This window comes from Haliotis cracherodii, unplaced genomic scaffold (genome assembly GCF_022045235.1).
Source record: "Haliotis cracherodii isolate W230 unplaced genomic scaffold, xgHalCrac1.p SCAF_33, whole genome shotgun sequence".
Classification (NCBI taxonomy): domain Eukaryota; kingdom Metazoa; phylum Mollusca; class Gastropoda; order Lepetellida; family Haliotidae; genus Haliotis; species Haliotis cracherodii.
Genome location: NW_027266290.1, coordinates 2,182,484 through 2,243,431, shown reverse-complemented (window position 1 = coordinate 2,243,431; position 60,948 = coordinate 2,182,484). Strand labels below are relative to the sequence as shown.

Here is a 60,948-nt window from a genome sequence, read left to right as displayed (position 1 = left end):
CTTTACACAATGTAGTTATGTGGGGAATCGAACCCGGAGCAAAGGCTTACACTACTAGGCTACCCCACCTTCCTTTATCTGTCATCGTATGACAGAGTCACTATGGCAATATGAAAGAACCAGTTGCGTTTGAACTTCCCTTGATTATATATATCATTGCTAATTTCTCTTCATTTGGTGATAGGGGCGGTCGGGTAGCCTAGTGGTTAAAGCGTTCGCTCGTTACGCCGAAGACCCGGGTTCGAATTCCGACATGAGGACAATGAGTGAGGCCCATTTCTGGTGTCCCCCGCGGTGATATTGCTGGAATATTGCTAAAAGCGGCGTAAAACCAAACTCACGCACTCACTCATTTGGTGATATTTGTTCTATGTATAAGATAATATTCAACCATCATCATCTTTTAGGTCACACAACTTCACGTGCCTATCTTTAGTTTATTTACGGGTGTTTTTTTGTGTGTTTTTTTTGTTTGTTTTTTGTTTGTTTGTTTTGTTTTTTGTTGTTGTTTTTTTTTGGGGGGGGGGGGTACATAAATCACATACGTTATTTTTTTTTTTTTTCCTTTCGAAAAGTCATAAATTCACTTAATTTCGGTAAATGTAGGCCAACGGCCCATGTTTCATTCGATTACATGACGTGTAGAATACATACAACATATTAATAAAAAAAAAGAGTTGACAAGAGAGAATGTGTATGACATTATATCCTTAGAATAGTTTTACGGTGGAGCATAGCATGAAAAGATACACAGCTATAATTTGAATACACGTACCGCCTCTTGTGGCCATCAGAAGATAACATTTATCTTATTAGGATGAAGGCTATAACTTTCTTGTATATATTCTGTACGTAGCTGTTAGTACGCAGAGCAAACTAATAGGAAGTGATATTCATCCTCAATATATCCATAATTACAACATTTACATAATCAACCTCTTTGTGGTATATAAACATATCTAGCAGTTTCAACAGGTACTATGTGTAAAACATCGAAATTGTGCTCGGGTCACTTTGAATTTCTTGACAGATATACAATTGAGGTCAGCTCTCTTTCAAAAGTAACTTTAAACAATAAATATGAGATGTGTTAGTATCGTTTTGGAGCGTGCTATGCCAATCCTGTACATAAGTATCTTTTAGGCGTGACATGAATTCAGATAAGAAAGATTTTGGATGGTGAATATACTACTGTTCCTCATATACAGGACATATTTACATTTCGAAACCCAGTTGTGTTAACCTTTATTAGATACCTGCATTTGGATAACGGGAGTCAGGCATTGAATACAGCCAGTAACTAATACATCTTTTTTTCTCTTTTTTTTTTATTCAATTATACAGCAGTCAGCAAACTTAAGTTGGCTACAGGTGTCCAACAATGTTTACATTGGTGAAACGGGCAGGGTACATTTGCCATGTTTATGAACTAAGTGTGAAGCTAAATCCTTACAGCACATTAGTGGAAATTGTCCACGTTCAAAAAAATGTATAAAAAAATAGCCAGACAATTCATTTGCCAAAGTTTTCCATTTTCTGTCAAACTGTCTTATTGTATTGTTTTTCTATGCAAATACGTTATTATTTAGATGGATTTATAGCCGCATCTCTTAAAAAGTGAACTAGAAACGTCAAATTACAAAAATAAGTAGGAAATATATATCCACCGCGATATTCCTACAATGTCACAATGTGGTACACTTGGCGCATGCGCTCACACATCAGATACGAGTATCTTCTTGACAATGTCTGTCAACTGAGGCCGGGACACCTGTAGATAAACAAGATACAATTACACCAAATAAATATGTCTGAATATAAGACAAGGTAAGGTGACATTGCGTTTAACGTCGCGTCCAAGATTATTATCTTAATGCCGAGCGCCAGACAGGGTAACAACAACTACCATCTTTTAACGTCTTTTGGAATGACGTGGCCGGGGATCGAACCCCGAACCCCGAACCTACCACTAGACCACGGAGGCGGTCGAATATATAACAAATGGTTTACATTTCAAATTACATTTGAAGCCAAGCTAACAATTGAATTCGGATGATACCAACATGGAATGGTCCAGTGATCTAATGTGTCGCAAAAAAATACGTCCCCAGTTGCAAGTACCTATTGGTTCGTATCAGTGCCCTAAGTCAGTTTTGCTAGTTCTCCACACGGGTGTTTAGTGTGTGCATGTATTTGCGTGTGTGTGGCAACGTGTCTACTACCTATATTCTGGGAAGGTTGTTTTTCACCTTCAGGGAATAAGTATACACCATGAACATCCATCGATGCCACAGTGTTCTTTGCATTCATTCAAATCTTGAAATACCCTACTAACAAAGAGTCACATTTAAGTACAGTAAACTACGGTTATAACGAACTCAAATGGACCACTAATTTTAGTTCGTTATAACCGTAGTTCGTTATAAGCATGTATACAACACCTACATGTATACAGCAAATGGCCGGGACCAAAAATTAAGTTCGTAATATCTGTCAGTTCGTTATAAGCGTTTTCGTTATAAACGTATTTTACTGTATCTGTCTATGGGATATTATTTTTGTCCCGTTGCTGTTAAAATAACCTATCTGTCATAGTTTTGGGTTTCCATCTACTTAGACTCATTAATCACTATTGGTGTCCTTTGAAATAGATAGTGAACGAATGATAACATTTCGTGATTGATAGCCCTTCGGTTGACGCAGGTGGATATGTAGAACGACCAGGGTGAGATATGTGTAACTCTTTGGCATATATTCATAATCACAATAGCATATCAGCAACTTGTAACACGGAACGTAATGCATTCTGGCCATAGTCGTTAGGTTATTATCAGCATGCATTCTGAATGAAAGCGACAAAGCCCTTTATATATTGATATTCATAAGAAATCTCTGCCACACCAGTTTCGGATAAATTAAATGAATAAATATATAGTATTACCTTCTTTCGTGCTCCAACTTTTGGAAACTCATCCAAGAATAAAACACGGTCTGGTCGGTCCCTTTCAAGCAGCTTGAAAAAAACATTGCAAAAGGGGGGTGAGTTGTGTCAACGCCCACCTTATTAATGGATCAGTTATGATTGAGTGTTATGGTTTTACGCCGCTTTTAACAATATTCCAGCAATATCACGGGGGGACACCAGAAATGGGCTTCACACATTGTACCCATGTCGGGAATCGAACCCGGGTCTTCGGCGTGACGATCGAACGCTTTAACCACTACGCTACCCGACCGCCCCGGGATCAGTGATAACACCAGGTGTTCGCCAAAATGGTAAGCATGACATTTACAAAGGTTACTTATCCCGACTCGCCCGATGACAATCTGCTTGACCTTCCTCAAGTGAATATTCAGGTATCCTTGACAATAATGCTCTGTACATTGACCATTCATTCCCTCCAGAAAGATTACCCGTTGATAGTCAATCCTTATTATTTTAGCATCCCCTCACCTTAGTAAGCAGAAATGTCTTTATGTCCTCGCTCTTGGCTACGGCACCCTCGCGTAATCTGAAACACATGTGAATATGATAACTTGGACGGACAGGATTAGGCCACTGGCTCATAATACTGTCACTTATCATCAGCACAATCATCATCACCATCATCATCATCATCATCACCATCATCATCACCATCATCATTATCGTTGTTGTTGTTTTTAACTCTCAAAGTATGAACAAAATATCACAATTACTAATCTGTCAACATTGCGTAAATATTGTTGAATAATGTAAAAACTTATGACTGAATTAATTTTGTAAATGTATAGTGTGCATTGGGGTACCTATGCAGTTGCACAGGTATTTACTTATAACAGAGGTGTAGGCTTCACAAAACGAGTAAAACTTGCACTTCATCTTTAATCTTTCTAGTGTCCCCCGCCGTGATATTGCTGGAATAGTGCTAAAAGCGGCATAAAACCATACTCACTCACTCACTCATCTTCAATCAAATTTCAAGTGTGTAATTTACAGTAAGGGGATTTAAGGAGTCTTAAATGGCATGGCGCATTAAACAGCTAAGTTTTAACGTGTAGAAATGATTTGTAAAGTAAATAACTGCTTCAGTTCCTAAATGACAAATAAGAATTTTGTTGAAGATTGACTTAAAACACCGATACATCCACAAATCCGATTTAAAATAAAATGTTTAATGTGATAGGCCAATGTGCTAGGAACACGTTCATCCACAGATTTGAGGTTTTCATAGGGGATTTAACCGGGCGGTCCTATAAAGACACGTAGCTCTTGCATCCATGTAGGGTTATAAAATAAAATATTTAATGAGGCGCCTCTGAACACTAACAATCGTTTATGACGTTTCGTTTCGTTTCTATTAATTCTGGATGCCTACATTAAGCCTTTATTGTATAGATTTTGTTTGTTTGTTGTTTAACGCCGCACTCTTTAATATTCCAGCTATATGACGGCATATGTACATAATCGAGTCTGGACCAGGCGATCCGGTGATTGACATCATAAGCATCGATCCAAGAAAATGGGATACGATGACATGCATCAACCAAGTCAGCGAGTCTGACCACCCGATCCCGTTAGTCGCCTATTACGACAAGCAGAGTCGCTTTTTACGGCAAGCATAGGTTGCTTAAGACCTATTCTACCCCGGATCTTCACCGGTTTTTAATAAAGATACACATACGTGTATTTCGGTACTTACATGACGCAAGCAACAATGGCAACACCAAATTTGTCGTCGCTCACACCTACGACCTGGAACATTAGAATAGCGAGACGTGCGGGTGAACTAATCATGGAATATTTTGGAAGCATGGTGTGTTCGTGGGTTTCACCGAAGTGGTAAACGTCTGAGACCTGCATCACATCGGGCTTTCCTCCCACATTAAGCTGACACGCCGTGATATAACTGGAATACTGTTAAAAGCGGTGTTCAACCCAACTCACTCACTCACACTATTTACATAAGACATAGAACTTCACTGATGAACAGTGAGTGAGTGAGTTGAGTTTAACGCCGCTTTTAACATTAAAACATAACATTAACGCAGTTATATCACGGCGTGTCAGCTTAATGAGGGAGGAAAGCCTGAAGTGGTGCAGGTCTCAGACGTTTATCACTTCGGTGAAACCCACGAGCACGGGTATGGTGCTGACAAACCTAGAAACATAATTGGGGCGAATCGGGATTCGAAACCCACAATCATAGGTTTCTGGCGTGCCCAAGGGACGCAACTCTGCACAGCGAATCGCTGCGCCTTAGACGACTGGGCCACCCGTGCCCCCCTGATGAACAGAGTGAACAGAGTTATCATGATGATTGATGAATAGTTGAGTTAATAGTTATGATAGAGACAGTGAAGTCAGTGATCCTGAACTAGACTGCCCGCGATCTAAATCTAGACTACTAATGATCGCGGTCTGTGACGGATTTGCGCATGTTAGCTCTGTACCTTCACGTCTCGCACTTTCCCGTGTTGTCTCACTGCAGCTTCAACAACTTCCGGGTAGACGACATCGCCCTTTTTTTTGTACCGGATGCAGTCTGACTTACGACCCAAAACTTCCACGTGACCAGTGGAATCCATCTTTCCAATATCACTGCACGAAACAAGAAAAAAGTCCTGTATCTACAACATCCAATGTTAGCCTGCTTTCGTATTTGGTAAACAGATTAACTTAATTGCTGCTTATAATTATTGTTCTACATGTCTATCGCTACAAAAAGGTATTAAATACAAACAAATTACCCAGAATGAAACCAGTTCCGCGCGTCAAGGACCTTCTGTGTATTTGCGGAACTGGTATGATATCCATTGAACCGTGGCCAGCCCCGGAAACATAGCTCCCCAATACTGTTGACCGTTAGGATGTCACCCTCGTCATTTATCACCTTGATCTAAAAACAAAATTGAATAAAATCATATGAATCCAAGAAGGCTAATGTTATCAATATGGATAAGCGAGATTATGTACTTCATAGGAGGTAGGTGTGTAATACTGCGTTCAGAGGATTGTTAATTTTGATCCGGGCACTTCAATTGACGTTATATCTAATGGATTGTTTTGTGATCGGGTATGGGTTTACGACGCTTTTAGCAATATTCAAGCAATATCACGGCATGGGACACCATAAATTGGCTTCACACATTGTACCCATGTGAGGAATCGAACCCGGGCCTTCGGCGTGAGGATCGAATGCTTTAACCAGTAGGCTAACCCACCGGCCACTATTTTTTTGATTTTCTTCAAACGTCTCGACACAGTTCTCTTGTCACCTGATCGCTAAATACGAAGAGCACAAAGGCATTCCAGTCATTACTATCAACTTGATGTTTGCCAATTCATGTGAATATCCTGATACTCAGTATGCCAAACACTGGAATGTTATTACAGTAAACTACGGTTATAACGAACTCAAAGGGACCACTAATTTTAGTTCGTTAAAAAAATAAGTTCGTTATATCCGTCAGTTCGTTAGTTTACTGTTCATCAATGTGATAAGCTCGAGGTTGTTCTTCAAAGAAACTGAATTTACTTCAAGACATGACGATAGAGTGAGTTGAAATTAGACACCTCTATTACAATGGCTAAAAAAAATCAGTAAACGCGCTATAGATTCGCTTGGTGGCCTGTCTACTGTCACTGGTTTGTGTGATCAAGACTTGATTGCATACAGACCGCCGTTGCACGGCAGGTGTACGGCTGTGTAGCGTTTGAGGCAACAGGTGGTGCGGTGAGGTGAAACGTGGTTTAACGTCGCCTCCAAGATTATTGCACTTATATAGCGACGTGCATGCACGTGTGTGTGGTTGTGTGTGTGTGTGTGTGTTTATGATTTTATTTCTTTTTGGAATACACAAAAAAATAAGTTTACAGAATATAGTTCACATGCAATCTTAAATACATGCTAGTTACAAAGTATATTTTAACGTCTTTTGGATCGAACCCCGAACCTTTCGCTCTCCGGGCGGACGCTCTACCACTAGACCACGGAGACGGTCGGTAAGAAACAGTATACATGTATGTACCTCTACATGCGGCATAGCATAGCCCGCCGAAGTGATGAACTGCTCCCTTGTTGTCATGTCAGGAGACGTGGTCGTGGCCGTCAGGAACTCAGTTGCCCCGAAACCTACCTGGACAAAGTAAGAAAACGTGCAACTTGGATACCAACTTCTGGTTTATTGAATATAGAGGCGTTTCGATGTAGATTCTTACACCGTTGTCAAGCTGGAGTGAGGTGAGGTGAGGTGAAATGGGGTTTAACGTCGCGTCCAAGATTATTGCAGTTATATAGCGACGTGCATGCACGTGTGTGTGTGTGTGGCTGCTTGTACTAGACCGGACTGATGGCGATTTATAGTGCTAGCTCAGGGAGATACCATGCCGCAGTTTAACATGAATACCCCACTCAGTCATAGTATACTGACTCCGAGCCGACCAGTCCTTGTTTTAGAACCTAAATGCCGAACGCCAGACAGGGTAACAACAAGTACCATCTGTTGGTATGACGCGGCAAGGGATCGAACTCCGGACCTTCCGCTCTCCGGGCGGACGCTCTACCACTAGACCACGAAGGCGGTCTCAAGCTGGAGTGACAACAACCAAGTGACGAGGTAAAGATGCAGTACATGTTGTGGTGAGCAGATTAACAACAACGGTAAGTTGTTTGTTGTTTAACGCCGCACTCAGCAATATTCCAGCTATATGACGGCGGTCTGTAAATAATCGAGCCTGGACCCAACAATCCAGTGTTTGACATCATGAGCATCAGTCTACGCAATTGGGACACGATGACATGCATCAACCAAGTCAGCAAGCCTGACCACCCGATCCTGTAAGTCGCCTCTTACGACAAGCAAAGTCGTCTTTTACGGCAAGTATGGGTTGCTGAAGACCTATTCTACCCCGGATCTTCACGGGTCCATGGTATTTGTGAGTAAGGAAACCCAACCTACCACAAAATCGGAATATTCCTCAGCTATTTTCCGTCGAACTTCTTTGCTCACAGCCTGGGTAACAAGTAAACCTATAATTAAAAATGTTCATCGTGGTACAAATATGAACGTTTGTAGTATAATGTTTTGTTTGAAGAGTACACCGTTAAAGAAGATTAGAAGCTTTTATATGTAACAACTTTAGTTTTTGTTACGATGTTTCAGGGCTTTGTCTTGCCCATTCGTCAGGTGTGTGTGTGTGTGTGTGTGTGTGTGTGTGTGTGTGTGTGTGTGTGTGTGTGTGTGTGTGTGTGTGTGTGTGAGGACTGCTAGCCCTCTGAGGTACCATGCCGACGTTTAACATGAATACCCCCCTCAGACACCCCCCTCACATGAATACCCCCCTTAAGAGCGGACGCTCTACCACTAGACCACGGAGGCGGTGAGTAAGTGTAATGAGTTCATATATATAAGCTGATATGCATCCATGTTGATGAGGAGGCAAGGAAGTAGCCCTGAGACGCCACTATAAACTATCAAGAAGTTGATATCCATAAAGGTTTCATGTCCTCGTGGATTTCATATATCTAAATTCCTATCAAAGACGAGTACAGAATTATACAGATATTAAAAAGATAATCTTCTGAAGAAAACTGGTCAGTCATAAATGTATCTTATAAAAACATTGTGAAAAACATTTGAAAAGAATGACAATGACAGGAAGTGGTGTTACCGGATCGGAGCGACGACAGATTGTATCTGGAAGTGGCATCTTGTTCCATGAAGCCAACAACCCAAAAGGGCAGCATAGATATCGTCGTGATCCTAAACCCATTGTCAAATGTTAACACATGTCCGTTGGTTAGTCGACACTAAGTGCCACAATTTGGCAAGGAGATCAGAAACGTGTTATAATGCTAAATACTTAAATAATAATTGAAATAATGTTGGAAATATGTTTACTAAATAATACCATACAGTACGTGTGCATTCCAATAGGTGGCCTGGATGGAGAGTATTCCTACATACTGATAGAGCTGATGTGTGGATACCAATATGCGACCTGGATGGAGAATATTCCTACATACTGATAGAGCTGATGTGTGGATACCAATATGCGACCTGGATGGAGAGTATTCCTACATACTGATGGAGCTGACGTGTGGATACCAATATGTGACCTGGATGGAGAGTATTCCTACATACTGATGGAGCTGACGTTTGGATACCAATAGATGACCTGGATGGAGAGTATTCCTACATACTGATAGAGCTGACGTGTGGATACCAATATGCGACCTGGATGGAGAGTATTCCTACATACTGATGGAGTTGACGTGTGGATACCAATAGGTAACCTGGATGGAGAGTATTCCTACATACTGATGGAGCTGACGTTTGCATACCAATATGCGACCTGGATGGAGAGTATTCCTACATACTGATAGAGCTGACGTGTGGATACAAATATGCAACCTGGATGGAGAGTATTCCTACCTACTGGTAGAGCTGACGTGTGCATACCAATATGCGACCTGGATGGAGAGTATTCCTACATACTGATGGAGCTGACGTGTGGATACCAATATGTGACCTGGATGGAGAGTATTCCTACATACTGATGGAGCTGACGTGTGGATACAAATATGCGACCTGGATGGAGAGTATTCCTACATACTGATGGAGCTGACGTGTGGATACCAGTAGGTGACCTGGATGGAGAGTATTCCTACATACTGATGGAGCTGACGTTTGCATACCAATATGCAACCTGGATGGAGAGTATTCCTACATACTGATGGAGCTGACGTGTGGATACAAATATGCAACCTGGATGGAGAGTATTCCTACCTACTGATAGAGCTGACGTGTGCATACCAATATGCGACCTGTATGGAGAGTATTCCTACATACTGATGGAGCTGACGTGTGCATACAAATATGCGACCTGGATGGAGAGTATTCCTACATACTGATAGAGCTGACGTGTGCATACCAATATGCGACCTGGATGGAGAGTATTCCTACATACTGATAGAGCTGACGTGTGCATACAAATATGCGACCTGGATGGAGAGTATTCCTACCTACTGATAGAGCTGACGTGTGCATACAAATATGCGACCTGGATGGAGAGTATTCCTACCTACTGATAGAGCTGACGTGTGCATACAAATATGCGACCTGGATGGAGAGTATTCCTACCTACTGATAGAGCGTTATAAACGTAGTTTACTGTTCTTTTATTCCAAGATTGTACCAAACAGTGTTATTGTATAATACGTATGTGAAAATGAATATACACACCTCTCTCTTTCAATAATCTCTATGAGTGTCTGTACACTCTCCGCTGTGTAGTCGAGAGTACTCGGCAGCATGAGGCCCACGTGATCCAACCTCCAGTGATACAAAATAGCCAGAGCCTGGGTGACAGGCATGATGTCATCGTTGTTAGTGTTAAGCCATGCTTCGATCTGCGGCTGGAACACAGCAGAGGAACAGGCACGAGGTTAAGTATTCCCTGCTAATACCACATACTATACAACAACTGCACTCAAACATAGTCAGACCCGTGAAGATCCGGGTTAGAATAGGTCTTCAGCTACCCATGCTTGTCGTATAAGGCGACTAAAGGGTTAGAATAGGTCTTCAGCAACCCATGCTTGTCGTAAGAGACGTCTAACGGGTTAGAAAAAGTATTCAGCAACCCATGCCTGTCGTAAGAAAGGGCTAACGGGTTAGAAAAAGTCTTCAGCAACCCATGCTTGTCGTAAGATACGGCTAACGGGTTAGAAAAAGTCTTCAGCAACCCATGCTTGTCGTAAGATACGGCTAACGGGTTAGAAAAAGTCTTCAGCAACCCATGCTTGTCGTAAGAGACGACTAACGGGTTAGAAAAAGTCTTCAGCAACCCATGCTTGTCGTAAGAGACGACTAACGGGTTAGAAAAAGTCTTCAGCAACCCATGCTTGTCGTAAGATACGGCTAACGGGTTAGAAAAAGTCTTCAGCAACCCATGCTTGTCGTAAGATACGGCTAACGGGTTAGAAAAAGTCTTCAGCAACCCATGCTTGTCGTAAGAGACGACTAACGGGTTAGAAAAAGTCTTCAGCAACCCATGCCTGTCGTAAGAGACGACTAACGGGTTAGAAAAAGTCTTCAGCAACCCATGCTTGTCGTAAGAGACGACTAACGGGTTAGAAAAAGTCTTCAGCAACCCGATTTTATACAGACCGCCGTCACATTGCGGGAATATTGCGAAGGTGGCGTGAAATAACAAAAAAAAAAATTTCAGTAAAAAATAATATTCAACAAAAACCTTCTTCTGGGGATTCTTTCTGATGACGGAAAATTTGGCAAAGTTCACCAGTGCATGATGCCCCACATATATCAGTTTCGGTTGTCCTGTTGTTCCCTAAAACATATAAGCATCTCTATACCTCATTTCTAAAGGTAGCGATTCATTCGTGACCAACTCGTGTTATTCCGGGACAAGCCGAATAGTGACTCGTGCCCCTCTCATGGCCATTTTTGCGACCGGGTTCCGTCTTAACGCAAACGGGCATACCTGAAACAATTGTCAACTCGTTGCGTAATGGTTCACATATATTTCCCCATATATTATATATATTTCAGATGCAATTTAAAGCACATCTGGACTTGCGGAATTATACAGTATGCTTGAGCACATTTAACTGTGTCTTGTGTATATTTTTAGATGTAAGACATATGTTAAATCAAAAATAGTTTCTGTGGGATTCTTTGACGAAGAACTAACGTGCAGATTTCGGTAGACTGAAGGATTTGCAAAGCCTGTGTACCGCCAACTAGGCATCGACAGATATTTTGCGAATTCTTTCCTGCTTTTAATCAAGGTGCTCACGTGAGTTCATGCACTTCGCGGGGTAAGACCTGATTTATTACAATATAGAGCTTGCTCATTGAGCAGATCGTCTTGACTGGGCGCCGCGATTTTGTTTGTAGCTAATGCAAGTGATATGAGAGATGGAATCTGATTAGTCAATAGGATGAACATAGAAGGGACATAACTCGTAATAGCCAGTGGTGGCGTTAAGATCGAGCCTGGAAAATCCAGCCTCGTTCGGCAAGGGTGGAAACTGAACTTTGAAAGTCAGTTACCACCCTTGCCTCGGGAAGATGGGTCAGGACGGGACCTTTTTACGATCCAACTCCGATCACTCGTTGCAGAAAGATCGTGATAATATTTAAACGGTGGAGTAGTTACTAACCATATTCATTAAACGTTACTCCATTAATAGTGAGTGAGTGAGTTGGGTTTAACGCCGCTTTTAACAGTATTCCAGTTACATCACGGCGTGTCAGCTTAATCTAGGAGGAAAGCCCGAAGTGATGCAGGTTTCAGACGTTTACCACTTCGGTGAAACCCACGAGCACGGGTATGGTGCTGACAAACCTAGAAACATAATCGGGGCCAACCGGGATTCGAACCCACAATCATAGGATTCTGGCGTGACCAAGGGACGCAACTCTGCACAGCGAATAACGGCGCCTTAGAAGGCGTGCCCCCCATTCTCCATTAATAACAATAGTCATAACAATTATCTGTAAACTCAGTTAAGTGAATAATTGCTATTTTAGAAGTATGCATATGAATCATATACTTGAAATTCTGAAGTCATGTACCGTACATATGAAAATATTAAGAAATATGAAATACATACAGTTGACGATAACATCCACGCATTATCGTCTTGGGAAACATGGCGTTTGGAAGACTGTAGTTGTTCTTCTGTCACAGTCTCTCCATTCTTTAAGAACTCCCTGTGGCTACAAAATGTTCCTGCCCTGCAAAATACCAGAGGTCGATTTTTGAGTAAAATATGACACTTTCTCATGTTATGGATAGTGATGTCGGTGCAATAACAAATCCTATAAACTTGTTATCACAGTTCGATAACGCTACCAAATCGTTCAGATAGAGTGAATGAGTTGTATTTAACGCCGCATTCAACAGTTTTCCAGATCACCGCGTATCAGTTTAAAGTGCTAGAAAAGCTCGAAGTGATGCAGGTCTCAGACGTTTTTCACTTTGGTGAAACCCACGAGAACGACAGACCTTGAAACATAATCGGGGTGAACCGGAAGTCGAACCAGAGATCATAGGTTTCTGGCGAGCCAAAGGGACGCAACTCCGCAGCAAATAGCGGCATCTTTGACGACACGACCTCCGTGGCCCCCGTTGGGATAGAAGTTTCCCGATGTGTAAGTGTATGCAAATGTATAAACTTGGATGGATAGACAGACAGACAGACAGACAGACAGACTACAACTAGACAGCAGCGATATCTTATGATAATGGAAAGGGTTTTGTCACTTTAACTTAGACCTTTTTGTATAACATCCAAATAACACATGTAAGTAATATTATCCAAAAATATTAAAGAAAAAGAACTGGTCACGTGTACAAACAAACGCGACATCCCTTCATATTCTGATAAAGGTGGATTATAGATGAAGGTGCCATTTGCATGCTTTTTCAAATTTTCAAAACCAGAGGCATACTGTTCAATAGCAACCACGTCAAGGAACAAATAGTTTGTCCCACTCACAAATTGGGACCGTCTGTTAACTTGTTGTTTTGTCCAAAATGAGACCCGTATATACACATTCGTACAACACTAGAAACTCCAAAGATATCAAGGATAAATGGTTAAAATCAAAATCACTCAAAATCCATCAATCCAAGACAATACAAATCGGTATCTCAAAACATTCATAATTATTTTTGGATACAAGAAAATAATACATAATTCTGTCATTGAGACTCACATTTTGTTGGAATCGGAAGTGCCGAAAGTAACACAGTAACAATCCCCATTTCTGAAAAGCAATATTATATTCATGAATGTGTTATTTGAAGTCATACTACAATTCAATGTATATATTACAATTACACACATTATTCAAACCTACAATTACTCATATTATAGAAAATGTTCGGAAGACTCCCTGCCTATATAATGCAGTAAACTACGTTTATAACGAACTCGCTTATAACGAACTGACCGATATAACGAACTTATTTCTTAGTCCCAGCCATTTGTTGTATATATCCTGTATATATGCTTATAACGAACTGCGGTTATTGCGAATTAAAATTAGTGGTCCCTTTGAGTTCGTTATAACCGTGGTTAACTGTATCACATAATTATGTCAGTAGAAGATTAGTGTATGGAGGCAGTGCACTATTCAGGTAAGGTGAGGTGAGGTGAGGTGAGGTTTAACGTCGCGTCCAAGATTATTGCACTTATATAGCGACGTGCATGTACGTGTGTGTGTTTGTGTGGCTGCTTGTACTAGTCCGGAATGATGTCGATTTATAGTGCTAGCTCACTGAGATACCATGCCGCAGTTTAACATGAATACCCCACTCAGACACAGTATACTGACTCCGAGCCGACCAGTCCTTGTTTTAGCCCCTTAATGCCGAGCGCCAGACAGGAAAACAACAAGTACCATCTTTTAACGTCTTTTGATATGACGCGACCGGGGATCGAACCCCGGACCTTCCGCTCTCCGGGCGGACGCTCTACCACTAGACCACGGAAGCGGTCACTCTATTCAGGAATCGTAAGTGTGTGAGCGAGTCAGTAGGCTTTGTAACGGCAAAACCCGAAAGGAACCAGCTCTTAAACATTTAACACCTTGGCGAAAGACAGACAGGCATCCTGCTGACAAACCAAGTATCATAACCAGGGCGAATCTTGATTTTCAACCCACGGTCATAGGATACTGATACGCCCAAGGGACGCAACACTGCATAGAAAAACAGCCGCGGTGTCGGCCACACATGTACCCGTCATGAAACTGACGGGAAATAGATGTTGTTTATTTCGAATGTAGATCCATCGACCCAGATTCACAGCATACAATTGGCCCAACTGTGCACAGTAAAATCGTGATGTGGAAAACTAATTTAAGAAACACAGAATATAGTTTGATTTTATCATACGATCATTGGCATGATAAATGTATATATAAAGGTTCTTAATCACCTTTATTTAGATGTTGACATTAACGAAATAAATTTAAACAGTGTTGGATGAATTACGAATTTGTTTGGAACATACCTATCTAGTATTTCGGACAAATCAATGTAAAATGGTATTCATCCTCCACAACATTAGTACAAATGTATTGTAATGGGAGTAACATACATTTTTCAGCGAGTTATGTGGGTAACTAACTAGCGAGCCACACCTCTCAAGTATGTTCCCTAGTGCTTCTTCAACAGTCGAGTGCTCATTCTTTCCGCAGATGATCAGTTTCGGTTTTATCTATCGAGGAAAGTTATACAGAAACACCATTTGAACATACTATCTCAAACTATTGTTTATTGGTCTTAGATGTACAAACTGATGTTACATTCCACGGATTGATGCAGATGCACAGTTACTGTAACAAGTTGTTATAGAATGAAAATACGATATGGTATCTATGAATATTATCCATCAGATAAATATTGTTCATATCATTCAAGTAAAACGCCCAAGAATAATCTCGAATATCCTCCAAACAGATTTCATAGAGCGGAGAGTCAAAGTAGTGATGACAATTATATGATTAACAATACTAAACATCTTTTTGAATACACTTCATTTGGTAAAACGTGATGTTATGTACACTGTACTTACGACTTCAACCAATCGTGTCAGGGTTACCTCTTTCGGATCAAAAAGAAAGGGCTGAAAGACAAAGAGGACAATAAATTTTCCACATTTGAAATAATTATTTAAAATTTCGTCATATCGTCATATGTGACATTAACTTCTAAATGAGTAGCTTCAGAAGTAAAAGTCGAAAGGTATTAACATATATCGTTTAAATACTATTGAAAACAGTGTTACACTCATTCACTCACTCACTCACTCCCCACCCACCCACCCACTCACTCACTCACTCACTCACTCACTCAACATATAGCATGGAGATATATTCCTCAAAGATCATGATGACGTTGTCCCCAACTTCCCCGGTACGTTATACCCCTGACTACTCACGTTAAAAAACACTGCCCCGACTGCGAACACCGCATGCATGATAGGGTAGAAGTCGATGTTTTCTACCCCGACACAAACAACCACGTCGCCCTTCCGAACGCCATGTGCTAACAGGCCCTTGGAGAATGAGTTTGCCTTCAACAGAATATGAAATTGATTAAATATATTTCACGTAAAAAACTGATAATGCAGCGGGAACAAATCACGACACAGAAACTGTGTACAACTGAAATTGCAATATTTAGACATGACAGTTGGAAATATAAATACCACATATTATTTTTATACTTATCAATACTACCTTATTTTAAGATGACTTAAAAACATACGCGTCCAAAAGATTTCATATAAACGTTACAGATCCACTTCGTTTATACCACCATTCCACAAAGAGGCGCTCTGTGGCGCTCTTACAAATCGCCATATAAAGCGCTAAGATCTCAAAAAGCGTTAATGGATCTCTAACTGATCTCTAACTGATCTCCATGATCGTCAAGGTCGCCGCCTGTCGACTTCCCTGCACAAAGATCCTTGGCGCTCCGCCCAGAATGCCGTCAGATCGCTACTTCATCGAAGAGATTGCCATTGGAGCGCTTATTGATCGCCAAGGTCGTAATCAGAGCGCTACTTGATCGCCAAGGTCGTAATCAGATCGCTACTTCATCGCCGAGATTGCCATCGGAGCGCTCTTCATCGCCAAGGTCGTAATCAGCGTGCTACTTGATTGCCAAGGTGGTAATCAGAGTGCTACTTGATTGCCAAGGTCGTAATCAGCATGCTACTTGATCGCCAAGGTCGTAATCAGAGCGCTATCGCATCACCTCAGAGCGCCGATCGCCACGAAAGACTAGGACTTACCCCTCTGGTACCAAGCGTATAACTGATGAGCGCCTCAGAATGCAACGCGTTTTTATAGGATCGGACCCAAAATTCGACGATCGGGTCGCAATAGGATCCCATAGAGCCCTAATTGAGTGCTAATGGATCTCCATAGGTCGCCTAGATCGCTATCGGATCGGAGTAGAGCGCATTAGATGCTATGGGATCGCGTCCTGATCGCAAAAGGAGCGAAACTTATCATGCAAGATCACAACATTTTGGGTTGTTTGGTTACGATCAAGGGTCTTCAAGTCGCAATCGGATCGCATAGATCGCTATTCGATCGCAACAGGAGCGCTATCTGATCGTAATCAGATCGTAAGTGCCCCTATATAGCCGAACAATAAGGAGTCCTATGGCGCTCCCTCAGAGCGCGTAGAGTGCAGTAGAGCGCCGTCTCATGGTATGGGGTGTTACAAACTGTATTACTCTGAGATTTAAAACAATGAACACTGTGCCGTTACTGATACAAAGATTACTGGACGAGCGTGTGTCAGGTACCATTTATCTTGCAACGAGTGATACTGCTACAAGGAATGAAGACATGTTTCAATCCGCCATTTTAAAAAAATTAACACAAATTGAAAAATTGAAATCTGTGTAGCAGAACTTGTGCTCTGTCACGTAACTTTCATTAACTCGTAAGAAACGTGCAGTTCTTTGCTTCGAAGCGGGGTATAAGAGATTTGTTTCTGGCTCAGAAATGTATTTCCCTCCCAGGCGGGATAAATAGTAATTTACCAAGATCACGTGTGAAGCAATCCTATTTAACACTGTAACATGGGGGTAAGATTAGAACATTTATTAAAGACTCAAAAGCCATAAAGTTCTGATAAAGACGTAGATGAATTCGGTTGAAGCACGCGAACGCTATCAATGAATTACAATAAGTGAGTGAGTGAGTTGGATTTAAAGCCGCTTTGAACATTATTCCAGTTATATCGCGGCGTGTCAGCTTAATGTGGGAGGAAAGCCCGAAGTGATGCAGGTCTCAGACGTTTACCACTTCGGTGAAACCCACAAGAACGGGTATAGTGCTGACAAACCTAGAAACATAATCGGGGTGAACCGGGATTCAAACCCACAATCATAGGTTTCTGGCGTGCCCAAGGGACGCAACTCTGCACAGCGAATCGCGGCGCCTTAGACGACTTGGCCACCTGTGCACCCGAATTACAATAAGGATCCGTCATAAGCTGTCCTGAGGTCATCATCAAAATGTAGCTGGAATTCGATCTCACACATATGTTTGATATCAGTTATCTCACATGGGTTTCTCACCAACAGATGTGTAAGGAATTTTAAGTTCGAATATGTTTATTGCATAGCTGTTTCGAAACTTCAACCACATCCATCGATCCTGTCGAACACCCCTATTCTAATCATAGACCGCCTCCGTGGTTTGTGGTAGAGAGTCCGCCCGGAGAGCGGAAGGTCCGGTGTTCGATCCCCGGCCGCGTCATACCAAAAGACGTTAAAAGATGGTACTTGCTGCTACCCTGGCTGCGCTCGGCATTAAGGGGCTAAACGAGGACTGGTCAGTATACTGTGTCTGAGTGGGATATTCATGCTAAACTACGGCTTGGTATCTCAGTGAGCTAGCACTATAAATAGACATCAGTCCGGACTAGTACAAGCAGCCACACAAACACACACACACACGTACATGCACGTCGCTTTATAAGTGCAATAATCTTGGACGCGACGTTAAACCCCATTTCACCTCACCTATTCCAATCACATTGCAATGTATTGTATTGGAAAGGTACCTAGTCATTTCGTATCCCTTGCTCTATACAATGTCACAGCATGAAAGTCCTACCCGTTCCAGTAGCTGCTTGGTGGTGATTGTCTGGTTGTGTTCAGGTACTCGGTACAGTATTCGGGTAGGACATCCACTGGCTGCAGCGTCCACAAGCTGCGATAAGTTCCATCCACATAGAGGCTCCTCACAGGCCCCGTGGAAATAGCTCAGCTGAAGATCCCTTCCTGGGACACAGTCTCTGAAACTAGAATGGTTGGTTTCATTGGTTATTGAAATGTATTGATTAAGCCATGTTTAACGACGCTTTTAGAAATATCCCAGGTCTTCAGAGTGTCGCACGATAGCTTCAGACGCTAGGCAACAATGGTTTTGTTTGTTTGTTGTTCAACGCCACACTCGGCAGTATTCAAGCTATATGACGACGGTCTGTAAATAATCGAGTCTGGACAAGACAATCCAGTGATTGATGTCATGAGCATCGATCACGCAATGGGGATACAACGACATGCTTCAACCAAGTCAGCGAGTCTGACCACCTGATCCCGTTAGTCCCCTCTTACCACAAGAATAGTCGCCTCTCACGGCAAGCATGGGTTGCTGAAGACCTATTCTAACCCGGATCCTTACGGGTCGATATAACGAGGTGCATTAGGATACATTATTGTAGGGTGGAGCATAAACTAAAACATGTACGTTATATGTACAACTGCAATTTCTGCTGAGGTATATTTGTTTGTTTGCACTGTTGTATCAATTTCAATATTAATACCAATTTAGAACATACTTAATAAGACACACACCAAAAAATGAAAAGAAAGCATATCCCAACAGCCAAAAGTTGTTTTGAAAGAATAAATGCAAAAAGAAATGAGTGGGTCTGAGAGTGAATGTTCTTTCACAGTCAGAAATGTTCCAGCTATATGGGCCGATCTACGCCATTGGGGCGCGATGACCCGCCACCTGATTCGGCTTTGCCGCCTCTTGCGACTAGCACGTGAATACTTTTAAACATGTGTCTGGGTCTCACGTGAGGCAAAGTTATGTAATAATTGCAGGCATTAAATATAATAAGCATCGCACCTGTTCTGGTTTTCAAGGTCAGAGGTAATATCCATTCTTCGAGTGGTTAAGATGTCTGGAGGTGCTAAACTAACACTGCTTGCTCCTTTGCATTGAACACACAGATATATTGCTCGCGGAGGTCCTAGATAGCCTATCACATCCAATACGTCACTGGTTGTTTTTATGTTCGGACACGTGACTATCGACTGATGATCGAGTCAGAATTATTATCACCTGGGTGTTTATGTATCAGAGAAACCATTTCTACGAGGGATTACCAGCGACTGTAAACCCTGACATGAGGTGACATACCGGTATGTCATATAATGTCCATCATTGCTTTGCCTATCACGTCCTATGGACTCTGTTTCGACAGATATTTGATACGTATTTTTCTCTGAGATTTTGGGGGGTACGTGTGGCCAAGTCGTCTAAGGCGCCGCGATTTGCTGTGAAGAGTTGCGTCCCTTGGGCACGCCAGAAACCTATGATTGTGGGTTCGAATCCTAGTTCGCCCCGATTATGTTTCTAAGTTTGTCAGCACCACACCCGTGCTCATGGGTTTCACCGAAGTGGTAAACGTCTGAGACCTACATCACTTCGGGTTTTCCTCCCACATTAAGCTGACACACCATGATATAACTGGAATAATGGAATAATGTTAAAAGCGGCGTTATACCCAACTCACTCACTCTGAGGTTTTGAATATGATTCACTGCTATAATTTCTCAAACGAATTCCAGCTGTTTTGTCACCCTGACTTGATACCTGATCAAAGACATAGTAGTATTTTACTGACACTTCATTCACTTAGTGACGTTAAAGAACACAATATGATTTAGGAATGAGTGTGACATACTTATGTTTGTTTGTTTGGGTTAACGCCGCACTCTGCAATAATCCAGCTATATGACAGCGGTCTGTAAGTAATCGAGTCTGGACCAGACAATCCAGTGATTGACATCATGAGCATCGATCCACGCAATCGGGATTGATGACATGCATCAACCAAGTCAGCGAGCCTGACCACCCGATTCCGTTGCCTCTTACGACAAGCATAGTCACCTTTTACGGCAAGTATGGGTTGCTGAAGATCTATTCTCCCCCGGAATCTTCACGGGTCTGGTGGCAGTGGGGCACAAACTAGGATCGGATGATAACAGTGCGCGATTGTGCAACCTTATAATCTACTCAAGTTGCAAAACACTGCCCCGACTGCGAACACCGCATGCATGATAGGGTAGAAGTCGATGTTTTCTACCTTGACACAAACAACCACGTCGCGCTTCCGAACGCCATGTGCTAACAGGCCCTTGGAGAATGAATTTGCCTTCAACAGAATATAATTGATGAAATACATTTTGTGTAAATAAAACTTATAAGGCCGAGGGAACAAATCATAACACAGAACAATGAACACTGTGTCTTTACTGATAGAGAGATTACTAGACGAGCGTTTGTCGGGTAAAACGAGTTGCAAGATGAATGGTGTTTGAGCGGTACGAATGCAATAACTTGTTGTTCTTAGATCCCCACAATCGCATCATATTAGAGTTGTAAGATAAATGGTACGTGTAGGTCTTCAGCAACCCATGCTTGCTGTTAAAGGCGACTGCTAGTCGTAGGACGGGATTGGGTGGTCAGGCTCGCTGATGCATGTCATCGTATCCCAAATGCGTGGATCGATGCACTTGATGTCTGGACCAGACTTGATTTTTTACAGACCGCCGTCATAAAGCTGGAATATTGCTGAGTGCGGCGTTAAAAAACAAACAAACAAACAACATTCCTGGTCTGAATACACAATACAACATATGTGGTGTCTTACAGATCTTGTGTCATTTAACTGCGCTTACAATGATAATATTTTCATGGGGCAGAAAGAAGCCACAATGGGATCGTTGGGTTGCAAGAATCAACTGTTGGTTAAAAGAATGCATCCTTAAAGAGGCTAAAACTTACCAGCGTAACCTCTCAATGTGTTGGATAGACTACAAAAAAGAGCGGGATTCTGACCCCTCAAAATGGATTCTGAAGTTACTGGAATGCATTGACCCTATAAGTACTTAGGGATGCAGGTTCGACACAAACTTCAGAATGCCCATATCAAAGAAAAACATCGGGCAGAATACAAATGTAGATTTAAGAAAATCTGGAGTTTAGGGCTGAACGCTCGCAATAAAGCTAAAGCCACAAATACTTATGCTGTACGCGTCCTTTCGTATTCTTTTGGTGTTGTTGATTGGACAAAACAAGAGGACAGGATATGCTTACCTTCTTCGCGAACACCTGGTATCATTACTATTTGATGGGGGTAGCCTAGTGGTTAAAGCGTTCGCTCGTCACGCCGAAGACCCGGGTTCGAATCCCGACATGGGTACAATATGTGAATCCCATTTCTGGTGTCCCCCGCCGTGATATTGCTGGAATATTGCTGGAGAACTCTCTTGTCAAGTCAAACGTCCACGAGAACTCTCTTGTCACGTCAAACGTCCACGAGAACTCTCTTGTCAGGTCAAACGTCCACGAGAACTCTCGTGTCAAGTCTAACGTCTACGAGAACTCTCTTGTCAAGCCAAACGTCTACGAGAACTCTCTTGTCAAGTCAAACGTCCACGAGAACTCTCTTGTCACGTCAAACGTCTACGAGAACTCTCTTGTCACGTCAAACGTCCACGAGAACTCTCTTGTCACGTCAAACGTCCACGAGAACTCTCTTGTCACGTCAAACGTCTACGAGAACTCTCTTGTCACGTCAAACGTCCACGAGAACTCTCTTGTCACGTCAAACGTCCACGAGAACTCTCTTGTCACGTCAAACGTCTACGAGAACTCTCTTGTCAAGTCAAACGTCTACGAGAACTCTCTTGTCAAGTCAAACGTCTACGAGAACTCTCTTGTCAAGTCAAACGTGTATGAGAACTCTCTTGTCACGTCAAACGTCCACGAGAACTCTCTTGTCACGTCAAACGTCCACGAGAACTCTCTTGTCAAGTCAAACGTCTACGAGAACTCTCTTGTCAAGTCAAACGTCCACGAGAACTCTCTTGTCACGTCAAACGTCCACGAGAACTCTCTTGTCAAGTCAAACGTCTACGAGAACTCTCTTGTCAAGTCAAACGTCTACGAGAACTCTCTTGTCACGTCAAACGTCTACGAGAACTCTCTTGTCACGTAAATACAGTTCAAAACTCGTGTTCGTAGATTTGTCACAGCAGTCGCATTTCATATATCATTACATGAATACATAAATAACGCGACTTGTATATATGCATTGCATAATATGGATTTCAATATGAATACATCAACACCTGGTGTTATCACTATTTGATAATGATCTATAAACACCTGCTAATGAATTACGATATAGTAGGAATCGTACCATGTACTCTGGTTTTAGTAGAGATTTCTTATGATTATGGAAATGTTTTCGTCGCTTTTTATGGATGCACTGCACATAAAATGTGTTTTGAATACAACGATAATGTGGAATTACATTAGAGTGAGTGAGTATGTTTTTACGCCGCTTTTAGCAATATTCCAGCAATACCACGGCGGGGGACACCAGAAATGGGCTTCACACATTGTACCCATGTCGGGAATCGAGCCCGGGTCTTCGGCGTGACGAGCGAACGCTTTAACCACTAGGCTACCCGACCGCCCCGAATTACATTAGAAGGGATATCTACTAGTATCTACTGATTAACGCTGATGAATCTCCAACGAGGTTACACGAGAATACGCAACGTTACATGAGAATACGCATGGCAGCAAGTACAGTAAACTACGGTTATAAAGAACTCAAAGGGACTACTAATTGTAATTCGATATAACCGTAGTTCGTTATAAGCATATACACAGCATAACTACAGCAAACAGTCGCGACCAAAAAGTAAGTTCGTTATATCCGTCAGTTCGTTATAAGCGTCTTCGTTTTAACCGTAGTCTACTGTTTGTAATTATGTCATGGCTTATCAACACATCTATTGACATGTGTTCATCATTTTAACGAGTCAATGACGCAAACCTGGATCATGTGTTAAATATAATGGGTATACTATCACAGAATCTAAGATTCTTCTCCTAGCGTTAGACAAACAGCCTTATCTCCCCTCTGTGCAGTTCTCTCTGCAGAGTCTCAAGTTACTGTTAAGTTCAAGGCATGTTTCTCAGTGTGGGTCCGGGGACATTTTAGGGGAATCACCTTCTTAAAGACTCAGTACGCAGAATTAGTGTTGAGTGAAACTTAAATTTTAATAATATATTACTTTTCTGTACAAGCCGCCCTCACATGGCTGGGGGATTGCTGTGTGGCACCACTTATCCTGGAACTTATCCTGTTCGCTGCACCTGATGTCATCGCTGGTTTTCGTTGGTTCAGTCACATAATTGTCACAGCGGTGATCCTTTTACGCCCAGGTCTATGTCCCTGCATCATCACGGCTGGTTGTTCTTTAGCGTTGACGTTTATATATATCTTCAACATTAACAGCATTTGATATAACGTTTGTATGTTTGTTTGTTGTTTAACGCTGCACTCAGCAATATTCCAGCTATTTGACGGCGGTCTGTAAATAATCAAGTCTGGACCTGACTATCCAGTGATTGATATCATGAGCATCGATCCATGCAATTGGGATACGATGACATGCATCAACCAAGTGAGCGAGCCTAACCACTCGATCCCGTTAGTCGCCTCTTACGACAAGCATAGTCGCCACGGCAAGCATGGGTTGCTGAAGACCTATTCTACCCCGGATCTTCACTGGATTGTCTGGTCCAGAGTCGATTATTAACAGACCGCCGCCATATTGCTTGAATATTGCTGAGTGTGGCATTAAACAACAAACGAACAAACAAACACACATCATGGCTATTTCAGCTGAATCGGTAACTCAGATCATTAATACTTCTTACCTATCAAAGCCTTTAAAGCGTTGGAGCATTTATCAACATACATCTGGTTGTAGATGTGTATGTCATACACGTTACCCCCACCGCTGCAGTGTATGCCAACCGTTAGGTGGCGATATGCGCAGATATGTAGATTGCCATGGCAGACAGTTCCGAATAGGTTTAACTTACCTTGCGTGTGGTTGGTCCTGCATTGCACAAAGGCCGTTATAACATAATGTCTCATACATTGCTGTAAAGAGCAGCGTTAAGCAGTTGTACAATCTATAACAATGTCGAAGTCAAAAATGCCCCTTCGTGAAACTGCACAGTAAGTATTTGCTTTTTCTTTGATTTTATACTTTTCGTTAAAGAATATAAAACGTCATCTCTGGGGAATAACAAATCTGATTATCACGCGAAACATATTCCATTGGAAGTAAAAGGCAATATAGCGGTAGATATTATATAAATGGATCCCTGAAAATCAGTGATGATATGAAGTTTTTGAAAAAAGGGTAAGCATGTCCTGCCCTACCGGTAGCACCCACTGCCCACACACAAAATGAGATGGTCAGTAATGCTTTTTGTTTTTCATTACAGGGGGAGCAGAATTCACACGATTGACATGACAGAGAGCGTAGCGCCCCCTAGGAGGAAGAGTTTTCTTCATGAGATGGTAGACGACGTCAGGAAAGTATTTGGCTTGTCCTTAGGGATACAAAGTCCGGATATTGACGTTGAAGTGATTCACGATGAAGAAAAAAGGGTCCATTTTACAGACGAAATGTCACTGAAGTGTGATCAGCATGTTGTGTCCAGCCTGTTCAGGATAACCAGGATTACAAAGGAGCTGGACCCAGAGGGAGCCTTGATCGTCCCCTTAGTGACAGACATTTCCGAACCAGATCATTACAACTTCTTCTTTTGGATCAAGAGTGGAACCAGATGGCAGGCAATACCAGCGTGTTGCAAGGTAGGAAGAATACATGCAATGATGTAACATTTAATTTTAATAACTTGTTGATTGGCATTCTAGAAGTTTGTGAGAAAGTAACAAAACGTACAGCTTTATTTATAACAACTTCTGGTTTATTGCATATAGCGACGTTTCGTTGTTCATTCTTACGCCGTTATCAAGAAGGATATGTTCATGATATGTTGTGATTAGCAACAGATTAACACTAACAACATTGGTTGCTCGGTTGCGTGGGTTTGGACATGGTCAAACGGAATTTGATGGCGATAGAATTTTTGCTGGTGGTCTGAGAGGGCTGATTTATTTGCTGTGTGGGGAGATGTTGCTTGTTTGATGCCTGCTTGGTGCTTAAGTAAATCTGAGGAACAGTCTTGCCAATGTAGGGTAGGGTGATGCTGATGGGGCCGTATTCTGGTCTGGTCGGTTTGGGTTTAGGCTGGAGTGTGGTGGAAATGTTCCTCTTGACGACTTCTCATGAAATCAGTTAAATGTGTTAAATAAGGTGTATGTGGGGTTGTGAGTGAATGAGTATGACTATGACTATGAAATTTTCCAGTCCCATCATGGTGATAGTCAGCAAGAATGGTCATCGAACGTTGTATCCATATGAGGATTTGAGCAAAGGTTTTTGGTCTGCAGAGCCAACGTTTTATCTACTTTGCTTTTATTTTTTTTTCACTTTATTCAGATGTATTGTAGGCCATAGGCCCATGATACAATGGTTACAGTGTGGTAATGGGAGTTGGAGATCCCAACAGACTTTGCCTTAGATTCATAGCTTTCAGAATATACATGGCTAGTTTCTTAACAGTAAATGGGTTGGTAGATGACATTAAAATATTGTACTTATGTCTTGTCGGGAACTCATAATAATGCAAGGATATATATTCTGACCTCAAAGCTTGATAACAATCACAAATTAAAATAAAGTGATACTCATCTTCGATATAACCATGTTTACAGACAGTACAAACTCTTTCTTCTCTAGGTTCCTTGTTATGTCTACCTGATTCAGAACTACATCTGAAACGTGCCATAATACTTCTAAATTTATCACATGATAGCCTTGTAATATACATTTCAACACCAAAAGTATGCTTATACAAAGAATAATAATATGATTTCGAACTTTCATGTATAGCTAAACTAAACTAAACTTTACTTTCATACCGACCCATTTATATAAAAGCGGCACAACCCTATCCATTATCATCAGAAATATCTACAAACAGCAGAGTGCACTGTACAGTTACGACTTTCAAATAGTTATATATATATTCTGAATATTTCTTTGTGTATTATGGTGTGATCTTAAACCTCAAACTGAGTGAGTGAGTGAATATGGTTTTACGCCGCTTTTAGCAATATTCCAGCAATATCACAGGCGGGGGACACCAGAAATGGGCTTCACACGTTGTACCCATGTCGGGAATCGAACCAGGACTTGTAGAACATGTATTAAGAGTGACTCTCGTGAAACATAACACACTTTATTTCAGGATGGTGTGATACGCGGTCGTTTGGAGCCAATGGACATGTTCTGTGCTGTGGCTGAAGTGATTGTGGAGGTACACACAGTTTCGCCTTTCGGGAGTACATTTGTATCCCAGAAAGATGAACGAATTCAACTGGTGTTCCAAGAAAATGCTGTAAAAGAGAACACTGAATTTCATTTCCAGGTATATATTTATATCAGCCACCTCATATAAAAATATCCTTTGAAAATCGACGTTGAATGTAACTAACTTATGTTAGGTTGTTTGAGTTAACGTGTGAATGTTTTTTGAGCGAGTGATTGAGTATGGTTTTACATCACTTTTGAATATGCCAGAATTATCATGGCGGGGGACACCAGAAATGGGCTTCACACATTGTACCCATGTCGGGAATCGAACCCGGTCTTCGGCGTGACGAGCGAACGCTTTAACCACTAGGCTACCCGACCGCCCCTGCGAATGCTTTAAACATTTGGCTACCTCACCGCTCGAATATCCTTTTTTAAAAAAGAATCATGAATTGAAATTAACGCATGCACATGTACATGACATTTGGATTTTATTGAAATAAATAATTTGTCCCAGAAATGCTTGAACAATATTACTATGCTTCAGTCTGTTGAAAAAAAAAGAAATTGCCTGCCACAAAAATACGGAAGCCTTTTCGGGCCATTCAAGTTTTCTCTTGAAATTTCAAGATGCTGTGCTCAAATTCAAGATAACGATCTTGAAATTACAAGATAACAAGTTGAAATTTTAAGATTTTAATTTTAAATGACAACATATGTATCTTGACATTCCAACAAAGATCTCGCGATTCCGGGAAGAAAATAAGGAAACAAGTGGCCAAAAAGGCTTCCGTACAAAAAAAGCATTGTTTTATATTAACGAGTGAGTGAGTATGGTTTTACGCCGCATTTAGCAATATTCCAGCAATATCAGGGCGGGGGACACCAGAAATGGGCTTCACACATTGTACCCATGTCGGGAATCGAACCCGGGTCTTCGGCGTGACGATGTTTTATATTAAAAACATATCTGGTATTATTGCTTTAGCTGAAAGAATTTCTAATCTCGATGTTAAATTACAGTTCCAACCCCCACCAATATCAATTGGACGTTCCCACGGATACCTAGAATTGTATGATTATTAATAACCATTATTGACATAAATGACAAATGCCTGTTATTATGCCTAATATCTCCAGGCAGAGTTATTTGACCAAAAGAGGCTACAGGAGTACAAAGCACTCCAGCTCGGAGACTGCATCATCGGAGCAACAAACATCTTAACTGTGACAGTCAGCACCCAGCTACAGCTTCCTGCCCAACTATCTTTGCCTCTCGACATAGACGAGCCTGACGACACAGACGACAGCAAAGTGGTTTTCCTTCATTATCATTCCAACATGGACGGCGACACAGTTGTCGACGTTATTGATGACTGTATATCTGTGGACAACCGGTGCTATACGACTGACGTTATGAACTTTTGCAGGTAAGATGTCAATTCATACTACCATTGTTTGAGAAAACGTACAGGTATGGGTAGGACAGTTATAAGGTGGTGAGGTGAGGTGAAATGGGGTTTAACGTCGCGTCCAAGATTATTGCACTTATATAGCGACGTGTGCGTGTGTGTGTGCGTGTGCGCGCTTACGCTCGAGACTGATGCCGATTTATAGTGCTAGCTCAATGAGATACCATGCCGCAGTTTAACATGAATACCCCACTCAGACACATAATACTGGCTCCGAGCCGACCAGTCCTTGTTTTAGCCCCTTAATGCCGAGCACCGAGCGCCAGACAAGAAGTACCATGTGTTAACGTCTTTTGGTATGACGCGGCCGGGGATCGAACCCCGCACCTTCCGCTCTCCGGGCGGACGCTCTACCACTAGACCACGCAGGCGGTCTAGCACAGTATTAAACACCATATGAAGATGAGTTGACTGTTTTACTGTTTTATGGCCATAAATAAATAAATAAATAAATAAATAAATAAATAAATAAATAAATAAATAAATAAATAAATAAATAAATAAATAAATAAATAAATAAATAAATAAATATGTAGAGTGACAAGACAAATCAAAGATGCTCTATTAATGTTTAACTTTACATTTGTCATTCAAAAGATGGTTTAGTTTGTTCTACTTGATCAGGTTAGCTATCCCATATTACTACTGGCCAAACTGTTTCGATTAATGGTTTTCAGCTTCGCTACAGGTCGAGTTTCGCGTTCAGCATCAACCGACGCAATAAGCGAAGCAGCTTTGCGTCTGAGGGGGGACATCGACATCTGCAACATCATCACCTTCATCAACTACGAACCCGACGAGAAACTGTACCGTCTGTTGGTGGACTGCGTGGATGTCACGCGGCTCGACGGCGCTGTAGGCGTTCACGAGGCTGGGGGAATGGTGGAGGTCAAGCACAGTCGGTCAAGGGACATTCAACTCAAGAACAAAGCAAAAATTTCGATTGATCACGATCTCTCGGTTGTTAATAGCAAACGGAACAACATATATGTCTTTCAGTATTGCACATCTCAGAACAACCACGTGACTATTCCGTTCCAAATCGAGGACATGGGCGGAGTGAACATCCGGTTTTCTTGGGGTGGTTATGACCATAGAGTGTATTTTCGGGTTAACAAGAAAACTCTTGAACGCTTCTGTAGTAGTGATCCTACTGTGGTTAGAAGGACTCCAGTCAGGCAACCAAGAGGCAAGGCTGTCCAAGGAAGAGGTAAGGCTTACCATGTGTCAAACAAAGTTGGTTAGTTGGTTGGTTGTTGAACGCCGCACTCAGCAATATTCCAGCTATATGATGGCGGTCTGTAAATAATGGAGTCTTGACCTGACAATCCTGTGATTCATATCATGAGCATCGATTCACGCAATTGGGACCGATGACATGCATCAACTAAGTCAGTGAGCCTGACCACCTGATCCCGTTAGTCGCCTCTTACGACAAGCATAGTCGCCTTTTACGACAAGCGTGGGCTGCTGAAGACCTATTCTACCCCGGATCTTCACGGGTCGTGTCAAACAAAGAGTTGACATCACATTTATACCTTTTAAAGAACATGTATTATTCTGTGCACAGCAAGTACCTGTGAACGAACTACGAGCTAAGGGACCAGCCATGTCAGGGCTGGGGGTAGAGGGGGTAGAGGGGGTAGAGGGTTTGGGGTATGGCTCGGATTTCCTATTGGAGACAAGATTGTTTTCAGCTACATGTGCATACATATTTTTTGATTAAATCTTGACTTAATTTTTTCAACATTCTGAAGCAAAATTAGTTTGGAAGCATTTCCTGGGATCACAATATAGAATAGGTGGGTCAGGATACGCTAACCTTTTTGCGAACACCTGGTGCCATTACTATTTGATAGTGATTCATAAACACATGCTCATGATTTAGTCGGAATTGTACAATCGACTCTGCTTTATGCAGAGATTTCTGTTGGATATGGAAAGGCTTTGTCGCTTTATTATTATTTACAGATTAAAATAAAATAATGCAGCAAAGAGGGTTTGGGTGATCCTGGCACAGTCAGGCTGGTTAGGCTTGTCATCAGCTCAGGGCCCTTGCCCCCTCTACACGCAGCCCAGACAGCGATGGGACTTCCCCCAGGAAGCGCTGCTTGGTCAAACCCACCAGGACTTTTCGGAAAATGTGAGGACTCCCCAACACCGCAGCCTTCTGCATTACCCAGATTGTCAGAAAGGCTGTATTCCTGGTAGCAAACCCGGGTACTCTCCCGATGTCAGTCAACAGATTGGGAGGTACCAAAGGCACCGAGAACAATGGGGAGTCGGACAACTTGGTACTTGGGATGCAAGCGTGACATATCGATAGGGAGGTCTGCATACTAGTATTTGCCATGTTTTACCTCAATCCTGTCAATCACATAATTGTCAAAAGGGACAGAAAATTCAATGATATAAATGATTTCATTGGATTTATCAAAAAGGACAAGATCAGGTTTGTTGGCCTGGATATGCCTGAGGCTGTATACGGGCCTATTCCAAAGGATTTTGTATTTATCATTTTCCATGACGCCTTCTACATATTCCATGGATGGACCTCTGTGTCAAAACCACAAGCATGACGAAGACGGTAATAAAATGTTAGAGCCACCCAATCATGTCGCTTTAGATACTGTGTCTGTGCCAAAGCTGGGCCTCGCTTTATTATTGTTATTATGATTATGATGATGATGATGATGATGATGATGATGAAAACGGTCACTGTCCTTTACATATACGTTTGATTTACTCATTAATGATACTAAGTTCATTTATTTCAGCATCAAAGGTTTTGACGGAGAAGAGCATGGATGCCCTCGGCAAGAGCCTTCCCATGAGCGAATGGCATGGAATTGGCCTTCAACTCAGTCTAAACCATGACGGCATGCTAGCTCTGCTAGATGGCCACAAGAATATATGTACCCCGGGCTTTCTCATTCTGAAAGATTGGTTCCAAAAGAATGGTACAAAATCAGAAGAACAACTCTTAAATGAATTGACATCTGCCTTGGAGGAGGTTGGAAGGGTCGACATCGCCGAAGTTGTCACGAATGTCCGAAGAGAGAACAGAGAGATACGACGATCTGATTTTGATGGTCGATATCAACCCATAGAGGACAGTGTCTGTACTGACGATAGCACCGCTGAGGAAGGTGGTGAAGATGAAACTGGTGCCAGTAGTTCACAGACATTTGAGGTCACACGAAAGATGTCCCAGGTCTCCTCCGATAGTGGCGTGTCTGAAGATGGCCCCTTGTCCAGACCACGATTGAGGACCACATCTGCAGGTGACTTACCATCAAGAAGGGCTTCACCTGGAGTTGTTAGGTCCAAATCAACTTCTTTCATCTTTCCAGATGATCTTCAATAACTGTGCGGACCTTAGAGTTTGCCAAGTATGTCTGGCAAACAATTTATGGCTGTGTTGATCATGGACTTGGCAAAGTCTAGCACACATTTTCTCTTCTTCGGAGATAAATCGCGAATAGATTTGCACAGTATCCTCTTGTATGCCTCGATGCAAAAAGAAGGGCTGGGTTTTGTTGAAAAAAGCTGTGAATATGATATTATCTGAACACGTTATGATTGTGTACATAGAAGAACGTTTCCTAATACTCTGTTTTTGGCCTCATTCGTGGCCTAATACGGGAGATGAATATCTGGAAAAATGAGCGGACATCTGATTCGTGACATCGACGAGTCGTGGGCACATTCACCGAATGGAAAGAGAACTTAGGTATCGCCAACCTACATTTGAGTTATTTTGTTCAGAGCTAGACAAAGGTGTAAACCAACAGGAGACTGTAAAAATACTTGTGCACCCGGCCCAACAACACTGTATGTAAGGGGGCGCGGCTGGCCCAGTCGTTTAAGGCGCCGCAATTCGATGTGCAGAGTTGTGTCCCTTTGGTACACCAGAAACCTGTGATTGTGGGTTCGAATCCCAGTTCGCTCCGATTATGATTCTAGGTTTGTCAGCACCATACCCGTGCTCGTGGGTTTCACCGAAGTGGTAAACGTCTAAGACCTGCATCACTTCGGGCTTTCCTCCCACATTAAGCTGACGCGCCGTGATATAACTGGAATACTGTTAAAAGCGGCGTTAAACACAACTCACTCACTCACTGTATGCAAATCTACTCAGGTGTGTTTTTGCATCATTTACATGACCAAAATACTCACATGTATATTATATTGCACATGTGCTTGTTTGATGGTAGAGCAGGTCATGCTTACCCCTTCCGCGAAAGTTGTTTGATCACAACATTCGAGGCCTCGGCAAAGTTTTCAAAAAGGTGTATTGTGGACATGGGAGGACATTTCAAGTTTGACGCATCAGTAAACCATAATGTCCGATACACTTCCCTGTATTGACTTTTACCAAATGTTCCCGTGCTTATTATGTAAACATTTGACTTGCCTTTGCATGTGTTTGTGACCACTGGGGCAGAATACATTAACCTTTTCCCGAACACCTGATATCACTATTGGATTGTGTTTCGTGAACACATACTCATGATATAGTCGGAATCGTACAGTGGACTCGTCTTTTAGTTCAGTTTTCTCATGATTATGGAAATGTTGCGTGTTTTTCTTCTTTTTTTTCCATCTATTCACGAAAACGTTTTCCTTGAATACATGCATACATGATTTATACATTATTTCTAAGAGTACATGATCTGCTTAAAATGTTTTCGTTTTAATATATGAACAAGAGTGCATGAGTTGTTTTACGCCGCTTTTAGCAATGTTTCACCAATATTACGGCGGGAGACACCGTTCTTGGGTTTCACATATACCCCTTATGTGGGGAATCGAACCCGGGCCTTCGGCGGGAAAAACGAACGTTTTTACCGCTTCCTCCACTGGGCTACCAGACCGCCATATGAAGATGTGTTTTACAACATATCACCGATCGTTATTAACCTCAGGAATATATGAACACCTTGCGTGCTGTAGAAGGGTATGTTACACACACATAGATACTATCATGCATGATTGTCATGATCACGAGCCACAGTAAGTTGTGAACTGGGTCGAGAGCTATAGCAGCTGCACTCGCGAATCCCTCCTTAACGGTGACATAGTATTGCCCGAACCGTCTCTAAGCTAACCTGGCAAATAAAATATTGCTGTAAATATCAACTGTGTGTAATCTTCATTCCGTGAACGAAAATACGCTTCGACACTGTAGCTCACCTAGTTATATTTAAATAAATATACTATCAGCAATAACAGCTACTTTACTCTATCAGCATCAGCATGAATACTTGGATCAGGTAAGCATTATCCCACGAGGGACGTGTACTTGATATGAAATGGAATGCTCTTTTAACATGCTGTTATTATGATACGTAACGCTAGCCTTACTTTACGTTTGATATAAGCTTAATACGAACTGGGAACGGGTTCTGTATTATATTTAGTACCAACGAATATTTTTTAATCGTTACCTCCAGAATTATGATATGTCTGTGTGTCCTTATAAGGAGAGAAAAATATGTGAAAACAACATGTCCAAAACGTAAACACAGAGCAGAATCACTTCAGGTGCTGAGACTAGATATGTATTCATCTACAGATGAAAATATATAAATATTTTTATACATTAAAGATATGAGCCTAAATATTTTTATTTTTCAAAAGTCCTCTTGCAACACTGCATTTTTATGGCAAGCAATTTGTTTTCGTTTTCAACAGTTTGAAGCAAAATAAAAATAATACCCGGACAATTTAATTTTAATTTAAATTAATTTAATCTAAATTTAAATAAATTCATAAAATACCAGGATGTTATAACTGTGATACCAAAATACGTCACCATCGAATAACCATTTCTTGTTTGTTTAAATTTTAGCCACAAACAGGCATGGCTGTTTACTTTCTTTTGTCCTGCAGTGCATTAATCTTCAAAGTGCTCATAGTGGTAAACATCTGAGACCTGCATCACTTCGGGCTTTCCTCCCACATGAAGCTGACACGCCGTGATATGACTGGAATACTGTTAAAAACGGCGTAAAACCCAACTCACTCACTCACTCAAAGTGCTCATCTATTCAATTTATGCCACACAAGACAATAGGTCAATACACGTCTATTTTATTTTGTTTACATGCATTTTCAAGGGCCTCTTTGTTCAGCCCTTTTCTACCTGTTGATCACACAGCAGGTGATTTTACATGGAATTTACATATATCTAGATCTAGAATTGCACTTTCTGAGTGAAACGTGTATCTCATTTATGACACATTTAATAATATGTTTCTATGTAAATACATCATGTATACACGTACAGTAAACTACGTTTATAACGAACACACTTATAACGAACTGACCGATATAACGAACTTACTTTTTAGTCCCGGCCATTTGTTGTAATTATGTTGTACATATGCTTATAACGAACTACGGTTATTACGAACTACAATTAGTGGTCCCTTTGAGTTCGTTATAACCGTAGTTTAATGTATATCATATGGGACGGACGGCGTTATTAACTTATTATACTCAAATACTCAATAATACCCGCACATTTTAAAACATATAATGTACATCTCCTAAATAAAAGAGACCCACTCTTGTTTTCATTTGAATAAGTAGTACAACCGTGAGTGCAGTTATGACAACATGACGTCATGAGATTATGACGACATCCAAAAGGACGTCATTTGGATATAGAGCCAATTTTCCAGATATCAATTTGTGGCAAGAAACGAAAGAGCTTACCAGACACGACACGTTTCCATGGGGAAGATACGGAGAGTCCGATACCAGCCCTTTATTTGTACAGATACATTTAGTGTTAAGGGATACTTGCTTTTACGGGACACAATGTGACAACTAGAGTAGTTAAATGACACACTGGGTAAATCAGCGTAAAACGTTGACAAGAGACACCACGGCGTAAGACCTCAAATCCTAGTATCAAAATGTAATTTACACACACAACTTATCACGCATTGGGATTTGTCTGGCAAAACTACTTGTTAATCACACAGTAACGAAAGAGGACGTACAACTCAACCTACTGAAGTAACCACTGATCAAATATGTTATCTTGGTCTTTAGGCTGCATAACAACTGGGTAATGCATGTTAGCATGGGTTCGAAATAAGGGAGAGCTGTATACGACATTTGGAACATACGTAACAATTGGTCGCTTTAGGATTTCAACATTTCTTCCTTATCTTCAAGCCTCGTAAGTAAGTAATTGCTGTGAAATGATGATATCTATATTTGCTTTATATTGACTGCATTTATAATGGACTTGCATCAGATATGTCATGTTGATTGTGACAATCCGTTACGTGAAGATTATCTCGTCATAGTTTTATACACGAGCAGGTGCTTTGAGGACATGGATGGTAAGTTTCGGTGCTGTTTTATGCTGTACAGTATCGATAGGATAGTGACTGGGCCCCGTTGCACAAAACGATCTTAGAGCTGCGACTGTCGTAAGCCTAATAGTATGTTAAAGTATGGGAGTTACGATCACCTTAGCGCTATGATTACTTTGTGCAACGGGGCCCTGGTCATTAACGTTTATGGTGCATCGTGAGTATTGCCTCTTGGATTTATGGCTCCGTTTTTCATTGACTTATTGACCTATGGACTTGTTGGTTTATTCATTCTTTTGTCAGAAATAGAAATAGGAATTCTACCATGAAAATACTCGATTCTTATTGGTGTTAGAGGTTTCAAATGACAATGAACATTTCAAACAGTCGCCGAAGCCTACATTAATGAAGGGGTTGTTCTTGTCAGCTAAGTGGTTAAAGCGTTCGCTTGACACTTGTGCATGAGTTTGGTGACTTGGCTGATTGTGTGTCATCATACCTATGAGATGGTTCGTTGCTCATGTATTCAGAGTATGGAATCTGGCATGATATAGCTGAAAAAATGCTCACTCACACACCCACTCACTCGTTCACTCACTCACTCACTCACGCACGCACACAGCACGCACGCACGCACTCAACCACTCAACCACTCAACCACTCACTCAACCACAAGGGGGCATGGGTGGCCCAGTCGTCTAAGGCGCCGCGATTCGATGTGCAGAGTTGCGCTAGAAACCTATGATTGTGGGTTCGAATCCCAGTTCGCCCCGATTATGATTCTAGGTTTGTCAGTACCATACCCGAGCTCGTGAGTTTCACCGAAGAGGTTAACGTCACTTCGGGCTTTCCTCCCACATTAAGCTGACACGCCGTGATATGACTGGAATACTGTTAAAAGCGGTGTTAATCCCAACTCACTCACTCACTCACTCACTCACTCACTCACTCACTCACTCACTCACTCACTCAACCACAGCTCTTTTCCTCAAAGCTCATGACAGGTGACACACGTTAATGCATTATGCCGATGATAATTTGCATATCGTGTTGACATCATTATTATCACACTGATAACGTGCTTGTTATGTTGACAAAATATTTATCTTTGGTCTCTTTGACAGAATCTCGCTTGTGCCTGAAGAAGACCCAACCTGATTCCAGAAGATCTAGCCTGATTCCAGAAGATCTAGCCTGGTTCTAGAAGATCTAGCCTGATTCCAGAAGATCTAGCCTGATTCCAGAAGATCTAGCCTGGTTCCAGAAGATCTAGCCTGGTTCCAGAAGATCTAGCCTGGTTCCAGAACATCCAGCCTGTTCCAGAAGCCCCTACCATGTCAAATGAAGAGTAAGTAATATGCTCACCTTTGTCAGTTATCAGAGTATGGCCCAACATATCGTGAAGAACCTGCTACCAATTTAGAACTTTAACATAATTATAGATACGGTCGAAGCATATACCAAAAGATGGGCCAAGAAAGAAGATTGATGAACTTGTTGAATGTTTTTCAGAGTGCACGACTGAAAAAGAGAAAACAAAATTGGACTACATCCATCTAATATGTAAACATCACTACATTAATTGTTTGGTAAAGAAAACTGGTATCACTGACATCAAATAATGCCCCATATCAGGCCAGTGAGAAATCTGCTAAAACTGCGCATTACTTGTACTATTGTACTATTATCTTTTGACTTTTGACTTGACTCTAAAACCCGAAGACATGTCAATTCCTCTTATGTACTCCATACACATCCGTACGTACTCCATACACATCCGTACGTAAAGAGGTATATAGCTAGGTCCTGCAAATGTGCACATCCCTGTATGATAATAAATTTTGTAAGGACTTCCTTTATTTCAATGATTTTCAGTTATCCATTCAAATCATGTTCACTATTTTGCCTTTTACGACCAATGGAATCTGTTTCGGTAGATAATCTGGCGTTGAATAAATACCATTTAGATTTTCAAAAACACAAAGGATTTGTTGATTTTCTTTAGTAATCTCAGTAAAGAACCAAATATCAAATATCAACCATGAACACAAATATAACAAATATCAAATATCAACCATGAACACAAATATAACAAATATCAAATATCAACCATGAGCACAAATATCACAAAGAACAAATATCAACCATGAGCACAAATATCGCTATTAACAAATATCAACCATGAGCACAAATATCACTAAGAACAAATATCAACCACGAGCACAAATATCACTATTATCAAATATCAACCATGAGCACAAATATAACTCTTATCAAATATCAACCATGAGCACAAATATAACTCTTATCAAATATCAACCATGAGCACAAATATCACTAAGAACAAATATCAACCATGAGCACAAATATAACTCTTATCAAATATCAACCATGAGCACAAATATCACTAAGAACCATATGCATGAGCACAAATATCACTGTTATCAAATGTCAACGGTGAGCACAAATATCACTATTATCAAATATCAACCATGAGCACAAATATAACTCTTATCAAATATCAACCATGAGCACAAATATCACTATTATCAAATATCAACCATGAACACAAATATCACTAAGAACAAATATCAACCATGAGCACAAATATCACTAAGAACAAATGTCAACCGTGAGCACAAATATCACTATTATCAAATATCAACCATGAGCACAAATATCACTGTTATCAAATATCAACCATGAACACAAATATCACTATTAACAAATATCAACCATGAACACAAATATCACAAAACAACAACAAAGATCAACCATGAACACAAATATCACGATTAACAAATATCAATCATGAGCACATATATCAACCATGAGCACAAATACCACTAAGAACAAATATCAACCATGAACACAAATATCACGATTAACGAATAACAATCATGAGCACATATATCAACCATGAGCACAAATACCACTAAGAACAAATATCAACCATGAGCACAAATATCACTAAGAACAAATGTCAACCGTGAGCACAAATATCACTATTATCAAATATCAACCATGAGCACAAATATCACTGTTATCAAATATCAACCATGAGAACAAATATCACGATTAACAAATATCAATCATGAGCACATATATCAACCATGAGCACAACTACCACTAAGAACAAATATCAACCATGAACACAAATATCACGATTAACGAATAACAATCATGAGCACATATATCAACCATGAGCACAAATACCACTAAGAACAAATATCAACCATGAACACAAATATCACTAGTATCAAATATTAACCATGAGCACAAATATAACTATTATCAAATATCAACCCTGAGCACAAATATCACTAATATAAAATATCAACCATGAACACAAATATCACTAAGAACAAATTACCATGAACACAAATATCAACCATGAACAAATATCAACCATGAACACAAATATCAACCATGAACACAAATATCACAAAAAAACAAAAACAAATATCAACCATGAACACAAATATCACGATAAACAAATATCAACCATGAGCACAAATATCAACCATGAACACAAATGTCAACCATGAACACAAATATCACTCTTAACAAATATCAACCATGAACACAAATATCAACCATGAGCACAAAATATCCCTATCAACAAATATCAACTATGAACACACATGTGACTATCAACAAAGATCAACCATGGACACAAAAATCAACCATGAACACACTGACTACTGTCTTGCATTCTCTTTATTTTTCAGAGATGTGACGAAATTAGACCTGATTGATCAGACCGAGGAAAAGCAAGGTTTGTTCTCTCAGTTCAAAGAACGCTTGAAAACTATCCTCGGTCTTCCAACACAAAGAAAGGACCCTAACGTTGACGTGAAGGTTCTCCACTCCGCGGAACGCGACGAGTGCTTGGATCAGCTGGGACTCCACCAGGATCAGCTGTTGGTGTCCGATGTGTACAGGGTTGTCCAGAGTCTCCAGACTCTGCCTCCAGATGGGGAGCTGATTGTTCCCCTGGAGATGCCAGAACGATCCATTCCACCCCAGGTGTTGTACACGTTTACGTACTGTATGAAGATTGGCGGACAATGGTACCTGGAACCGGCAGAATACAGGGTTTGTATGCCCTGGTTTGCATTGCCATAGCCCTTAAACATGTGTTGTATTCCGATGTGTAAAGTCGTTGGGCTAAAACCATAGAACAGGTTGCTCAAAACACAGATGCTTGTCTCAATAAATCTTTCAAGAAAAATATTGGATTCATTTTGACAAATACATACATTGCGAGCTCACTATAATTTAAATGCTACAATAAATTTCGGAATAGCTGTATGCATTTCAACGTGGGACTTTTATTCATGGGGAACAGATAACCTATCATTCCAAAATGCGATAATACCCGATGCTGTACTCTGTTACCAATTGTCTTTTACCGTACTATAATGTAGACAAATGTCAGTTTAAGATCACATAAAGAGACAAAGGCCATGCCAACCTATTGTTGCAATGACACATAAAAACTGACGTTATAAACAATGAATGACGTCATCTCCAAATGGACATCAAAAGAGACTTAATATTGATGTGGCAACACGTAGCTATTAATTAAAACAATAAACAATCAGCTTGAAACAACAGAATTTCCTCAGTCATACTTTTGTTCACTCTCATGGGTAATATATGAATGTGAGTGAGATATATTTTAACGCCGCTTTTAACAGTATTTCAGTTATGTCACGGCGTGTCAGCTTAATGCGGGAGGAAAGTCCGAAGTGATGCAGGTCTCAGACGTTTACCACTTCGGTGAAACCCACGAGCACGGGTATGGTGCTGACAAACCTAGAAACATAATCGGGGCGAACTGGGATTCGAACCCACGATCATAGGTTTCTGGCGTGCCCAAGGGACACAACTCTGCACAGCGAATTGCGGCGCCTTAGACGACTTGGCCACCCATGCCCACCATGTATAAATGTGGTATTATATGTTTTCATGTGAATTACTATGGATACATTTGCTGAACTGTCGCAAATGAAGAAGTGAAGACGCACCAACTTTTAGACATGATTATCTGGTTCTTACCGGTTGAACATAATGACAGTATTATCTTTGATATATCAGTGATCAGGGAAAGAAGTGTTTCTTCACATTATATATTAAGGTATTCGCACTTGCAGGAAGGTGGCTGTGTATATGGCAAGCTGACAGAGATGGACGTGTTTTGTGTGACCGCGGAGTTAAAACCGGAATATGCCACAGTGGGACCGAATGGTCACAAGTTTGTCTCTGAGAAGGACGAGAGAATTGCCATTGACTTCCCAGAACATGCTGTTGAAGAAGAAACCATGCTGATAATTGTGGCAAGTGTATTTGGATCAAACATTCCATCATAACGTTACATTAACAAACCTGACTGTTAAGACAATAAGCAAATTTAACCACAATATTGACACAATACTTTAAAAAAAGATACTTCATTGAAAAGTTGTACTACATAATGATAAATCATATAATATCAATAGCAGGGATCCCAAAAAAACGTAAATTCGCAAATGAAAATTTACATCGTGATATTTGGTTACTGCTGGTATATAAAGGTTCCACAGAGTGTATGGTGCACTGTACTTAATAGTATTAAGTATTAATAAGTAAGGATAAGATACAGGGATGAACAACTTCTTTATTGCAAATAGGATCGACGTTTCTGTCCAGGTTCTTAAACCGTTTTCAAACCTCTCAAAGAAGTTAATAGTGTTAATGCTGTAACTAACACTTTTGTTCAGACGGACATCATCGACCAACAACGGTTTGAAGAATATAAGAAGAAGAATGAAGAGTTCCGATGCATTGTTGGGTTCACTAACATTCTCACAGTCAGCCCATCAGTGGAGCTCCACACAGATGCTAAGATACGCCTTCCTGTGGATGCTGAGTTTGAGAAGGGGGATTGCGATGTTATGTTTCTACATTGGAACAATGATGAGGATGAGGGTGAAGATGTTGGGGAGGATGTGACAGTTGTAAATGCTGTTACAGAAGGTGCCAATACCTACACAGCCCCGGTCACCTCATTCAGCAGGTACTCTGAAATCCCATTCCTTATAGTTTCACATTAGGCAGAAGACAAGTTTTTATAAAAAAGTTTCTTTGTTCGTAGTTTAACGCCACATTCAACAATACTCAAGCCATATGACGGCGTTCTGGCCCAGACAATTTAGTTTTTGAGCATCGATCTCCGCAAATGACATGCATCAACCAAGCTCACCATCCGATCCTCTTACGACAAACACGGGATGCTGAAATAAAATTCTAACCCGGATCGTCGGGGGTTCATATTTATTGATAGATATTGTTGTTTTTGTCAACCCTAAGCTTTACGTTATCCAATAGGGATGTCGTATTCATGTTTAGATGTTTCACAGTAATCGAAAATTAATCATATGTTAAAGTTGTCTTTACGTGTTTAGTACTAAATTATCAAGAAGATTTGTATTTCATTTGCGTTAGGTATGCCTGTGTCGCTGTTCAGAGAAACATTCCGATTGAAGAGATATCCAGAGCGGCCAAACACGCGATCGGGAAGCTGAATCTGTGTGTCCTCCTCACCTTCGTTGACTATGATCAACACTTGGGTGTCAACTACCTTCTAGTTGACTGCGTTGAATTCACCAAGGTGGACCGAGCTGTCGAACTTCACAGAACCGATGGCATGAAGGAAGTCAAGCACAGCAGATCAAGGGACATCGAACTCAAAGATAAAACCAAGATTAAAGTTCATCTGGGTGGAGGCATTAAGCGTCATGACAAATCATTTACAACGAATGCTTTTTATTTCAACCGGATGACAAGAACCAACAAAGTTATTATTCACTTTACTTCCAAAGGAAAAGATGGAAACGTTCGCTACTTCTGGGGTCATGACGATCACAAAGTATACTTTCCATTGGAATCAAAAAGAAGCGTTGCTAGAAAATCATCCTCTGTGAAACCCCGACAAATGAGTAGGTCCTATTCCTACGAGCCTTCTGGAGCAACATCTGGGTCCTATTCCTACGAGCCTTCTGGAGCAACATCTCTAAACTTCCATGGTACCCCAGGACATTCTCCAGGTAGTATCATATGTTCTCCTTAATGTCTGCTCGAGAATGATTTCTTTGGATATATTCAATAACTAGTAGAACCCCGGGCAAGAAAAAAGTTTTGTGTGTTTGTTGTTTAACGCCGCACTTAGCAATATTCCAGCTACATGACGGCGGTCTGTAAATAATCGAGTCTGGTCCAGACAATCCAGTGATTGACATCATGAGCATCGATCCACGCAATTGGGATACGATGAGCAAAAGAAAGTAATCACACATGTTTCATTGTGACTATAATGAAACAAACAAGAAATAGTTATGCGATAATGATGTATTTAAATGAGTAACATATTTGTGTTTTGGACCTTCAGTTTGAAGTATTTTGGAGACTGTTTTCAGCCAAGTAACGTTTTGGTGACGTTTGCAATTTTTGGGTCACATCCAATTTTCAATCGTATTCGTTTTCCTGGCAGTTTATAAAGTCGTTTCACCACTGAATTACTACATTGATCTTGCAATGCACACTTTATGCACATTAAATCAATGTCCATGTTTGTAGGCGCGGAGATGCATCCAATTCTAACCGACAAAAGTCTTGCAGCGTTTGGAGACATATTACCACATTCAGAATGGAGAAGTGTGGGTCTTGAACTCAACTTTTCGATTGATGCTATTACCTCCATATTTGATAAAGCAGAGAGAATGAAATCCAACCCTGGCTTGGAGCTTCTTACTGAATGGAGACGGAGAAATAAACTCCGGAATCAAGATGAACTGATAAACGACCTCATAGCTGCATTTGCTGAACTCAAGCGAAACGACATTGTAGGCGTTCTGAATTCAGCACGACAACATTCGCGTCCAATACGAAGAAGTGACCTAGATTGTGGATCTCCATCCCCAATTCCCCCATTTGGTCCAGAAGCAAGCTTTAGTTTTGGACCCTTTTTTTCAAGCAATGAGACATCAGGCGACAGCAGTTCTTTGTCTTCTGCTTCGAGTCAACCTGTTAGCTCCGTCGGCACAGCAGTAGGCTCGTCCGAGACTTTGAAGAGTGAAGACACAGAACTGTTTAAACATGAATTTTAATCGCACCTATTTGAGACGGGACGCACTCTGCATAATTCAGACTGTTGTGTGTTGGAATGACTGAACGACCTTTGTGAAGTCAATATTCCACAGGTAGCTGAGTCGGACATCGATGGTCAAGTTGTCTGGTAGCAATAGTAGTAGTAGTAGTAGTAGTAGTAGTAGTAGTAGTAGTAGTAGTAGTAGCAGCAATAGTAGTGTTTCCTATTTCCAGCTTCTTTATTGTTTCTATGTTAAGAGACCGCCTCCGTGGTCTAGTGGTAGAGCGTCCGCCCGGAGAGCGTCATACCAAAAGACGTTGAAAGATGGTACTTGTTGTTACCCTGTCTGACGCTCGGCATTAAGGGACTAAAACAAGGACTGGTCGGCTCGGAGTCAGTATACTGTGCCTGAGTGGGGTATTTATGTTAAACTGCGGCATGGTATCACAGTGGGCTAGCACTATAAATCGGTATCACTCCGGACTAGTACAAGCAGCCACACACGTGCATGCACGTCGTTATATAAGTGCAGACCCAGAAACATAATCGGAACCGAGATTCGAACCCACAGGTTTCTGGGGTGCCCAAAGGACGCAACTCTGTACAGCGAATACGGCGCCTTAGACGACTGGGCCACTCGTGTCATCTTCAAACCTCTTGGTGTTGGTTAAAATACTTGTTACTTGATCATTGGCAATTACGTGAAGTGTTGGATTCTTTATTGCATTTGTTGTTCCTTTGATGTTTGATGTTTCTTTGAAGTGGGCTATCACCCGTATTAAAATTGTTGTCGCTTCTGATTTCAGTACTAAGCATTAACCACTGTCGTACTTCGTAATTTGTTAGATAAATTATTAAATAGCATCCCATTACCGGAGATTTTTGTTACGTGAGATATATTTTCAGTTTCTTTCGGTTTGAATAAAAGTGTTTATATACGTTTTTGTCTGCAAAGCAGGAACTATTTTCTATGTCGAATGCCACCTATGACTGGCGTGGTTTGGTCCAAAACGGGTTTATTTTTGAGAACTTCGATTCAGATTTAAAAACACACAATAACAACTTGGGTTAAATCAGTAGAATTTTTTATGGTGGTTATCAGGGCTCTCAATAACTGATTATGTAATGTTATTAGAATGATTTCGTGAACATCAATTCTAAGCACTCGGTGAATTTTTCCACCAACATTGTATATCCTCCATATAATTGCATCTGCGACTAGTCGCAGGCACTCACTCACTCACTCACTCACTCACTCACTCGCTCACTCACTCACTCGGGGTAGAATAGGTTTACAGCAACCCACACTTGTCGTAAAAGGCGACTATGATTGTCGTAAAAGGCGACTATGATTGTCGTAAAAGGCGACTATGCTTGTCGTAAAAGGCGACTATGCTTGTCGTAAAAGGCGACTATGCTTGTCGTAAAAGGCGACTATGCTTGTCGTAAAATGCGACTATGCATGTCGTAAAATGCGACTATGCTTGTCGTAAAAGGTGACTATGATTGTCGTAAAAGGCGACTATGATTGTCGTAAAAGGCGACTATGCTTGCCGTAAAAGGTGACTATGCTTGTCGTAAAATGCGACTATGCTTGCCGTAAAATGTGTCATAAGAGGCGACTAACAGGATTGGGTGGGCAGGCTCGCTGACTCGTTTGATGCATGTCATCGTATCCCCATTGCGTGGATCGATGCTCATGATGTCAATCACTAGAATGGCTGGTCCAGACTCGATTATTTACAGACCGCCGTCATATAGCTGGAATATTGCTGAGTGCGGCGGTAAACAACAAACAAACAAAACATGCGCCTTGTAACTATCATTGGTATTTGTACAGTCTGTCCAAACACCCTGGTTGACAGCTCTCTACACAAGGTCACTCGCGCCATTAAATATACCCGCTAGGAATAGCGTTCGAATGAACACTGGCATTTCCCAATATTGGACACACGTCAGAAAACGTAGACAGGGGGCTCTTTGATCAGATAGATATAATGCAAAGGAAACAAGTATGGTGTTGTTGGCCTGACACTGTCGCTGGCGGGTGTGTCACCATGGTTGGTGGCTATTCAGCCTTAAGAATGCCTTGGGTTTAAAGATTGTGTCTGTTGCTCTCTCCCACATTAGGAAGCAGTATGTCTGACGTTGACGGAAAACTCGGATACCCAAGGTAGGTATTTCTACTTAGATAAATTATATATGTTACAATATATTTGTTTATGAGTTGTTTAATAAAATATTAAAGTATATTTTTTCATTTTTGCTGAATATGTATTACGGATATGAAGTTGGGGCTGTGCTTTTGGAAATAGGTAGAAGTAAAAGCGTGGCGGTTTGTAGTTAGTTCGCCAGTTAGCAGTGTCATAATCATTCTACCCACTGATACTACCCACTGTCTTTTATCTGGATAAAAAATATAAGAGGTACATAAAGTGAGTGAGTGTTGTTTTACGCCGTTTTCAGCTAAATTCAATCAAAATCAGGAAATGGACACCAGAAATGGGCTTTACACATCGTACCCAATGGGGAATAGAACCCGAGCCTTCGGTATGACAACGAACGCGTTATCCACTAGGCTACCCCACTGCCTCAAAGGATACATGAAGGACACCGCACTAGTGTCACACTGAAGATGATGACAGCCACGATGTTAGGATTCCATACAGTGAAACTGATATTTTAGTGTTCTTGGTCATAAACACATTTTCATTTGTATTTTGCTTAGTAAGGTAAAAATGTTGATCCTTGCCGCAGCTAGCTGTAATATTGCTGATGTGTACTTGACCAATATTCACCCATATACATTCATTCACTCAAATACTATTGTACCAAGGAAAACGTTTTACCGCTGTTTTGAATTTTGAAATACAGTTTATGTTTTATATATAAAGATATGTTAGTCTTAATTCATACCTGTATTAGTCTTAATTTATATATATATAAAGATATGTTAGTCTTACTTCATATATGTATTAGTCTTAATTCAAACATATGCCCATTTCCGGTGTCCCTCGCCGTGAAATGGCTGAAATATTGCTAAAAGCGGCGTAAAACCATACTCACTCGCTCATACATATGTCACAAATATAACGTACACCCACCTCGGTGTTTTACATGTGTCTCTCAACCCACGTCATTCGCTAGGATGGGTAACATGAGTAAGGTAATTTAATTCGCCACGAATGATGTACATATACTTTGTATGTGAATCTATAGAATGCGCATAGTGAAATATATTTAACATCGGAGTATGAATCAGAAAACTAAACCATAGTTTGTTTGTTGTTTAACGTCGCACTCAGCAATATTCCAACTCAATGGCGGCGGTCTGTAAATAATCGAGTCTGGACCAGACAATCCATTGATTGATACGATGGGCACCGATCCCCGCAATTGGGATACGATCACATGCATCAACCAAGTCAGCGAGACGTACTACCGGATCCTGTTAGTTGCCTATTACGACAAGCATCGGATACTGAAACCAATGCTAACCCGCATCTTCACGGGCGTAAATCTCAGTATATCGGACTCGTGAAAATTTAGTTATTAAACCATTATAGCATCCGATTTATGTGTGAAGATGATTTGTTCTCTCATTTGCATAATTCTCATTTGAACAGGTATGGTTTTTTGTGCATTTGGTATAAATGATTTGTTATGTCGTTCCAGCGATGTGACCTTTGATCTTGCTGCAGAAGGAGATGACACACCATCAGAAACTGACGATGACATCAGACAGGCAAATATTTACATACCCAAATACTCATTTACATAAGTTATACAATACTCAAAAAGGTTCAGGAACCACCAATCTTTTCATGGCATAACAGATTAACTACAGTAATAGGAAAGAATCGGGTGATCCTTAACATTTTTTGAGTAGTATAATATAGGAGGAAGTATTAAACAGGCTTTTAGGGCCAACTGATATTGGCACATTTGAAAGTTAAAGAAACCTTTGAAAATTTGTAAGGAAAGTTATTCAAATGACTGACAACTTGCATTTTACCTAAATGAGCTTTTAGATTTACACATCATATCAACATTCAGGTATACATGGTAAATGCAATGTTCTGTTACCAAGCAACACATTAGTTTGTGGAAAACGAAATGCTGCAACAACGAACTAAACTTCCGGGCAAAGAAAGTCTGCAATTAAAAATTAGGATGTGACCTCAAAATTACAAACGTTACAAGTCTGAAAACAGGTCTAAAACACAAGTTTCATACCCGTATCAAATACATCACCATCCATAAAAGGCGACTATGCTTGTTGTGAGAGACGTCTAACGAGATCGGGTGGTCAGGCTCGCTGACTTGGTTAATGCATGTCAGGGATTCCAATTGTGTGGATCGATGCTCATGATATTAATCACTTGATTGTCTGGTCCAGACTCTATTATTTACAGACCGCCGTCATATAGCTGAAATATTGCTGAGTGCGGCGTTAAACGTTTCATTTTAGCCACCATCGAACATGGGTGTATACTTTTTCTTTGCGCGGCATTTTATTTGCACCTAAATACCTGCCCATCTTTCATTTTTTTGTGTCGAGCTAGTTAGCATGGATATAGTGCTGACATAAGTATCATTATTGTGGCGAATAACTCATTAATTGGTGCTGCTGATGTTTGAACATTAATTAAGTGCGGCATAAGTCTGAACAGGGTGTACAAACAGTTTGTGCCAACCAATACACTTAAATATATTTATTTATATCTGATTAAGAAAACTTTGTATTTATTGTCCATCCGCAACATAAATGATCGTAGTTTGCGCATGCGTGTACAGGAGATGAATCTCGGGGAGCACCAGTTGCTGGTGTCCAAGATCTACAAGATGCGGTGGAGCGAGGATGTTGACGACCCCCACGCTGATATTGTCGTCCCCGTTGACGTCCCCGAGAGATGCAGGACAGGCTGTTCCTTCTGGTTGTGGCTTAAATATGATGGCTGTTGGCACAAGACACCAACTGACGCTCCGGTAAACACACTGAAATTATGTCTAAACTGAACCAATGATCCAGACTCGATTGACTGCCTACGTATGACAGGTGTATTAATTGTTGAGGCGTTAAACAAGAAATAAACACTTATTGTTTATGTAAATTGTGAGTGGCGGGTGCTACCGGTAGGGCAGGACACGCCTGCCCTTTTCGCGAACACCTGGTGTCATCACTGATTTTCAGTGATCCATTCATATAATCATCATGTTGCATGTTACGCCTAATGAAATCTGTAACTGATACTGATATCTCTGGCGTTGATGTTTGAAGTAGAATATGAGTCATTGGCTTAAAGCCACATATGACTGATGGTCTGCATGTACCATGTATGTGGTCAGAAAATAGTAAATATTTGTTTCCTCTAATATAACGATGGTTTACTGTAGCTACCTTGCATCGGGTAATGTGAGTGAGTGAGTGAGTAGGGTTTACACATTGTACCCATGTCGGGAATCGAACCCGGGTCTTCGGCGTTACGATCGAACGCTTTAACCATTAGGCTACCCGACCGCCCTCGGGTAATGTACATGTACTACCTGTATATTGATACATTAATCAACTGAAGGAACGTTGGCATTTGTGTGAAGCAATACGTGCTGATGCCTTATTGATGTTCTGAAACAAATCATAAGAACATATTAAGGTATAGTTTAATAAATACATTATCCCTAATGGATGTAATATTTCTTCTTTTACGACAATATTTTTCGGGAATCAGACAGGAGAAATGATATTTACTTAAAGGTGAGTGAGTGAGTAGGGTGTTACGCCGCTTTTAGCTATATACCAGCAATATCACGGCGGGGGACGCCAGAAATGGGCTTCACACATTGTACCCATGTCGGGAATCGGGTCGGATCTTCAGCGTGACGAGTGAACGCTTTTTGTTTTGTTTTACTTTTTACAATGTGTACATCTTTGAAGTTCGTAGTACAAGCAGACACGCATACACGTGCATGCACGTCGCTGTATTAGAGCAATATCTTGAACGCGACGTAAAAAAACCCAATTTGACCTCACCTCACATCTCTAAAGTTAGATGAAAATAACCAGCCAGGCAATCATGTAAAGATCAGAAACATTGCAAGACATAATTTGAATTTGAAATTAGTTTATAATTGTGATTTGTGAAAAGCAAAATCTACGGAGTTCCATCTTCAACCCCTTTTCACCACAGTAGAGTACAATCTTTAAAGTCAATAATGCCTCTAAGACATCACAATATGGTAGATACAACCATGATCACGGTAACGTTTCCTTTGTGTATACCTGTACGTGAAGATGGTAGCCACTAACGATGGATCTATGTTCAGGTGGAGGGAAAGATCCACGGTAACGTTTCCTTTGTGTATACCTGTACCTTGAAGATGGTAGCCACTAACGATGGATCTATGTTCAGGTGGAGGGAAAGATCCACGGTAACGTTTCCTTTGTGTATACCTGTACGTGAAGATGGTAGCCACTAACGATGGATCTATGTTCAGGTGGAGGGAAAGATCCACGGTAACGTTTCCTTTGTGTATACCTGTACGTGAAGATAGTAGCCACTAACGATGGATCTATGTTCAGGTGGGGGGAAAGATTCACGGTAATGTTTCCTTTGTGTATACCTGTACGTGAAGATGGTAGCCACTAACGATGGATCTATGTTCAGGTGGAGGGAAAGATCCACGGTAACGTTTCCTTTGTGTATACCTGTACGTGAAGATAGTAGCCACTAACGATGGATCTATGTTCAGGTGGATGGAAAGATCCACGGTAACGTTTCCTTTGTGTATACCTGTACGTGAAGATAGTAGCCCCTTACGATGGATCTATGTTCAGGTGGAGGGAAAGATCCACGGTAAGGTGAAGAAGATTGATGCTTTTGGTGTGGTGGCTGAAGACCCCCAATCTGGAGCTGCCTCTGTGGAAAGTAAGAGGATTGGTCCTGAAGGAGGGACGTTTGTCTCCCAGGCCGACGGCCGCATCACTGTATATTTCCCCGAGGGAGCAGTGGACAAACACACAGACTTCCAGTTTAAGGTATTTCTATGCATTAGCATATATATGAACATATCATTTTCGAATAATCTAGGAAGGTCGTTGTTATATTTTCTAGGTAAAATGAAAAACCTATGTATTACAGAACCAATTTCCGAGCCTTCAGTTCAATACTTTGTGTACACAATACCGTTCATGCAAATAGTCCGAATATCAAAACTATCTATACTAAACAGTCAATTTTATGAATCAGTATGTGTTTGTGTTTCTCGCCTCAGACACAAAACGGTTTTGTTATCCACTCATTCGCCCGCCACAAAACATGCTTACACAATGCCGCTATGAAAAACGTATCATTTTCCCCTTTCTTAAAAGAAATGCTCGCTGTATGATCATACACTTTTTAGGATACCGTTGCACTACCAGCACTACCAGTTTATGACCACATGCGCTTTTTCGAACTAAATTTATTATTCTTGGGGTAAGACTTGGGGTACCATTTTAGCAGGCACCGTGTACAATCGACAACTGAGGGCTCACCTTCGATCTTAACTTTAAGTTTACATATTACGTCTGTTTCTTCTGCCAGCTTCGTAGAGGTGACGTGCATGCACGTGCGTGTGTGTGTGTGTGTGTGTGTGTGTGTGTGTGTGTGTGTGTGTGTGTGTGTGTGTGTGTGGCTGTTTGTTCTAGTCCTGACTGATGCCGATTTATAGTGCTAGCACACGGAGATACCAGTTTAACATGATTATCCCACTCAGACACAGTATGCTGATTCCGAGCCGAGCCGACCAGTCCTTGTGTTAACCACTTAATGCCGAGAGCCAGACAGGGTAACAACAAGTACCATATTTTAAAGTCTATTGGTATGACGCGGCCGGGGATCGATCACGGAGGCGGTCCGGATTTGTGATTCTGGGTATGCAGATGAGAAACAATGAGTGAGTGAGTATGGTTTTACGCCACTTTTAGCAATATTCCAGCAATATCACGGTGGGGAACACCAGAAATGGGCTTCACACATTGTACCCATGTCGGGAATCGAACCCGGGTCTTCGGCGTGACGAGCGAACTAGGAAAAATAGGCCACCCGACCGCCCCAGATGAGAAACAGGATGACCAAATACATATAAGATGTTTCACTATTATACATTATAATTTTACATATCTTACCGTGCTAAAATGAAATTCAGTTCATTTGTAATAGAGGTAAAATAATACTTTTGCTATTAGTGTTGTTATTTTTAGACAAATGTCATCTCATCTTAATCAGACTCTTGTGGGGACAAACAGACCCGGATTCTCAAGCTTATATAGGTACTAGTATATACAACTAATATAGGTTTAACGCCGCGAGGATACGGTTTACAACTGATTTTCGGGATACCGTGGTCAGACTCGCTGACTTGGTTGATGCATGCCATCGTATTCCAATTGCTTAGTTCGATGCTCATGATGTCAGTCACTGGATTGTCTGATTCGATTATTTACAGACCGACGTCATGTAGCTGGAATATTGCTGAGTGCGGCGTTAAACAACAAACAAACACACAAATAAACAAACAAACAAAAGTAAATTAAACGCATTATTCTTGTTTCAGTCCATGGTGGTAGACAAGGAGCGGTATGAAGGGTATCTCAAACTAAATGACAGTTTCACCTGCATCCAGGGGTTCACAAACATCCTTGCTGTAACACCTGAAATGGAACTGAAACGTCCCTCAAAGGTGTGTCTCCCGTTAGACTTGCATACAAAGGGAGACAACTCTGAAGTGGTGTTTGTTCACTGGAAGGAATCAGAGGAAAGTCGAGGGGCAGAGGTGATCTGTAACATCCCGAAGGAAGAACCCAAGAACTCATACAGTGTAGACGTCACATCATTCAGCTCGTACGTATGTATGTCCATGTTGGTATGTCAGCATACGTGTGTCTGAATTCAATGGACATAAATCATTCGTGACCAACTCGTGTTATTCCGAGACAAGCCGAATAGCGACTCGCATGCCCCTCTCATGGCCATTTTTCCGACCAGGTTCCGTCTTAGCGCAAACGGGCATACCTAAAACAATTTTCAACTCGTCGCGTAATGGTTCACACATTTTCCCATATATTATATTTATTTCAGATGCAATTGAAAGCACATCTGGACATGCGGAATTTAACTGTGTCTTGGGTATATTTTTAGATGTAAGACATATGTAAAATCAAAAATTATTTCTGAGGGATTCTTTGACGAAGAATTTGAAATCATTCGGGCATTCTGATTTGTTTGTCGTATTTTCGCACATAACATTCATCGATAGGGGGCCGAGTCTTCTTGCAGGTTACGGAAAGGGGCGAGTGGTGTCGAATGGGACATAAATATGACTACAGTGTTAAACATGAAAGTCGCTCTGATTGTGATTCTATGGTTTTCAGTACCACACCTGGGTTTCACCAAAGTGGTAAACGTCTGAAACCTGCATCAATTTCAGTGGTCTAAAGGATGGAGCGTCTGCCCGGAGAGCGGAAGGTCGGTGGTTCGAACCCCGACCGCGTCATTCTAAATGACGTTAAGAGATGGCGCTCGGCATCAGGGGGGCTTAAACAAGGACTGGTTGGCTCGGAGTCAGTATACTGTGTCAGAGTGGGGTATTAATATTAAACTGCGGCATGGTATCTCAGTGGGCTAGCACTGTATTACCGGCATCAGCCCGGACTAGTACAAGCAGCCACACACACACACATACACGTGCATGCACGTCGCTATATAAGTGCAACAATCTTGGACCCCATTTCACCTCACCTCACCGGACCAGTACAAGCAGCCACACACACGTACTCGCATGTCGCTATTGTGCAATAATCGTTATCGACGTTGAACCAATTTCACCCACTTTGTTCCCATATATTTGTAACAATGTGTATCAAATCCTACCAACAATCCCATTCCAGGTACGCCCCCGTGTGTGTTCCCAAAAAGACATCCCTCGAAGACATCGCCACATCAGTTGAGTTCATCTCTGGAAAGAGAAGCATGTGCAATATTCTCACCCTCATCAGCTATGATACAAAGTACAAGATGCACCGACTGTTGATGGACTGTGTAGACTTCTATAAAGTAAACAGCGTTATAGAGAGGCATCAACAAGATGGTATGAGAGAAATCGAGATGAGTCGATCAAGGGACATTCAACTGAAGAGAAAAACACGAATTAAAGTTTCCCTGGAAGGGAATCTGACATACTTAGATAAAAATCTGAAAGTGAATTCTCTAAAGTATGACTGCTATGCTCGAACAAACAAAATAACCATGCCGGTCCAATCCAATGGACGTTCTATGAGCATTGTGCGGTATTCGTGGGAACGAGAGAATCACCAGGTCTTCTTTTTCTTGGACAAACAAACCTTGGGTTCCTCATCGAGAAGCAAGGCCCAACACAGAAAGTCCAGTCAAAGTAGTTGTGGGAGCAGCACATTAACTTCCAGGAATATTGGTAACAATGGCGCGTCTTCAGAAGAGAATGTCTCCTCCACATCACCATTAGACCTCCATCAACGTGACGTCACTGGCAGTCAGAATCATCGATTAGGTATGTAGTAGATCGAACACTGCTGAGTATAACACTTTGACCACAACATGATTTGAACGATTCCCAGTATCACGAGAATGTGTTTATGCATCACTATCAAACAGTGATGAGACCAGGTGTTCGCGAAAAGGTGAGCGTATCCATCACAAACACATGCAAAGGCAAGTCAATGTTTCGCCTACGTATATGTTATGAGTGAGTGGGTAAGGTGTAACGCCGCTTACAGCAATATTCCAGCAATATATCGCAGCTGCGGACACCAGAAATGGGCTTCCCACTTTGTGCCCATGTGGGAATCGAACCCGGGTCTTCAGCTTGACGAACGAACGATTTAACCACAAAGTGACCCCACCGTCCCATATCCTAAATGTCAAACTTAGGGAATTGCATAGGTCATTATTTTGGTCACTGATGCGTAAAATTAATTAAGAAATGTCCTCCACAGTCAACCATAACACATTTTGAAAACTTAACTGAGGCCTTGAATGCTGTAACCATCATCTCACAACGTTGTGTGAAGCCTATGTCTGGTGTCCTCCCACCCGCCCGCCGCAGTATGGCAGGAATATTGCTGAAAGCCGACTTACTTAAGCTGTGTATTCGTGATATCTTTAGCGCCAAAAATCTCAACGTGTGTGTCTGTGTGTGTTGGTAAGCTATGTGTTACCCACAATGATAAATATATACAACTTCGCAGACTTGATATCAATATGGTAAACGTAATGCCAGAGAATAACCAGTCCCAATTATTTATCCACTGAAATATATTCCATTGGGTTGAAAAGGCAAAATAGCAGTGAAAATGATTTGAATGGATCAACGCATGTACGCGTTTAAAATTTAACCAGTTTTTATAAGTAGTGATGCCTGTTCGTTGACTGTATTGTACTCATGGGCCAGGTGTCATGTCAAGGAACTTCAACATAATTGTCGTTACTATGGAATACTTTAAGGGACATTCTCGCGATCTCGCATTCTCGCGATCTCGACCTTTGGAAACGAGGTAAATATGCCCAAAACACGAGAATGCGAGAACGCGAGATTTGGCCCAAATGTTTTGGGCATATTTACCTCGTTTCCAAAGGTCGAGATCGCGAGAATGTCCCTTACAGTATTCCATACGTTACATATACATATGTCAGACTTGTACGAACTATTGAACATGGTAGGAGTGAGTGAGTTGGGTGTAACGCCGCTTTGAACAGTATTCCTGTTGTATCACGGCGTGTCAGCTTAATGTAGAAGGAAAGCCTTGGTGACGCAGGTCTCAGATGATTATTACTTCGGTGAAAACCACGAGCAAGGGTATGGTGCTGACATCCCTGAAACATTCTAGTAACCGGGGCGAGCCGGGAATCGAACCCATGATCATAGGTTTCTGGTGTGCCCACGGGACGCAACTCTACACAGAGAATTGCGGCGCCTCAGACGACTGGGTCACCCGTACCCCTCCAAATTATTCTATCCTTTAGATACTGTATGAAAAGTGTAATATTGTCGCTACATGCATTTCAGTCAATCCGGTTCTGTCAGACAAGAGTCTCTCGGCGCTCAGCGATTCTCTTCCCCAGGTAGTCTGGAGAAGCATGGGGTTAGAGCTGAACTTCACCAGTGATGAAATATGTTCGATATTTGAGAAGGCCGAGCGACGGAAGTCCGACCCGAGGTTTGAACTCCTCAGGGAGTGGAAGAGCATCAGTCGCGGGACATCTGAGAGCCTCATCAATGACCTTGTGGCTGCACTGGAGGAGATAGGACGCCACGACGTGGCAGAGATGTTGCGACTAGTGGCGGGGGAGCGGCGCGAGATCCGGAGAAATGACTTCAATGGACGTGCTGGTCGGCAAAAAGCAGTGATGCGGCTTCCGACGGTTCGGGATGGACATTTTATTTATCCTGTTTTGAGCTAGTGCCGATCATACCCGGACCACCCATCGTCTTCCTTCCACCCACCCCACCCCACCCCTACCTCACCCAGCCCACCCGACCCCCTCCCAATATTATTTCGCGGTTGTAGCTCTAGTACTTGCCTTGTGCCACTAGACCTTGATAAATAATACCCAGGGAAGTAATAAGGTGTACGTACTCAGTGCTGAGAGTATGTATTAAAACTACTAGATAAAAATACTGCTGAATTCCCAATGGTGATATTTTGAGTGCTTCTGTGACTTATCGCTTGGAGATGTTGAAGTTCATGTTCTAGCTCTGATTGTTCCTGAACGAGTACACTGTCGTACTATTTTTAGCGTCATTGTTTTCTACCCATACGTATTTGGGCATGACGTTTATAAACAAGCACCGGTGTCCTATATATATAGAATCTTACCGTGTGTCTTTTGAGATATATCAACACACACTTCCAACTTCTTCAGTCTGTAAACAGTAATAACCAGTGTATAGTATACTACAACTGACCAGCTTCAGCAGCAGAGTATTTAGTGATGTCATTTGATTTTGATGTCATGGTAACGGGTGACAATGATCTGCAAAGCATTGTGATGAAATTCCATTGTAATGATATCTACTGTGGATGATTGTAAGTTGTTTCACGCCACATGCAGCAATATTCCAGCTATATAACGTCGGTCTGTAAATAATCGAATCTTAATCAGACAATCCTGTGATTGACATCATGAGCATCGATCTACGCAAACGGGGCACGATGACATGCACCAATCAAGTCAACGAGCCTGACCACCCGATCCCATTAGTCACCTTTTACGACAAGCTCGCTGAATACCAATTCTAAACCGGATCTTCACTTGGGGGATGATGTTCTGAGCTCATTGTCCGTGAATTGTGCATCTAAGGACAATGAACAGTCAATGGCGTTATCGGTATTTGATGAAAACTGTATTCTTGTCAGCCATTGTACGAATAAACTGCCTGGAACCTTTTTAAAGAACATTGTTTGAGTAAGTGAGTTATGTTTAACGCCGCTTTTAACAACATTCCAGTTATATAAATGCTTGTCAGCTATTTTGGGGAAAAGCCCGAAGTGATGCAGGTCTAAGACGTTAAAACTATATGACGCAGCAGTTGGTTTGACCTTGAGATTAATCTATCTACATAAGATGAAATGATTACTGAAAGCATATTGCTTAATGTCACTTTATTGCCTGACATCATATCGGCATCTTTTATACACCGATAGTGATATATTGTCTCTATACATGCAGATAAATATCATTTGTATACATTTGTCTTTATGCAAGACACATACATACACCCCCGTTGTAACGCGCATATATAATATCCCTATTCATTCGACACAGATATTTTCGCAATGGTTTGTCACCTGATAGAAATTACTAAATATATTCTCATGCGGAAAATTTCTGGTCAGAATAGATCTGGAGAAACCAATACTTGTCGAAAGACTAAAAGGTCAGACACGGTGACATGCTTGTTGGCGTATTATCAAACCCCGCAGGGATATATCTGGAATATTTCGGACTGTAGCGTTAAACAACAACACTAACAACCAACAGTAGTTGTGTTAACAAATCGGGGAGATTCTGTTAGATTCTACGCCACTTTTAACAGTATTCCAGTTATATCACTACTTGTCAGCTATTTTGTCGGAAAGCTCGAAGTGATGCAGGTCTCAGATATTTACCACTTTGGTGAGCCCAACGAGCATGGGTATGGTGCTGACAAACCTAGAAACATTATCAGGGCGAACCGGGATTCGAACCCACAATCTTGGGATACTGGCGTGCCCAAGGGACGCAACTCTGCACAGCGAATTGCGGTGCCTTAGACGACTGGGCCACCCCTGGCCCCGATTCTGCCAGATTTTTGGAACGTAACGCGGTACAGCGACCATTGTGGTGCCACAATGACCCTTTCGGGGTTTGAAAGTTTTTATTGAAGTTTAATAAGGATCTAAATTTGTTTTTACTGTGCCATAAGTAGCTACAATAACTTCTCAGAAAATTTATAGTATGTACACCTGTTACCGTATCTAGGACGCATGTCGAAGAAATTGACACATATTGCGTACAACTTAAGTTGTTTTTTTACAAGTGAGTAACAACCTGTTGACACAATACAACTGCACTTAAGCCATAAACGAGGTCCTTATCTCAAAAGCTGCGGGATTTTGCCAGAAGCTGTCAGCTCTTCCAGTAAAATAATGATTAATTGGAACCGTGGATCGATCTTGAATGCCGAAATCGATAAGGTTTATTGATTTCGGATATCTCTAAGGCCACTCTCTTTTTACTTGCTTTACGGATTTTTTTACATGAAAATACCTGTGGCCAGGTGGGGAAAACAGCAATTTACTTGGTAGTTTTCTCCTCCTCTACATGTTGGCTGGTGTAAAAAATAAAAATGGTTTAATTTAGGAGGAGAGCCTGCAACACAGATGTTGCTTTAATAATAATAATAATAATAATAATAATAATAGTAATAAAAAAAATATAAAAAATAAGATAATAATAAGCAGAAGAACATAAGAAGAAGAAGATGCGAGAAAACCCATATCCAATAGATTCCAACTATATCATGAGGATGTGTTTATGAATCGCTCTCAAATAGTAAAAATATCAGGTGTTCGCGGAAAGGTGAGCGTGTCATGCCCCTTGCAGGAACAAGAAACTTTGTTTTGACTCCCATGTTAATATATGTCAACTTCAGTGTGCCCTTGTTTGGAAAATTAATTCTTATGTGCAATATACTATCAGCTCATCGGCGGGATAAACAAAAAAAAAGCAAATTCCGATTTTTATTCCATTTTATTCCGACATAATTTACAGTCGCGGACCCGTTAAGCAAGTAAACTAGTGCGGCCTAAGTGGATACTCGGTAGGCAAACATGAAACCTTCTGAGAGGCATTTGATAAGAACAAACATAAAGTTTGCAGTGGAGGCCACGCGAGGAGAGAGTGCCTCGTTACAATCTGGACACTTGTCAGGTATGTGCAACTGTTTACTGCTCCGGGTTTTTAGGTATACTTTGATATTAAGTGAATCATTAAACATAAACTTTAATAGGTAACCATATAAATGCGCTTATAGTGCCATAAATGTCGACAACTTCTAAAATGTTGTTGTTTTGGATGTTGTTTTTTGTTCCGCCAAAACCTGCAAACTTTTAATACAGAAGCGGAGACAGGTTTTATATTGTAATCGGTAATGGTTGTATTTTGTGTATATTTTATGATATTTCAATGGTATATTTTCTATGTTCTTAGTTTTTTTTAGTGATAACCTTTTATGTGTATATAGTTTTATGTTTTGTGCAGTTTTAGTTCATATATAGTCTCTCGTAACCCTTAAAGGGTGGCTCACTTTTTATTGTATTTTGTATAGCATATTTTTAAACTGTACTTGTGAGGTGAGACTTAAATAAATTATCTGTCTGGCTGTCTGGCTGTCTAAAATGTGATTAAAAAATTACTTATGGACGAACGGACCAGGAAGTTGATTGAATGCACATGTCGTTAACCTGAAAGGGATATATTTCTTCCTCTGTCTTCACCATCCTTTAAGCAACTGTCCAGCCACATCCCAGGTATTTCAGTTTAGGATAGAGGCACCACATATTGCATCCTTGTGGGGAATCGAACCGGGGCTTTGTTGCAACTGGCGATTGCTTTAGCTATCCGGCTACATCTCCTACCACTACATACGGTACATGACATGTCACTTCTGTAAAACAATGAAACATTGTTTGATTTTTCGTGTCAATTTTAAGTTTATAAGTTATTCACTTTCTCGTATATTTAAAGAATAACTTCAAAGCGTACATTGTCTTAAATTCTACATTTACGTTAACAATGAGTGAGTGAGTGAGTTGGGGTTTAACGCCGCTTTTTAACAGTATTCCAGTTATTTACAACGGTTATTTACAAACCGCCGTCATATAGCTGGAATATTGCAGAGTGCGGAGTTAAACAACAAACAAAAACACAAGCAAACATGCATACATACATACATACATACATACATACATACATACATACATACATACATACATAACATACATACATACATACATACATACATACATACATACATACATACATAACAATAACTTAACATTTCCGACTTATTATGCTGTGCACAAACCTTTTTTTGACTGATTGTCGTTTCTATATGTTAGGGCAGAAATACTGGCGCAAGACCTGAAAACATCAACCATGGCGAGTGACGAGTAAGTATCCTCTTTCTGACTCATTTGAAACCTTAAACCATTTGAAACCTTAAACAATTTGCTACCTTAAATCATTTGATACCTTAAACCTTTTGACACCTTAAACCATTTGATACCTTAAACCACTTGATACCTTTTATTCTTGTCGTGGAAATGTGTGGTGATTGAACTGGGACAC

The 60,948-nt window shown here is 41.1% G+C and overlaps 6 protein-coding genes across 6 annotated transcripts in view; 5 read left to right on the top strand and 1 right to left on the bottom strand.

Annotated features, from left to right (window-relative positions):
• Positions 1–3,439: 3,439 nt before the first annotated feature.
• Positions 3,440–8,702, bottom strand: LOC139477334 (medium-chain acyl-CoA ligase ACSF2, mitochondrial-like). The gene is made up of 7 exons (XM_071259886.1): positions 8,654–8,702; positions 7,942–8,012; positions 7,012–7,119; positions 5,731–5,879; positions 5,434–5,581; positions 4,683–4,735; positions 3,440–3,512 (listed from the first exon to the last, which is right to left on the bottom strand). The coding sequence occupies exons 1-7, from the start codon at positions 8,700–8,702 to the stop codon at positions 3,440–3,442; spliced, it is 651 nt and encodes a 216-aa protein (XP_071115987.1).
• Positions 8,703–21,153: 12,451 nt separating this feature from the next.
• Positions 21,154–22,846, top strand: LOC139477333 (protein SON-like). The gene is made up of 2 exons (XM_071259885.1): positions 21,154–21,167; positions 22,183–22,846. Exons 1-2 carry the CDS (start codon positions 21,154–21,156, stop codon positions 22,844–22,846), a joined length of 678 nt encoding a protein of 225 aa, XP_071115986.1.
• Positions 22,847–24,854: 2,008 nt separating this feature from the next.
• LOC139477364 (uncharacterized) lies at positions 24,855–31,943 on the top strand. Its single transcript, XM_071259919.1, has 6 exons — positions 24,855–24,892; positions 25,165–25,537; positions 27,040–27,219; positions 28,245–28,534; positions 29,254–29,786; positions 31,354–31,943. The coding sequence occupies exons 1-6, from the start codon at positions 24,855–24,857 to the stop codon at positions 31,941–31,943; spliced, it is 2,004 nt and encodes a 667-aa protein (XP_071116020.1).
• A 5,301-nt stretch (positions 31,944–37,244) lies between these two features.
• On the top strand, positions 37,245–44,060 carry LOC139477332 (ankyrin-1-like). The gene is made up of 6 exons (XM_071259884.1): positions 37,245–37,258; positions 39,642–40,008; positions 41,070–41,252; positions 41,676–41,971; positions 42,400–43,001; positions 43,531–44,060. Exons 1-6 carry the CDS (start codon positions 37,245–37,247, stop codon positions 44,058–44,060), a joined length of 1,992 nt encoding a protein of 663 aa, XP_071115985.1.
• A 6,990-nt stretch (positions 44,061–51,050) lies between these two features.
• LOC139477346 (ankyrin-1-like) lies at positions 51,051–56,517 on the top strand. Its single transcript, XM_071259899.1, has 4 exons — positions 51,051–51,077; positions 52,637–52,923; positions 53,970–54,607; positions 56,123–56,517. Exons 2-4 carry the CDS (start codon positions 52,640–52,642, stop codon positions 56,515–56,517), a joined length of 1,317 nt encoding a protein of 438 aa, XP_071116000.1. The 5' UTR covers positions 51,051–51,077; positions 52,637–52,639.
• Positions 56,518–60,756: 4,239 nt separating this feature from the next.
• Positions 60,757–60,948, top strand: part of LOC139477342 (ankyrin-1-like) — an 11,135-nt gene continuing 10,943 nt past the window's right edge. Inside the window, exon 1 of the mRNA XM_071259896.1 lies at positions 60,757–60,770. Within this exon, the coding sequence (XP_071115997.1) occupies positions 60,757–60,770 (14 nt within the window). The remainder of the gene's footprint in view (positions 60,771–60,948) is intronic.

What these genes read in the sequence shown, in the direction of transcription:
- LOC139477364 (XM_071259919.1), top strand. Translation starts at nt 24,855, where the DNA reads ATGTCGAAGTCAAAAATGCCCCTTCGTGAAACTGCACA. An exon ending in CCCCTTCGTGAAACTGCACA is followed by an intron (nt 24,893 to 25,164) that starts GTAAGTATTTGC and finishes TTTTCATTACAG; the next exon opens with GGGGAGCAGAATTCACACGA. An exon ending in CAAGGCTGTCCAAGGAAGAG is followed by an intron (nt 29,787 to 31,353) that starts GTAAGGCTTACC and finishes CATTTATTTCAG; the next exon opens with CATCAAAGGTTTTGACGGAG.
- LOC139477346 (XM_071259899.1), top strand. Translation starts at nt 52,640, where the DNA reads ATGGTGGTAGACAAGGAGCGGTATGAAGGGTATCTCAAACTAAATGAC. An exon ending in GACGTCACATCATTCAGCTC is followed by an intron (nt 52,924 to 53,969) that starts GTACGTATGTAT and finishes ATCCCATTCCAG; the next exon opens with GTACGCCCCCGTGTGTGTTC. An exon ending in CAGTCAGAATCATCGATTAG is followed by an intron (nt 54,608 to 56,122) that starts GTATGTAGTAGA and finishes CATGCATTTCAG; the next exon opens with TCAATCCGGTTCTGTCAGAC.
- LOC139477334 (XM_071259886.1), bottom strand. Translation starts at nt 8,702, where the DNA reads ATGGAACAAGATGCCACTTCCAGATACAATCTGTCGTCGCTCCGATCC. An exon ending in AGGAATATTCCGATTTTGTG is followed by an intron (nt 7,120 to 7,941) that starts GTAGGTTGGGTT and finishes TACTTTGTCCAG; the next exon opens with GTAGGTTTCGGGGCAACTGA. An exon ending in GGAAAGTGCGAGACGTGAAG is followed by an intron (nt 4,736 to 5,433) that starts GTACAGAGCTAA and finishes CTAATGTTCCAG; the next exon opens with GTCGTAGGTGTGAGCGACGA.
- LOC139477332 (XM_071259884.1), top strand. An exon ending in AAACCATGCTGATAATTGTG is followed by an intron (nt 41,253 to 41,675) that starts GCAAGTGTATTT and finishes ACTTTTGTTCAG; the next exon opens with ACGGACATCATCGACCAACA. An exon ending in TACCCCAGGACATTCTCCAG is followed by an intron (nt 43,002 to 43,530) that starts GTAGTATCATAT and finishes CCATGTTTGTAG; the next exon opens with GCGCGGAGATGCATCCAATT.